Below are 72,089 nucleotides of genomic sequence, written 5' to 3'. Positions count from 1 at the left end.
CCTCCTTCCCTCTTCCCTCCATCTCCCCTCCCTCCCTCCCTCCCTTCATCTCTCACCCTTTTCCCACCCTTGACCACCCATTCCCGCCCACTTCTTTCTCTGGCCACCCTTTTCATTTCACCGCCCCATCCCGTCCACCACTTTAATATTTTTCATCACCCTACTCATCCCCATTTATTTTGCCTTTCTTTCTCTTACTTTTATTTTTATCTCATTGCTTTGTCTCATTTATTCATCGCTTCGTCTGATGCACCCATTCTTTTTTAAATTACATTTTTCATCCCTTCTCTCATTAACAATATTATTTATCTTTCTTTCTTCGTTCATTGCCTCTTCTTATTCACACTTTTGTTAACTCTATCCATATCCAGCAGAGAGGAGTCATAAGTGTGTGAGTCACCAATAATCTGAACAACGTGGAGGCAACACTATAATCCTCTGTTACAGCTACCGTCAGACGATTGTATTCAGCAAAGAGTGAGTCACAAGAGCCCGCGAGAGGTAATTTATCACTCTTCTCACCCAGACCCCACCATCCATACATTTTCACTTCCTCCTTGCTTTGCCCATCACTTCCCTCTCACCCTTTTCATTTTCCTCTTTCCTTCATCCGTCCCTGTTATCCATCTGTCTCATTCATCCAGCCGTTTTAACCCATTTCACGCTCCCAACAAACAATGATAAAAGTGAGTTTTGCTGGCGACTGGCCAAGGTTAGCTTACGGTGCGAAATTCCCATGAAAGCTACATACTTTATAATCGCATGAAATGATGGGAATTAAGGACGGTAATTACATTGGATATGAAAAAAGTGTACCGCTTCTTTGACATCCCTGCCCCCCTACAAACACACAATAATCATCACAATCATTATTATCTTCATATTCACTACCAAGTGGACGGGACATGCGAGCGCAGAGTGAGGGTAGCAACACGAGGCGCGTCGAGTTGGTGTGAAGATAAGTGTTAAGTGGGAGCCTTGTGATAAGAGAAGTGAACTGTTAACCCATTCCATACTGCGACATTATGGTCATTATTTTACTTTATTCTATGGATGCTTCTTTCAGGCTATTATATTCAGCTAAGGAGAGTCTTTTCGAACTGGAGGGGTTAAATACAGCCTTCATTAACCTGTGCTAGCCTACCGTAAGCTAAATAAATCATTTGGTACCAGCAGGAACACAAGGTTAGAGTAGGTCATCGCCTAGAAAGGATTAATTATACAGATGCAAAGTCTTAACCAAGCTGTCGCAGGAAATAGCTGTGAGACTTGAATAACAAATAACCTCTTACTGTTATTTTATATTAATTTGGCTGAGTGTTGTCTGCATACAAAAGTGGAGAATATTATTAGCCTATTGTTACAGGAGTATTGTAGATAATATAATTCTTGATTTTTATCGTCATGTTTTACTTTTTCCAACACCATCTCAGTTTCTTCTTCATCTTATTTCGTCCTCTTCAGTCTTCTTCTTCTCCTCCTTCTTTATTCTTTTTTTTTCTTCTTCTGTTATTAAAATTACTATCGACTTCTTATCGTCGTTGTCGGTGTCGACCTCCCTCCTCCCGCTCCCTCTCGTCCTAATTACCAAGACGCAAACAGCTAATTTGACATACACGCGATATTTTAGCGATAGGGTGATGTAGGGAGAGTGTGGACTGTGTAGGTTTCTTATTTAATCTCTCTCTCTCTCTCTCTCTCTCCTTTTTTATTGTGCCAGAAATTCACCATGACAGGAAAATAAACGACACACACACACACACACACACACACACACACACACACACACACACACACACACACACACACACACACACACACACACACACACACACACACACACACACACACACACACACACACACACACACACACACACACACACACACACACACACACACACACACACACACACACACACACACACACACACACACACACACACACACACACACACACACACACACACACACACACACACACACACACACACACACACACACACACACACACACACACACACACACACACACACACACACACACACACACACACACACACACACACACACACACACACACACACACACACACACACACACACACACACACACACACACACACACACACACACACACACACACACACACACACACACACACACACACACACACACACACACACACACACACACACACACACACACACACACACACACACACACACACACACACACACACACACACACACACACACACACACACACACACACACACACACACACACACACACACACACACACACACACACACACACACACACACACACACACACACACACACACACACACACACACACACACACACACACACACACACACACACACACACACACACACACACACACACACACACATTTCTTTATATTACAGACAAATCATGATTATTTTTTAAGTGTCCTCGATGTTCGTCCACATTAAATATATAACATAAGTAAATTTCTATTATTTACATTAATATTCCAAATAATTTAAGACATGCTTTCTCCGTCTTCAATACCGGGAAGTAGCTATTTTATATGTCATTCTTGCTTTCACCAGACGATATTTATTCAGTTTGTGGTGTATGCTTGGTAGTGAGGCGAAGGGGGATGAATTACAGAAGCCTTTGCGCATTAGGAGGGATTTTATACTAACTTCTGATGTTTCCAGGCGAGTATAAGCTCAGGAGAGACGATAGGGAAGGTTTCAATAGGGTGGGCTAAACAGTTCAGAAAATAAGCGTGAAAGTGTTGCCTGCGGATTTCATTACTGGTGTTGTATATAAGTACAAGTTAAAAAAAAAAAACAGTAACCTACCTAATTGTCCCCCTGGGAATCTTTTTTTTTTATAGCGGAAACTATGACTATGATATCAATTCAATGCGTGTAAAATTGAGATATCAAAGCAAGAAGGCTTCTCCTACCCACTAGTCCCTCAAGCCAAAACCTGCAGGAGAAATTGACATGGACCACTACACAGTGCAGAAACAAACTGCTGTCGAGGAGATTTCACAGGGAAAGATGAATAGAATGTGCTTTTTATTAAGTGGAAAAATAACTGATCATCTGTAGGACAGGCTTCTCCCACAATATATTGCCCAGCGCAAGATTAGAATACCGAAGTTATATTTTGTCATATAAAGGGTTAATCTCGATAGTTTTTAACCCTCTTTAGCCAGGTTTCACACTCAGCTGATTATATTTGCCTGGTGTTACCCATAATATTACATATAAGCGATCAACTACCGCACGTAGGGTGAAGTGTATATCGAAGTTGCGCTGTTGCTGTAGCCCTCGTGATAAATGGCAGAGGTGCTAGAGAGGGATGCCTCCTTGTGGTGCAACCGATGTAACTGGGTGATGAATGTGCCAAACTATACAAACTTCCCTCAGCTCTCTCTCCATCCTCCCGAAAGGAGGATGGTGGGCTGTGGGAGAGGGGCAACTTCAGCCTGCAGTTCACTGGGTTCACATTAAGATGAGCCTAGGGTTGTAAGTACTACTACTACTACTACAGCGGTGGTAGTCTTCAGTGCCGGTGAATATAAAATTAGGAACTATACTCGTCTTAATCGCACGATGAATTGGCGGGTGATTGCAGCGATAACTGTTCATTATGTTCACTGTTCATTACGGTTGCCTGGGGAGTTCCTTTACGGTCACGTAAATGTCCAGCCTCCAAAACGTGGTCACCTAGGACTTATGGTCACCGGCTGATTATGGTAGCCTGATAATTATCAGGTAATTTTGGTTACCTGATAATTACCAGGTAATTTTGGTCACCTGATAATTATGGTCACCTGAGTGTTACTGTCACCCGATAATTACGATCGCAATAATTGCTGTCACCTGATAATAATAGCCACCTGATAATTATGGTCACCTGATAAGTACGGTCACCTGGTAATTTTGGTCACTTGATGATTGTGGTCTCTACAAAATTATGGTCACCTGATACTTACGATCACCTGAAAATCATGGTCACCTAAAATTATGGTCACCTAATGATTGTGGTGACCTGGGAACTGCTGTTTCCTGGGAATTATAGTCACCTGGGAAGTGCGGTCACCTTGGAATTACGACAGTCTGATAATTACCGTCGCATAGGAATTGTGGTCACCTGGGAATTATGTTCACCTGTGAATTACTACTGGCTGGGAATTATGCTCACCTGGGAAAATGGTTACGTGAGAATGACGGTCATCTTATAATTCCGGTCAAAAATTCTGGTCACTTAGGATTTGCGGTTGCCTGGAAATTATGGTTTCCTAAGGATTATCGACTCATGGGCATTATGATCTATCGGGAACTGCGGGCACTTCGAAATCACCGCTACTTGGGAATTACGGTCACCTGGTATTTACTGTCACCAGGCCTTATGGAAGCAGTGGTAGCCTCAGTGGTTACGGGCTCGTCTCTCAGTCATAAGTCAGGGTGTTAAGAACAGGCCGTGACTTAGCTTCCTTAGTCCGATGACGTATCTCTCATTTTTCTTCTTTCTACTTAGGAACGATTTTCTTCAGCAACGAGGAGAACCCTTGCACTGAAAGGGTTGCTGAAGACTACATCAACCCGCACCAGTTTGAAATGTCTCTCAAAAGCTATATAAAACAGTCTGTCGGTTGCAGGAATATAACAGTAAATGCTTCCTCGGATTCAGTTAAAGGGGTTAACCATTTCACTGCGAGAAATTTCCCCTAAGTCGAATATAATAATGAGGTGCCTGCCAGAAAGGGCTGATAGGAGTAGATCACTGGATGTCCAGCTCCTCGATATCTGCAAAACCCCGAGTTTGATTCCCAAGCCGGTCAGACTGGTGCGTACAATCTGTTTCCCAGTTCTCCCTGTTCACCTACAGTATATGTATCATTGTTTTGGTACGACTTATCTTCTAAGGGAAGATCGATACACTGCAACAATTAACCGTCTGCCTTAAGGCTATCATTCTGATGATGTGTTTTTGTCTGCATCGCCAGGCACCAGACATGAACTTATCTTGTTATTGTTGTTCGAGAAAATTTGAAATAGATATTCACTTCACTCGAACCCTTAAACCTACTGTGCCCATTTTCACAGAGACTATTCTCCTGCTGCATCCCAACCACCACAGTTCCAGCTCATCCCACCCATTTCTCTGTTCCATCACGCCCACATGTTTACCCCTTGACTCTTTTCCTTCCCAGAGGATGAGACAAACCTTTACTGCACTCGCAGCGCTACTCCTACAGCACTCATTTTCACAGGATATGCTTCTCTGTCCCAGCTCCATCGGCCACCAACATTGCAGCCCATCCCACCATTTCATTTGCTCACCACACCCTTTTCTTTAATGGCGCGACGCAGGTCACGCGGTCGATGAAGGTACTTCTTCGTATAATTCTTGATATCTCCAGATTTTATTGACTTCAGAATAGTTTTTTTTTTTTTTTTTTTTTTTTTTTTTTTTTAACTGGAGTGGTTGTATAAAGCCATCATTAATTTTCATGTGCACTAGGGGCTCTCCTGCGTCAAGGACCATCATCTGGTTGTAGCAAAAATAATCTTTAAAAAAAGTCACCGTAACGAAGTTGTGAATGAACCTGGAGCAGTCGATGACCATAATTCTGACCCTTCTTGTCCATCGCATTTACCCTGCCGGGCCTCAAGGGCTAGTATTCTCGGCGGATAAGGAAGCTTCCTAGCAGCTCTTCCTTAGCGATTTATTTTTGGATACGGTTGATTAATAGCCTTTTGTACGTTTTTTATGCAGAGTAGGGCGATGCTAAAAGGACCAGGATCTATATATCACAGAATAGGACAGTAAGGTGCAATAAGCAAAATAAGTCGCCTAGGAAATAGGTGTTTGGGAGCATATAGTTAACTGGGGAGAATTCGGGCCAAACTCTTAACCTCACGAATACCGTTGGAGGCGGGTGCTCTGCGTAGTAACCCCTTCAACGCAATGATGTATTTCTTGTTTTATTACTGTCACTTCCAGGTGGTTATATCAGGGTTATGGGAGACTTCTTGTAGCAGGGAGTGGGGGGAGTTTTGTGTCTAGTTACCCAGCACTTCACTAGCAGAAGCCTCTACTAGCCCATGTGATACAGACTGTTGGTGTGGCATGATGAGGATGAGAGAGAGAGAGAGAGAGAGAGAGAGAGAGAGAGAGAGAGAGAGAGAGAGAGAGAGAGAGAGAGAGAGAGAGAGAGAGAGAGAGAGAGAGAGAGAGAGAGAGAGAATGTATACTAAGTTATATAAGTATATACTCACACGTGGACACACAGTAAGCCTACTTCAACCCAAAAGTACACACGCACACAAATGAGTATACACACACACTCTTAATATCACTCAGACACACACACACACACACACGCACACTCCGAAACCCACACATACTTGCACGCATACTTAAACACTCACGCACACGCATATACACGCACACGGAAGTCATCTACACGCATATTGCACACAGACATACACACTCACAGAAACACACGTAAGCACACATGTGCTTAGAAACACACACACACACACACACACACACACACACACACACACACACACACACACACACACACTTTAGATATTCGCCGACAAATATAAATATGCGTTACATAAAACACGCAATGAATACTTATCTTCACACACACACACACACACACACACACACACACACACACACACACACACACACACACACACACACACACACACACACACACACACACACACACACACACACACACACACACACACACACACACACACACACACACACACACACACACACACACACACACACACACACACACACACACACACACACACACACACACACACACACACACACACACACACACACACACACACACACACACACACACACACACACACACACACACACACACACACACACACACACACACACACACACACACACACACACACACACACACACACACACACACACACACACGATGAACGCCTCCCCTCCATAGAACATGAACAATTCAGAACAGACACACGGAGGGCTGTTAGTTAAACCTTAATTGGGGGCAGGGGAAGGGTAGGGTAGGGGAAAGGGAAGGGTAGGGGAGGGGAAAGGGAAGAGGAAGGGAGAGGGAGTGGTGGGAGGACAAAGGGAGGGAGGGAAAGAGAGGCCAGGTAGTGTAAATGAGGGGAATGAGGTAGACGGATGGAGGGAAAGAGGGATAGATGGGTTGAAGCAAGGGAAATGAAGGCCATGAGTAAGGGAATGGTAAATGGAGAGAGGGAGAGTGGAATACAGGGGAGTGGAGGGAGGGGGCTGTGGTAGGCTAGATGGGGTGATGGACCAAGGTCAGGGAGGGAGGGAGGGAGGGAGGGAGGGATGGTGGATTTGGTGAGGAGAGAAGGGAGGGAGGGTAGGGAGAATGGAGGAGGAAGGATGAGGTAAAGGAAGTAGGGGAGGGAAAGGGAGGCAAAGAAGGCTGGACAAGGGAGCGAGAGAACAGGGGAGGGAGGGAGGGAGGAAGCGGAAACGGAGGCGGCATTTGTAGGTGTTAAGAGGAAGGAAAGAGAGATAGAAGGAATGGAAACGAGTGAGGGACGAGGGATGGAGAGAAGGAGGAAGGGAGAAGGAGGGAAGGAGAAAAGGAGGGGAAGGAGAAGGCGAAATGGAGAGGTGTGGAGAGAAGGAGAGGAAGGAGAAGGTGAAACGAAGAGGTGTGGAAAGAAGGATGGGAGACGAAGAGGGAGAAAATAGTAAGGAGCAGGGATATGGCTGAATACGAAACAGGGAGAAGATGAGGGACGACAGAAGGAGAAGAGAGAGAGAAAAAAACGAGGAAGGAAAGGAGAACGGGAGGGAGGAGGAGATGGAGGAATAAGGAAGGGAAGGAGAAGAGGGAGTTGAATAGGAAAGAGAGAGAAGAGATGGGGAAAAAGGGAGTGAAGGGAGAAGGAGTGAGAGGAAATACGAAGGGAGGAGGGAACGGAGGGAGGTAAAGACAAAAGGGAGGAAAAGAGTGCTGAGTGAGCTATGGAAAGGGAGGGATGGGGAGAGGGAGGGAGGAAGGAGGGGAGGGTTATGGCTGATAATCATGCCATAGACCAGGTGGAAGGAGGGAACGGGTATGAGAGGGAGGGAGGAAGGGAGGGAAAGGATATGGGTGGGGGGGAAGGGAGGAAAGGTAAAGGGGAGGGAAGAGTAGATGTATAGGTGAGAAAAGAAGAAATAACACACACACACACACACACACACACACACACACACACACACAGAGGAGAGAGAGAGAGAGAGAGAGAGAGAGAGAGAGAGAGAGAGAGAGAGAGGACCAGAACTTAAATGTATAAGCAGATAGAATAAAGTTAGGAGGTAGTGCATGTCTAGTGGGTAGGTGCGTAGTAAGTAGGTTAGGTGGGTTGGTAGGTGGGGGTAGGATAGATCAGTAAGTGTATGCGAGTAGGCACGTGGGTAGAGGATAGATCTGAGTGGGTAGACGGCTGGTATACCCACACACCACAAAGCCAGTCAGGAGACAGGACGTGTGTGCTGGGCATTCCCCAGGTCCTGTCCTCCCCACTTACTGTTTTTTAATCAGCCCATACACCACTGACCGGGCTAATGTATGGCCCGGCCTGCACTATATGTGTAGGGAATCTTTCAACGAACAACGAACGAACGGCTGGTATACAATTAAGTAGGTAGGCAAGTAGGGAGTAGTGACTAGGTTGTGGTAGGTAGGTTATACGGTCAGTTAGTTTAGGGTAGGTTAGCAGGATAGATAGGTAGGTGGGGTAGGATGTATGGAAAGGGTATACTATAGTTTGTCTTTAATATGGTGGAGATTTTCGTTCTTTTGCCGTAAATTCCCGGTAGTTCCATGGCATAATACGACAATACTACTGCTCTGCGTTCTTTTAATAGCACTTTTTCAAGACTAGCGCTTATATTCTGTTGTGTAGATAACAATTATAGGTCAGTTTAAAGTGGACAAAGTGTAGGTAGGTGTATAAGGGTAGATAGATCGACGAATGGTGAAGTAGAAGAATGGTAGGTGGAAATTAGGGTAGATGAAGTGTTTGTTTATATATAAATCTGATTTAGGGAGTAGACTGAGCAATGTAGTACCTGAGAATCAGCAGGCCTCTCATGTACAACAGGTGGCGTCACACATCTTTGCATGTCACAGCTTCGGTGCTATTATCATCCTGTCTGTAATGAATACATGGGAGGGTTATCTCATTCAGAGCAACCAGACGGAAGACTGGTACTTGCGTGTCGGTGAGTCTTATGGTTTAAGACTGGTTTAACGAAATTGAAATCCCCACACTGTACTCTGCCCCTGCCGGAAATCGATCCGGCGTCCTTTCGCTCAACACCCCAGCAGGTGGCTCGGCTGGGGCAGGTAGGAGGGAGGTAGGTTAAGTGGGCAGGAGGTAAGAGGACAGATGGTGGTACATGGGTAAAGGTAATGGAGAATGTACTGTTGGCCGCTAAATCTAACCCACCCAGGCCGAGACCATTCCTTTGCTATTCTTGCTGCCATCATATGAGTCTGTTCTGCATATGAGAGCACCAAGGCTATATCTAAACCCTCAAGTCTAAAAAGTCACCCCAAAGCAGAATAAAACCGTCTGTAGACAGTAAGTATAGGGGTCATCGCAATGCAGGGATAAAGAAGAGTATATACTGTACAGTAGGTAGGTTGGTTGGGTAGATGAGGGTGGATATAAGGGAGTACAATGTATACCGGAGAATATGGGTATAGGAGATATAAGGGGTATAAGGTGATATAGATAGGTTGGTTGATAAGTTGCCTCTCTCATGGTAACACCTTCTCTTATATTTTATTCCAGCTGACACCAAATGTTTATACTGTATTCAACTAAGAGTGAGTCATTGGAGGGTGAATGTTAATACTGGTACTGTTAACCCTCTCATGGTCGAGGCAACTCTAGTTTTCTATCACAGCTGACGCCAGACGACTTAATTCAGCTGAGTGAGTCATAGGAGTCTGAGTGATAGATGTGTAGGTAGATGAGGATGGTTAGTAGGTAGGCTGGTTGGTAAATGTGTGGGTCGGCAGGTAGGTAGGTAGGTTAGGTGGGTAGAATCAGCAGGTGAGTTTGATCAGGTGACTATGTACTTGGGAAAATTAGGCTGGTAAGTAGGTCGGTAGGTAGGAATGGCGAGTGCATGGGAGAAATAGACGTGGGTAAGGATGTAGGTAAGTGGGTAAGCAAGAGAGATGAGTGATGAGGTGGGTGATTTGGGGAGTAGATGGGTAAGTAGGTCGGTATGTTGGGTAGCTGAGAGAGGTACTGGGAAGTAGGTAGTTAATAAATGTACCGGTAGGACAGATGCATAAGTCGTAGGGATTGGTGAGTAGGGGAAGCTTTGTAGGTAGGTAGGTAGGTAGGTCCACAGGTTAGATACGAAGCTAGACAGAAGTAAAATGATATATGGCGTAAGTAGGTATGAGTTGGTACACACACGAGTAGGTAGATACAAGTAACGCTGGTAGTGAAAGTTAGTAGGCAAGGATGGTAGGTATAAGGAATAGGTAAGTAGGTGGGATAAGTAAGTAGATATGGATGATAAGTAGGTGGGAAGAGAAGATAGGTAGAAAGGTTGTATTAGTAGTGACTGGGTAGGTAAGGAAGTAGGGAAGGTTGGTAGGCAGAAGAGATAAGTAGGCAGACGAAGAAGGTAAGTATATAGGAATGGGAGGGAATGTAGGTAGGTAGGTAGGGAGGGTACAGTAGGTAGAAGGGATAGGTAAGGAGGTAGACAACGTAAGTAAGTAGGCAGGGAGGGTAAACAATTAAGCAGGGAGGGTAGGCAGACAGGGCAGGAAAGTAAGGAGGGCTGGTAGGTAGACAAGACAGGTAGGCATGTTATGAGGGAGGGTAAGTTCGTAAGGGGAAGGTAGATAGAGTAGGCAGACTAAGCAGGTATGGAATGCAGGTAAATAGGTAGGCAGGATAGGTAAGAAGGAAGAGGAGGAAGGCAAGCAGATGAGGAGGGTAAATGTAGGTAGGGAAAAAGGCAAGCAGGCAGACAGGTGGGCAGGTATGTAGTATTGTAATTCGGTAGGGAGGGTAGGTAAGTACTGAGAGAAATAAGAAGGGAAGTAGGTAAGCAGGATAGGGAAATAAGCAATTATAGTAAGTAGGTAGACAGGTTAGGTAAGCAGGTAGGGAAGGTAGGCAGGCTAAGTAGATAGGAAAAATAACATAACGGAAAGTTAAGAGGCGAACCGGAGGTCATCTCTCTCTCTGTCTCTCTCTCCCTCTCTGTCTCTGTCTTTCTCTCTCCCCTGCTTGTTTTTTATATTTCTCTATCTCGCTCTCTCTCTCTCTCTCTCTCTCTCTCTCTCTCTCTCTCACTATCCTTCTTCTTGCTTTTCATCTTCTTTCCCCTTCCGCCCTCATACCATCTCTACCTCCTCCCTACATTTCTCTCTCCTTCCTTCCCCCCCACCATTCGATGAGAGAGAAAGAGAGAGAGAGAGAGATGGTGGGTAGGTTATAACTAATTATGTATTTTAAAACTGAAAGACAAGGATAGCCAAGCAAGAAAGATTCCCCCACCCAACAACCCCATCAGCAGAACCAACACGAAAACGCGACATGGATTACCAGGCAACATGTACGAGAAAAATTTTATAGGAAAGGATGAGTGGAATCATAATGTAGACTACCACACCTGATATGGAAAAGAACAATAAGCCAACACTAGATACAAAGCGGTGTTGTTCTGTTATTGCGTTTTCAGCCACCGCAGAAAACATTTATACTTCAGAAATACATTATTCATGAGTGAACACATTTATCCGAGGGTCAGAAGCCAAATATTTATCCAAGCGACAATATGTTGCTTTACGATATCACAGGTTTACCTCACTGGAATATCGTTTGTTTTAATAATTACAATACTGCTGAAGGAGAAATGTTTATCTTCATGTAGCAGGAAACATTTGCCAACAACTCTATAACTAGTTCCTTTAGTATATAACATCCAAGTAATTCTGACATATAAACTTTCCTTGTATCGCAAGAGAGAGAGAGAGAGAGAGAGAGAGAGAGAGAGAGAGAGAGAGAGAGAGAGAGACCGTGTTCATCATAACAGGTAGGCTAAACCTCCCTCTCTTCCCTCTATTGTGAAAAGTTCAGCCGCCACACCTGTGACAATTTTACAAGTGTCCAGAACAACAGCTGTTTCCTCCCTCCCTCCCTGCGTCGTCCAACTCTCCCCCCCCCCGCCCCCTCTCTCTCTCATTCTCTCTCTCCTTTCTTTTCATCACTACTATGTCCCTTCCTCCATCCGTCCTCTCCTTCCTCCCTCCTGTTGACCATTCGCCTCTCTGTCCTTCCCTTACTCATTTTCCCCTTCGCTTCCGTTACCTATCCGTCCCTCCCTCCCTCCCTTCTTCCGTACATTGTCCTTCCCTCTCTACCTCCCTCTTCCCTCATTACCTACGTTATCTGTCCGTCCCTCCTTCCGTCCCACCTTCCCTCCCTTCCGTTATCCTTCTCTTCTGCTGTCCTTCCCACCAGTCCTTCTGATATCCTTTTGCCTTCCCTTACCTCCTTTCCTCACTCTGATCCGTTGTTATGTCTTCTCTCCAACCCTCCTTCCTTCTTCTCTTCCTTCTTCTGTTGTCCACTCCCCTGCCTCTCCCTCCCTGACTCCCTTCTGTTGTCCATCCATTCATCTACCCCAGTCCCCTCTTTCTCTTTCCATCCCCTCACTATTCACTCCCCGTCCCTCCCTTCCTCTCTTTCGTTGTCCTCTCTCCCCTCCCTCTCTTCCTCCCATTCGTTGTCCACTCCTCCCTTTCTCCCTTCTCTCTTCCATCCGCCCATCCTTCTCTTCGTTCTATCCTCTCTTCCTCCCTTTCTCCCTCCCTTCCATTGTCCATCCGTTCTTCTGTACCTCCTTTATTCCTTCCCTCCCTCTCTCTCTCTCAGTTGTCCACTCATCTCTTTCTTCCTCCCTTCCTCCCATCCTCTAACCATCCACCAGTCTGTCCCTCCTCCTCTCCCTTCCTCCCACCATACATCAATTCTTTTCACGTTTTTCCTCCCCTTTATCATGTTCCTGTTTTTTCTGCTTCCACTTTCATTTATGTATGTGCTGTGTGTGTGAATGAGGTTGTGTACGTTTAATGTATATGTTGTGTGTGTATATGATTGTGTACGTTGGGGAATGTACAGTATATGTAAAGTTATCTGTTATTCAGTCTCTCTCTCTCTCTCTCTCTCTCTCTCTCTCTCTCATAAGAGGAGTGAATGACTGAACGGAGTGGAAATGCACTGTGAATTATTGGTTGACTGCTTGAATCGACGGATGAATGAATGAATGAATGGATGGATGGATGGATGGATGTTTTATATGTGTGTTGGATGGTTCTGTTTACTGCAAATAAATGACTGGTCGGATGGCTGGATGGTTGGATGAATGGATGGATGGATTTGTGGTGGATGGCTAAATGTAAGTAAATGAAATGGTGGATAGTTGAAAGCCTGGTGAGGGTGGTCAGGTGAAAAGAAGGATGGATAAACAGAAATATACCTGATGTATGGGAATGTATGGCTGGATGGTTGAACAGACTTGAGTGGATACATCGAGGTTGACCGAATGGATGGATGGATGGATGGCTGACACGGATGATTGATAAGATGGATGGTTTAGGCGACCTGAATGGGAAGGAGGAAGAAAAGACCATCCTCCTGAAAACAATAGGAGCTTGAATTAATGGTAGACGGGAAAATATGTACTGATAAAAATAGAGATTACTAACTCTTTTGACAGCTGTATGGAGAGAGAGAGAGAGAGAGAGAGAGAGAGAGAGAGAGAGAGAGAGAGAGAGAGGTAGCCTGAGTGTGTGTGTTATCTGGCTTCATCTTCACACATACACACTCGCCTACATTCGCAGCTGTACATATTAATGAAATTGTTGGCCACAGAAGGGATCTATATAATGATGTATATAATTAATGATGGGTAAAGTCTTTGAGATAATTGAAAACTGAGGGTATTATTGTTATTATCATTACTACTACTACCACCACCACCACCACCACCACCACCACCACCACTACTACTGTTACTTTTATTTTACTGGTTGGTGATATTTTCAGTGGTTCTTGTTTTAATCATAAAAGCAATGATGAGTATTAATAAAAAGGAAGTTATAATTCGTATTACATTACATTTTTCATTATTAGTTATTATCATCACTGTTACTGTTACTTTTGTTTTTTAAGCTAGTTTAAACTAAACATCCTTAGTGCATTTTTAACATTTTGTCTGCCCTGAGAGAGAGAGAGAGAGAGAGAGAGAGAGAGAGAGAGAGAGAGAGAGAGAGAGAGAGAGAGAGAGAGAGAGAGAGAATGTGTGTGTGTGTGTGTGTGTGTGTGTGTGTGTGTGTGTGTGTGTGTGTGATAAATTTCAAAATGAATGTGTTTCAGAATTCCTCGTTCGGTGGTGCACTATATATCGATGTTCTTCATTCTTTTCGGAAGATATCTGATTTTAATGGTAATTTGGAGTTCTTATTAAAACTCTTAGGGTAATGTATTCGCTTTTATCTGAGCGGAATTTTATGGCGTTACCTGGGACAAAATGTGAGACTTGTTCCATCTGTGTGCGGGTCGTTGGTACCGGTATGAAGATGGTCAGGCTCTTAGGAATGACCTTCAGCGGAGTAAAATTTTCTGCCATTTGCTAGAAGAGAATATCAGAATTATTCCGACCTTGAGAGGGTTATCAGTCCCCTGCCTTACACTCAGGCGTCTATGACTCACTTTGATGTGAATGAAATCGTCTGGCGTTAGATGTAATAATATACAGGAGTTGTTGCCGCTGAGACAGGTTTAAGTTTATGAATAATTAGGATCTTTTTAGAAATATGCAAAATAGATCTCAAAAGTTATAATGCTGGAAAACTTCTGAACACGTGAACAATGTGTTGATTATCTTCGTTTTTTTTATGTAATTGTACTTGAATTATGTATGTACGTATGTATGAATGTATGAATGCGCGTATACATAAAACCTATGTAGAGAATGCTAGTGTGGATATATTTATGTATGCACAGAGGAGCCCGTGTCGACCTGTTTACTTTGTGAACGTGTGTTTGTCCTTATATACCGGTATTTATGTTTTGTCTGTGTTCATAATGGATATAGGTTATATCTGCACGTTTATAAATAGTTACCTTGTCCACAGTTTAGGTACAATAATGGAAAAATGGTCGCCTACTATTCCACTGTGTCTAATTCATACCCAGGTCATGTCCGTCAGTTTCTCCCTGTTACATCATATCAGAGAGAATCAGTCAACACAGTCACCGGCAACTTAGGAATAGTAGACAGCTGAGGAAGGTGAGAAGTACAAAAGGTGATACAGTCATTAGGCGAACTTCTGTCCCCCCCTATACGCATGTAAAGTAGAACATCGTGTGCATGAACCGTACATTTGTGTGGATCAGCTGCAAAGGACGTATTGCTCATATTTCAGCTCCAGCATATTGTTAACTTCAGGTGTGTGTGTGTGTGTGTGTGTGTGTGTGTGTGTGTGTGTGTGTGTGTGTTTATTTATGTATACAAGTGTTACAATGGACAGTTCTCATTTACATTTTGCGTTGCTTTTTTTTTTATTTTATTTATTGCTGCTGTTTGCATCACGTGTTCGGTCCTGTAGTTGTAGGTGTTGTTCCCACGAAGCATTGTATTGTTACTCTAGTTGTTGTTGTTAACTTGTAGGCTACCCATTTTTCCTCTTTTGTATTGTTACTGCTCTAAGGATTTCCTACATCTTGCATACTTATTTCTCTAGCGCGTGAAGGGAGCTAAAACACTGCATAATAGGTGGTAAGGTTTGGACGCCAATGCCATCCACGACACCAATAACTGTGTTATTTCCAAGGGTATTAAAGCAACAACGAACCAATGCATATAGTTGGAAAGCTTGTGATGACATAATAGTTGTTACTTAAGTGACTTTTCTCAAAATTCAACGCTATATTGCTGAATAAAGGAAAAAACAAAACGCCACGTTGAGCACCAAGCAGCATCAAAACTGCATTATTTCAAACACCAACTAAGCCTAATCTAAACACATCACTGGAAGCTCACGGAAAAACATTAAGTTTTACTTTGATGGCTTTTCTCAGTATTTGCCAACTTATTAGTGAATAAGCCAAATACCACAGAAGCTGCAGATTCATCAAAGTCGTGTCATTTTGGAAGCTGTTAAGGCTACAGTGGTTTTGCGCACATCTTTGGGGAAAAAAAAAAAAAGCTTAAACAAAAGCAGTAGGTGTTAATTCACCATCATATCGATGAAAAAGCCCAAAAGCGCCAAACTGAGTGTCAAAACTGGGTTAACTAATCAGTAAAGCAACATAGGAGCTCCGCACAATGTTGGGAACTTATAGAACAGTACAAGGTATCACTTAAATAGCTTTTCTTAAAATTTGCAAACATACAGCCATGAAGAGTCAAAGTGAGCATTAAAACTGAGTCAAATGTGTGACTCTCCACGCTTTGGCATAAAGGTCCAAAACCCCTAACCTGATAGTATACTCTTTCTGGAAATAAGATGGATCATTTCAGAGCGTACATTTACATTAAGCATGTGGAATGACACACGTCGTCTTCCTTTCACTAGAAAAAAAAAACATTAACAAGCCTGCTCGCTCGAACACGTTCCACACTTTGAAGTATGAACGCCTGTACCTTAATATATAAATGATCAATTTCTCTTCCATGATATGGCACTGAAATATCTAGTCTTAATTACATATATAAATAAATGCACTTATGAATCTCTCTGTCTCTCTCTCTCTGTCTCTCTGTCTCTCTGTCTGTCTGTCTGTTATGAATCTCTCTGTCTCTCTCTGTCTGTCTGTCTGTCTGTCTGTCTGTCTCATGCTGCTACTCTTCTGGTCACTTGTTCTAAACGGTCTACGTGTATTCCTTCCCAATGGGGTGCTTCTGAAAAGCCTAGTATTCCGTCAGATGGCTCCACTGTAGCAGTAAACACATTCCCGCGCTGTTTAAAAAGCATAATTTTATTTGTTAAATATTTACACTGTTGTGTGAAATTGTGAATCATGGTAATGTCATATGCCGTAATATAAATAATACAAACAGAACACGTATATAAAACGTATCATGAATTGTTTATATTTATCATAAACTGAAATTAAAATATCACTGATGGCATGTGATGGCAATCCGCCATTTCAGTGGTCCTATATTATTTAATTTCTGCTACATTTAGTGCAAGTTAGATTCTTAATACATAGTTTTTTCAGAGTGTAAAGTACGCCTAGTGGGTATCTTGACTCATCCAGTCTCTATGTGGGCAGAAATTTAATGTTGATTAAATACTGGCATTCACCATCAAAAATCATCCGGTCTGAGGAACCGTCCCAAAACCAAGATCGTTTACGCGTCATTCTTTGCCCGGTCTCACCGAGGACAGACGACTGTGGAAGGTACACAAGCCAAGACATCGCCTCCAAGTGATCCACATGATTCACACGGAGTCAAGTTCAGTATTCACGATTATATATATATATATATATATATATATATATATATATATATATATATATATATATATGTGTGTGTGTGAGAACACATGACGAGTAATGCTACTGCATCCTCTTAAATGTCTACCCCGAGTGAGATTGCATCCAGGTCAAGAGGACTGGTATGTGCACAAGCTACTGACTCAGTCAGTGGAAGATCTTACAAACATATGTGTGTGGACAGGTGGCCTGGAGACAATTCTCACATGACCATACCATTAGGGACTTGCCAAGAGGGGGCAATGTGTGTGAGATATTGATGATAAGATGACCTTAAGGTATTTATTTGGTAGGCACTTGGTGAAATGTAAAAATTAAAATAACCACTAGTTCTCAACAGAAAAAGACAAAACTTCACTAACACTTTATTTACAAAAAGCTACGATGATACATATGAATATGACTCACTCATGGTGCAAGGAAGATGCAGAGGAAGGTCTCTCTCTCAGCTCAACAGTCAGGAACTCACATTACTGAACTATGTGTGTTTGTGGGTGTGTCCATTTACGACAGTAATGTAACCAACGTCGGGTACAGGGACATGAGAAATGGGCGTAGCTTAGTTAACAGCTAGAGAGGCAAGATGTGGGAATGACAATCACAAAGATATCGCTCAGTGAAACACAATGCCTGTACATAGTCACTTATGAACCAATGACGAATGTTATGAATTTAGCTTGTTTCTACTCAGAGTGAATCCGTGACATTACACGCCATCAAAATAAAATTTTTCATGGAAACGACATCCCTCGTGAAAAAACTTAAACACGGGACTGTCTTGTGGTGCGCATGCGTGAAGGAAGCGAGCAAAATGTTGAATGCCAGTATTTACTCAACATTAAATTTCTGCCCACATAGAAACTGGATGAGTCTAGATACCCACTAGGCGTACTTTACAGTCTGAACAGACAATGTATTAAGAACCAAATTTGCACTAAATGTAGCAGAAATTAAATAATATAGGGTCACTGGAAGGACGGGTTGCCATCACGTGCCATCAGTGATATTTTAATTTCCGTTTATGATAAATGTAAACACTTCACGATACGTTATATATACGTGTTCTATTTGTATTATTTATTTTTAGGCATATGACATTACCATGATCCACATTTTCACACAACAGTATAGATATTTAACAAAGAAAAATATGCTTTTTAAACAGTGCGGGGAATGTGTTTACTGCTACAGTGGAGCCATCTAGCGGAATACTAGCTTTGAAAGCACCCCATTACAGCGCGCACACAATACTCGTCTCGCTCCTGGGTATGCCTGTGTATATCGGAGACTGTATGGGTCATTAGTATAGAACCTAGAGGCTGGGAACATATTCTAGAGAGCTTATGAAATGACATACTGCCTGCACTAATTTTGAATGTCCGACCCGGCGTAGGCTGCAATCCCAGACTTGAGACACACGCATAACGAAATGAATGGGCTGTGCCAGTGACGAGCAGCCGCAGCTCCAAAATTCTAAGCTAGATGGATAGATAGGTAGATAAATCGCTGAAAGGGAGAATCATTACTTTCACTGTCAGCCAGGGAGATACAGAGGGTGCGCTATGCAGATGTGCTGATACATACGCAGCCAGACAGACACTCAGATAGATATACAGTACAGAAAGTGATAAGTTCTTTGCCAGACAGATATTGATTAACAGGCAGGTCGGTTGATATGAGAGAGAGAGAGAGAGAGAGAGAGAGAGAGAGAGAGAGAGAGAGAGAGAGAGAGAGAGAGAGAGAGAGAGAGAGAGAGAGAGAGAGAGAGAGAGAGAGAGAGAGAGAGAGCAAAATTGTATCAGTGAGCTTGAAACGCGCACGCGCGCACGCACGCACACACACACACACACACACACACACACACACACACACACACACACACACACACACACACACACACACACACACACACACACACACACACACACACACACACACACACACACACACACACACACACACACACACACACACACACACACCTCAATAATTCACATACACGCACGCACACACGACCTACCTAACAATGTACTTACACGTAACGTACACCCACATCATCATACACACGCACATCTGAAGTCACACACACGCACATGCACACATGCAAGGCTCCACACAGTCACGGCGTTCATATACACACTTGCAGAGAGAGAGAGAGAGAGAGAGAGAGAGAGAGAGAGAGAGAGAGAGAGAGAGAGAGAGAGAGAGAGAGAGAGAGAGAGAGAGAGAGAGAGAGAGAGAGAGAGAGAGAGAGAGAGAGAGAGAGAGAGAATATGAGTCTGCACATACCTGTATATTCCCTTACTCATAGTTTCACACATTCACAACACATACATATAAACATACACACACAAACATACAGTAAGCGTCCACATAGTTGCCTGACACATCTACCTCACACACCTGCCTCACATACCTGCCTCATACGCCTCCCTCATACACCTGACCGTTACACATGCCTCACACATCTGTGTCACATACTTGTCTCATACATATGCTTACACCTGCCACACACGCCTGCCTCACACACCTTCCTCATACACCTCCCAGCACCTGCCACACACACTTGCCTCACATACCTACCTCACACACTGCTACCTCACATACTTACCTCACAAGACTTCCACACAACACTGACCTCACACACCTACTTCACACAACTTACACATGACTCACTTACCTTAGCTGCCTTGCTTACCTCACCTGCCGCACCTCCCTCATCTACCATACCTACTGCACCTGGCTCACCTTCCACGCCTTTCTCACCTACCCTACCTACCTTACCTGCTGTATCCGCCTCACCTACCATGCCTGTCTTACTTAATGTACCTACCTTGCTTGTCTGGCTATAATTGTCCCACCTGTTGTACCTGCCTTACCTACCATACCTACAGTACTAAGATTACCTTGCTTGTTTATATTGCCTACCTTGCCTACCTCACCTGTCGTATCTGTTTCAACTTGTCTTGCCCGCCTCACCTCCCATACCTGCCTCACCTGCCATACCTGCCTCACCTACCAGACCTGCATCCCATGCCATACCTGCTTTTACTACCATAGTTACCTCAGATACCATACCTGCCTCACCTTACCATACCTAGCCTACCTCACTTTGCCATACCTGCCTCACCTACTGCACCAGCTTCACATACCGCACTTGGCTTACCTTCCGTGCCTACCTCGTCTGCCTTACCTGCCTCACTACCGTACTGGCCTTACCTACCAAACCTCCCCTCACCTACCGTACCTGCCTCACCATGCCATACCTTCCTTTCCGTACCTACGCTACTCAGCAACATAGGGTGAGGCAGGTGAGGCAGGCCTAGGGATCAATACGCCATACTATCGAATATTAGGCAAACACACTCCCCCTTGTCCACCTCCTCTATCTACCCCTGCTTACCCCTCTACCTACCCTCTACCGTCCCCTCTACCTATTCCCTGCCTATCCCTCCACCTGCCTGCCTACCTATAAACCATTAATCTGCCTACTTGCCTACCCCTCTGCCTGCCCACTACCTACCCCTCTACCTGTCCCCTGCCTATCTCCGTTCTGCCTTCTGCATACCTCCTCGTACCTTTCTATCTACGCTTTTCCTATCCACTTCCTACCTTTCTACCTACCTCCTGCCTATACCTCTAATTAGCCCGTCATACCCTTCTACCTTCCTCTTGTTACCCCATGCCTACCCCGCTACCTATTCCCTGCCTACCTGTCTACCTTTTCCCTTCCTACAGCACTACCTACCACTTGCCTACTGTCGCTTACCTACTTCCTACCGCCTATCCCTTTGCCTTTTCCTTGCCTATCCCTTTGCCTATTCCTTGCCTACCTCTCTACCTGTTCCTTGCCCACCGCTCTACCTACACTTCTGCCTACCCATCTTTACTCTCTGCCTACCTCTTTGCCTGCTCCCTGCCTACACCTCTACTTACCCCTTTCTTACCCCTCTACCTAACTCTGCCCACCTCTTTACTTGTCTTCTGCTTACTCATCGTCATACTCCCTACCCACCTCTCTTCTTCTCCCTTTCTAACCTTCTACCTACCCACCTCTTACTTCCCTACCTACATCCCTCTTTCCTACCACTCTGCTTCCATACTTACCTAACTACCTACTTACTCACCAACCTACCTACCTGCTTACCCACCAATCAGCTAGTCAGCTTGGCTAGCATACCTTATCAATGTACCTATTATCCACCTACATTCCCACCACCTACCTCCCTACCTAGCTCCTACCCACCTACCTACATACATACTCACCTACCTACTTACTTACCTACTTACCTCTCTCCACGTCTCCCTGCCTCACCACTTTTCAATCTCCTCATGTCGTAATCTCCCTTCCTACTCCCTTCCTCCCAACCCTCCACTCCCTTATCTCCCTCCCTCTCCCTCTGTGGTGTAATCTCTCTTCTATAGGAGTCTCCCTTCCCTCCCTCCCTCCCTCCTTCCCTCCATCATTCCTCTCTCCTCCTTTCCTAGCTTTACCATTTATAGGTCTGAGTTTTCTACCTTTGGTCATCTATTTTCCTCTTTCCTTCCTCCTCCTACATTCTCTTCCTTCGTTTCTTTATTCCCTCTCTCCTTTTCATCCATTCCTTCCTTCCTTCCTTCCTTCCCTTTCTTTCTACCTGCACCTCTTCACTGTTTCTCTTTTTTCCCTCTTATTTTCCGTCTTCCTTCCGTCACCTGTCTTTTTACCTTCCTGTCTACTTCCTTGTTCACTTTCCTTCCGCTTTTCCTCCCTTCTTCTCTCCTCCTCTCCTTCCATTTTCTTTTACTGTAGTTGTTTTATTTTTCGCTTTCTTCTTTATCATTCTCATTATATATTGAGTGTTGTGGATGAGAGTCGGGAAATGAGAGAGAGAGAGAGAGAGAGAGAGAGAGAGAGAGAGAGAGAGAGAGAGAGAGAGAGAGAGAGAGAGAGAGAGAGAGAGAGAGAGAGAGAGAGAGAGAGAGAGAGCAGGGAAGACTGTTGAGGAGGGAGAAAGAAAGGGAGAGAAAGAAGGAGTAGGGAAAGGTATGGGTGAGTGTAGGGGGAAAGACAAAGGTGGGGGGGAGGGAGGAAGGGGAAGGGGGTAGGGGAGGGAGGAAGGGGAATGAGGTAGGGGAGGGAGGAAGGGGAAGGGGGTAGGGGAGGGAGGAAGGGGAAGGGGGTAGGGGAGGGAGGAAGGGAAAGGGAATATGGGGAGAGATGGGGGAAGGGGAAATCCAAGCAGAGTCGATATTCAGTAAATATTTGGGTTATGGGAGCCTAGCCATATATTCGGAGGGGGGGGGAGGAGGGAGGGGGATGGGGGAGGGTGTAGGAATAGGGGGGGAAGAAAAGAGGGGGAGGAGAAGGAGCAGCATAAATGAAAGATATATGAAATGGAAAAGGGAAAGGGAAAGAGAGAGAGAGAGAGAGAGAGAGAGAGAGAGAGAGAGAGAGAGAGAGAGAGAGAGAGAGAGAGAGAGAGATGGAAAGGAAGGAAGGTAGGGAGACAGAAGAATAATAAAGCGTGAAAAGTAAAAAGGTGGCGAGAAAATGTAAAAACTGAGATGGAAGGGAGAAGAGGGGAGTGTGGGAGAGAACGGAAAAGGTGATAATGGAAGGAAGGATGACGAAGAAGAAGCAAGGAAAGGAAGGGTGGAATAAAGGGTGAGGAGGGAAGGGAGAGAAGAGGACAGGAAATAGAAGGTGGAGGAGGAGAGGAAAGAGGGAGGAAAGGGTGACCAAAGGTAGAAAAATGGAAGGGAGTGAGGGAGAAGAATGTACATGGAAAAGAAAGGAAGATGTTAAGGTAATGAAAGTGGAAAAGAGGTGAGGAGTTAATAACAAAAAGTGAAGGAAAATTGAGGCAGGGAAAAATGAGAGAGGGACAGGGACAGAAAGAGAGGACGGAGTATGAAGAAGGTAGATGGAGAAGAAAATAAAAGACAATAAAAGGAAAAGACAGAAGTAAGAAGTAAAGAAAATGAAAATGAAAAGGAGCGGGGAGTGATAGAAGAAGAGGAACGAAATGGAGAAGACGAGAGGAAAGAGGAAGGAGGAAGAAAGAGGGAAGGAAACACATGTAGGTGAAGGTAAAAAGGAGATAAAAAGTGAAAAGAACGAAAGAAAATAAAAGAAGAGAGTATGTGAAAGACAAGTGGAGGGAAGAAGGCAGCTGGAGGTGAAGAAGGCAAAACCTCTTCAATACGGAGACGTCTTTTGTAATTTATTCCTGATGCTGCTAGACGATTTTATTCAAATTAGAAGAGCCCCCTTGTAGAGGAGAGCACTGAATGAAATCGTCAGGAGATTGCAAGAAGAAAATTTTAGTTGTTGTATGAAAAGAGTTAATGAGAACGTGTGACAGGACACAAGAAATTAATAAAAGGAAGGAGAAGAAAGGAAAACTAGACGACAGAGGAAAGGTGAGGTAAGGGAGGACACAGTGGAGGAAAGGTAGGGGAAGGAAGAGGGGAGGGTGCAGGAGGAGGGGAGAAGGGAAGGAAAAGAAGGAGGGAAGTAGAGAGGATATAAAAAACTGATGAAGGGAGGACAGAAGACAAAAGAAGGGGAGGGGTGGAGAGAAGGAAGTAGGGTAGCATGAAGGGATACTGGAACTGGAGGAGAGAGAGAGAGAGAGAGAGAGAGAGAGAGAGAGAGAGAGAGAGAGAGAGAGAGAGAGAGAGAGAGAGAGAGAGAGAGGAATAGGAAGAAAGCAGCTGGGAAAGACAGAAGGAGAGGAATGAAGGGGAAAATGCAACCTGAGGCAGGAGGACAGAGGCATGGAAAGAGAAAGAAAGGTGATGTAGGAAAGGATAGAAGAAATGCCAATGAAGGGAAAAAATAAACATGGATCAGGGAGGGTGAGAGAGAGGAACGGGAGAGGAAGAAGAAGCAGGGATTGACAGAAGGAAGGAAATAGAGAGGAAGAGAAAAAAAATGTGTGTGTGTGTGTGTATGTTTGAGAGAGAGAGAGAGAGAGAGAGAGAGAGAGAGAGAGAGAGAGAGAGAGAGAGAGAGAGGAGGGAATAAAGGGACAAGAGTATTACTATAGACAAGGATGATGTAATTTGTGAGTGTGGAATATGAAAAGAAGAGGAAGAACAAACAGGGAAATAGATGATGGTAAGAGGAGAGGAAATCAAGGTGGGGCGGAAGGGAGAAGATGGGAAGCAAAAAGAGGGCTGGGAAAAGGAAAGAAGAAATAGGACAAATGGATGGGATAGGCCGAGGGGGAGGGGGAGGGATGAAAAGGAAGCGAAGAGGGCGGAGTGAAGAGAGAAGAAAGTTGGAAAGTGGAGGATAAGCTCCATATGGGGAAAGGGGATAGAGAGATGGAGGGAATGGGATTAGGAAGGAAGACGAAAGAGGGAGGTTAATGAAAATTAGCCTCAAATGTTCAGTCAAAATGGAAGTGAGAGAAGAGGATGGGGATGACTGATTGAAGGAGGAGAGTGGACGGATATGATAAGAATTGTGGGGATGTTCCTATTGAGCTAAAGAAGAAATACTGAATTCAATTGAAACCCACCTCTTCTCACAAAGCACCATCATCTTATCCGTCCTTCTTGGCCTCACCTTTCCTGACAACTCACTTCTCGTCTTCCTCAAAAATCACTTCACCTCCCAGAAAACTTACCAGCCTTGATAACTCACTTCTCTCACCCTCATCCTCAGAGTTCACCTCGCCTTTCCCTTAACCTCCTTCGTCGAGAAATGTCATATCTACAGGCTTTTAATAATTTAGCCTTTGAGAGATATTTCATATGTTTTGTAGTGAATGGGTTAGAAAGTCTCCATAAAACCTTTGACATCCAGCAGACTCTCTAAGCTGAATAAAAAGTTCAGTCACTAGTCCGAATATGACATAAACCACGGTCCCGGACTAACTCACTTCACTTTATCCAACGAAGCTCACCCTCTTATCTGACCTTCCTTACGTTGCCTTCCTCACCCTCATTTTACCTCAGTTCACCTCTCCTTTTCTCTCCTCATAACTCACCTAAACTTACATTCCCCACTTAACTTTTCTTAACTACTCCCTTTACCTCTTGCTCAAAAATCACCTCACTTCACCTCACAAAAAGCATCATCTCATCACTCTCTCATTACCTTCCCTTTCCTCACGACTAACTTCACTTCACCACGCAGTCCTCACCTCACCTCGCCCCACACAACTTACCTTCACCTGTCATTACATACTTCACCTTTCCTCACACGTTTTACCTCACTTTTCCTACTCACTTCACCTCACATACTTCACCTTACCTTTCCTCTCCACCTTTCCACACAACTCACTTCACCTCTCTCTCTCTCTCCCCTTCAAAAACATCAAAATCACTTCACCTAGGATAAAACTGGCCTCGGTGATCTTGGCTGGCGTGTAAAAAGCGAGTTAACAAGCCGGTTTTGAAAGGCGGCTCCTGATTGGGGGGGAAACTCCTCGTGCCGACACCCAATTACCACTCTCCGGACACATTAAAACTTCAAGCTGTCTGGCTGGAGGGATCGCGAGGGGGTTGGTTGTCTGGGTGGATGGATAGAAGCATGGATGGATGGATGGTCACATTGAACCTTTACTTTGTCTTGCAGGAGGGATTGGGAGGGTTGGTTGTCTTCTGGATGGTTGAATGGATGGGTGGTTGGATGGACGGGTGCTTAGCTGGATGGGTGGTTGGTTGGATGGATGGGTGGATAGATAGATGTTTGGTTGGTTGAATGAATGGATGGGTGGTTGGATGGATGGGTGGTTAGATGGGTGGTTGGTTGGATGGATGCGTGGTTTGTTTGATGGATGGGTGAAAGGATGGGTGGACACATCAAAAACTTCAAGCTGTCTGGCAGCAGGACTTGGGGGTTGGTTCTCTGGATAGTCGGATGTTTGGATGGATGGAAGGATGGATGGACTCATTAAAACTTGAAGCTGTCTGGACTGAGGGATGGAGAGGGGTTGGTTGTCTGGATGGATGGAGGGATCACATTAAAGCCTCAAGCTGCCTGTTCGAGTGCTTTGGGAGAGGGGTTAGTTGTCTGAATAGTTGGATGGATGGTCACATTATAACTTCAAGCTGCATGTTCGAATGGTTTGGGGGTGTTGGTTGTCTGGCAGGCTGCATATATTTTTTTTTTTTTTTTTTTAATGTAAGAAAGAAGGAACCAAAGGGCAGGAGCCCGCAAAAGTGTTCCCTCCAAGAAATAAACAAACACAAGATAACAAAGAGTCAATTTCAAGATCATTTAATTTAATTTCGAGATGCCTGGACACTCCATCTGAAAGACTGGAGATCATAGGCAGTAGAAAATACAGACAAAGGGACACAGTTCCAGAGTTGATCTGTTGCATACATAAAGGACTGGAAACAACGGTAAACTCTTGCATTAGAGAGTTGGACGGAAAAGGGATGAGAGTTTGTTGCTAGACGGGTGTTACACGCCCCCCGTAGTGGTGGAGGGATGATGCAAGCAGACAGATGAACACATTAAAACTTCAATGTCTGTCCTGATGACATGAAGGATTGTCTGTCTGTACGTCTGTCTGACTGTCTGGGGAAATGGATAAATAGTACTACAAATTAAAAACTTCAAGCTGTTTAGCTGGAAGGTTTGGAGAGTTGGTTTTCTGGTTGGTTGGCTGGGTGGAAGTATGGTTGGATACAATAAAAGTTCAAGGTGATTTTCCGGATGGCTTAGAGGAAGGGGATGGGTGTGTGGAATGTTGAATGGATGGATGGATGGTCACATTAAAACTTTAAGCTGTCTGGACGGAGGGATGGGATTAGTTGTCTGGATGGATGGATGGATGGTTGGATGACTGGGTGGTTGGTTGGATGGATGGATGGATAGAGGGAGGGATGGACGGACATATTAAAACTTCAAGTTTTCTGGCCGGAGGGATTGGGAGGGGGGATGGTTGTCTGGATGGTTGCATGGATGCGTGATGCATTAAAACTTCAAGGTGTTTCTCCGGATGACGTGAAGGAGGGGGATGGATGGATGGATGGAAGGATGATTAGACATATTATGCCTTCAAGCTGCCTGGCCAGGGGATTGGGTGTTGGTTGTTAAGATTGTTTGATGGATGGGTGACGAATAAAAACTTCAAGGTATTTCTCCGGATGGCGTGGGAGAGGAGGTTGGTTGTCTGGATGGTTGGACGGGGAATGGATGGATGGATGGGTGGTCATATTATAACTTCAAGCTGTCCTTCGGGCCTTGTTGTGTGGATGGTTGGTTGGGGGTGGATAAATGGATAGCTGGATAGGTGTTCGGGATGTGTGGGCAGTTGACTGAAGAGTTTGATGGATGGATGAATGGTTGGACGGATGGTTGGATATGTGATGACTTAGGCTGTCTGTCTGGCCTGATGTAGCTGAAGGTTTGGAAGGATGGGTGGATGCAAGGATGGTTGGACATATTAAAAACTTGTTTGTTCGGACTGCTTCGGGATTGGCCGGACGTTTGGATGGATAGTTGGCTGAATGGATGGTTGGCTGAATGGATGGTTGGCTGGATGGTTTGTTGACTGGCTGGATGGATGGACGAATGATTGAAAGGTTGGTTCTATATATTATGGCCGGCTGTCCGTCTGGCTTGGGGTGGTTTTAACGGTTGTTGAATGGATGGACGGGTGGATGGTTGTACACTAAAACTTGAAGTTGTCCGGATGACTTGGGAGCTGGAAGTTGGTTGTCTGGATGATTGGATGGCTGTGTGAGTGACTGGATGGGCTGTTGATGCGAGATTGTCTGGATGGTCGGATGGATGCTTGTCTGGGTAATTGGAAGGTCGAATGGCGGTTATATAAATAGGTGGACACATTAAAGCTTCAGGCTCTCCTTCAGGTGGGGGGGGGAGGTTGAATGGATGGATTGGATCGATGGTTTTCTTGCGGTCTGATTGAGTGGTTGGATGGTTGAATGGATGGCTTTCAGGATGGACTTCCGATGGTCCATTTGGTTGGCTGGAGGAGGTCGTCTGGATGGTTGGTCGGAAGGATGGGTGGATGGATGGATTGATAGATGAATGGCTGACTGAATGGATAGAGTGATCGGGTGGTAGGCTGGCTGGATGGTTGATTAGCAGGTCTGTTGAGTGAATGATTGGATGACTGGATATCTGGAAAGTTTGATAAATAATTGGTTGGATAAGTAATGACATTACTTGTTTAGTTAACGGAATGGTTGAAAGAATGGCTGGATGACTGATTGATGAATACTAGAGGGTGTATGGTTGGATCAGTAGTTGAATGAATGGTTAGCAGAATGATGGAATGATTAAAATGATGGTTAAGAGAATGGCTGGAGGGTTGATTGGTGGAGACTAAGATGTATGGTTGGGTAAGTTGTTCGATGGATTGTGTTTTGATGGGTTGATTAACTGCATGACTGGTTAATTAATCACTCTTATCTGTAAGGTTAGGAGGATGGTTGAAAGGTATGTTAAGGAGGCTGGTTAATTAGCTACTCTTATCTGGACGGTTAGGTGGATGGATGGACGGTTGACGTGTAAAGATGGTTAGGTTGATATTGATCTGGATAACTGACAGGATGGGAAGGTGTTGAGATAGTTGAAAAGCTGTGGACATGGATGGTTGGATGAGTGGCATGCTGTTTATAGGTTAACTGCTTTGCTAGTTCCGGGAAGGTCTGGTCGAAAGAATGAATTATTACATTTTTGTCTGGATAGTTAAGTTGATTGGGTGCTTTTTGTGTGTTCTTTGATATTCACCACCTTATATATTCTTCACACCATCTTTTAATTTTCCCCTCCCTCTTCCCACTTGTCATTCCACAGACCTTCTTTCCTCAGTCATTCCCTTCCCTCTGCTACTTCCCTTATATCCCTTTTCTGATTGCCTCTCTCTCTCTCTCTCTCTCTCTCTCTCTCTCTCTCTTTTAAATTCCCAGTTCTTTCACCCTCAAAACCATTTCATAGTTCCTTCTCCCCATCTGCTGTTGTTTTCTCTTTATCGTCTGTATATCATCTTTCCCGGTTACAGATGTTCACCATGATCGTCACTTTTATTCCATGCCTCCTTTCCTCTTTCTTTCCCAACTTACTAGTCCCTGACTTTTCCTTCTCTACCTTTGCATCTCTTTCTTTTCCGTCTCCTCTACCCGTTCATCGCAATTCCTAATTCCCCTTCCAGTTTCCCCTCAATGCACCAGTCTTACACCCCTTCCCTCCGTCTCCTTCCTCGTTTCCCCTCTCTTCTTCAACTTCACCCTTTTCTATGGGGGAAAAAAAAAAAGGTCCGAAATCCTGCAAATAATGGATCTTAAAAAAAAAAAAAAAAAAAAAAAAAAAAACGCACAGAAGGGATCCATAATCAAGATCCGTTATTTCGAGATGTCTGACACATTGTCTAAAATGAAAAATGCAGATGATATAGCACAGACCAAGGAAAACAGTCCCAAAGTTAATCAGATGCGTGCGTCAACAATTGAAAATGCCGGTCAACCCTTGCATTACTGAGCTGGACAGAAAAGGTAAGCCTGTTACGTCCGTCACCGAAGATGGAGGAAAATTTCCATCATTGGGACAGTAGTGAGTTGGAAAATACGTCACCTCTCCTCATTTCCTTTCACAACTCGCTTAACTTTACCTCACATTTCCTGACAACGGCGTGCCCGCCGTAGTGAGAAAGGGACGCAAACAGAGTTCTTCGATCTCCCTCACTCAGTTCCTCTCTTCGACAGGCCCTTCAATCTTTCTGTATTCTTTCCCATTTTCACAAAAAGCACTTTCACCTATCCAGCTTTTCTTTTTATACCAACCCATCCATCTCCTCATCTTTCGTCTTTCTATTCCCCATCTTCCCTCAATATTCCTCCCCTGTTTCTTCCTTCCCCCTATCTCTTCATCATCATCTTTGTTCACATCACCAATCTCTTCCTTCTCACCTTCCTCACCTCCCCAAATTATCTCTCAAATATCCTTCCCCATTTTTTTCTCCTTAGCTGCCTCACAAATCAACTATTTTTCTCTCTCACTTAAACGCCTCTCTTCACACCATCATTCCCCTTACCCTTTCCTTTTCCACGCAGCCCTGCCCTCACTCCCTTTGTTGCCTCCCCAGTCTCTTCCCCATGCAGTATTCATCATGTCGTGTCAAAACAAAACAAAAAACTTAATTGAATCTCCACCGCTGCCGTGAACTTTAATGTTTCGTGACGGCCAATGAGCATCGCTTATTTATTCACTTTTTTTTACGTCGTCCCACACTTTTAGCGCAGTGGTTAAGGTTCTTCTGATTCCTTAATTTTTCTTCACCTTCGTCCTCATCGATTTATTTTCGTTCCGTTTCGTCTAAGCTCCGTCTTCACCTTCGCTTTCGTTTCCGTTTTCTTTTCCTCCGTATTTTTTTTTTTCTCATTCATGTCTCGCCTCCGTGGAATTTCCGGTTTGAATTATTGCTGAAAAATGTGGTAGACTTGTGTTCTAATTGGCCGTGACGTCATAAGTGAAGACCCAATAGCTTCTTTTTACCAGACTTCTTCACAGGCGTCGCTCTTTCTCTCGCTTTTTCGTAACTCTTGGATTAAATATGCTGCTTCCTACCTTTTGCCTGGTTAATGAGATATCTTTGGATTCACCTTCCTAACGAGGCCAGAAGAGTTGTACGAGTTTTTCCACGTTTTGTTTTATACGGCTGCGTGAGTTTTGGCGTGTCTGTTGTCAGATAAATTAATCAAGCTTATGCGATATGAATAGAGGGATTTAAAAGACAATTGCCATAGTTCTGTATTGGATTTATGTAGCTATTTCAATCAGAAAAGCGTTTTACCTTCATTAAGAGTGAAAAAATATGTTAACGTATGGCCTGAATGCCGTGAAGGGCTAATGAAACAGGAGGGGGCCAAGAACAAGAAAGTCTCTCTCCTTGGACTGGCGTATAGATGTGACGGCACCACTGATGCAAGGAGCCTCACACGCGTTGCTACTACACCGTATACACAATGAGACTGTACCTGGGACAAGCTTTCCGAAAGAGTTTAAAGAGTCATGCTTTCGATTTCCTGACTTCATTTTTACGTGGAACATGAAGTGATGATGATGATGATGATGATGATGGTGACGGCAGTATTATATAGGGGACCCATAAATCTTCCCTGACGTCAGTGTGCAGTGAAGTAATATTGTGTGGTGACGTCATTGTGTGGAAGTGGGTATTGGATGTGACGGGGCTGGTGGTATGATGGGGTGGAGGTGTGCCGAAGTGTAATGGAGTGACGGAGTATGGTGGTGTGAAGGAGTGTTGTGTGAGTGACAAGGAGTAGTGGTGTGACGGAGTGTGGTGGTGTGGTCGAGTGACGGGGCGTGGTGGTGTGACGGGGATGGTGGTGTGATAGTGTGAAATAGTGTGACGGGATATGGTGGTGTGATGAAGTGTGGTGGTGTGACGGTGTCTAATGGTGTGACTGGGTGTGGTGGCGTGGCGGAGTGTGCTGGAGTGACGGAGTGTGGCGATGTTAGGGGGTGTGGTTGAGTGATGGGTTGTTGTGGTGTGACAGGATGTGGTGGTGTGACAGGGTGTGTTATTGCAACAGGGTGTGGTGGTGTGGTTATGATGGGGTGTGGTGGAGTGATGGGGTGTGGTGGCGTGACGGGGTGTGGTGGTGTGGTGGCGTGACGGGGTGTGACGGTGTGGTGGAGTGGTAGTGACGGGGTGTGGGGGTGTGATGGAGTGACGGGATGTGGTGGTGTGGTGGAGTAACGAGGTGTAGTGGTGTGATGGAGTGACGGGGTGTGGTGGTGTGATGGAGTGTGATAAAGTGATGGAGTGTGATGGTGTGACCTGGGTGCAGTGGTGTGCCGGGGTGAAGTGGTATGACGGAGTGTGGTGGAGTGACGGAGCGTAGTGGTATGACGGGTGGTGTGACGGGGTGTAGTGATGTTACAGGGTGTGGTGGTGTGACGGGGATTGGTGGTGTGTTGGAGTGACGGGATATGATTATGTGCTAGAGTGACGAGGTGTGGTAGTGTGGTGGAGTAACGGGGTTTCGTGACGTTTGCATGTGGTGTATGACGTCACCGTGTACTAAGAGAGAGAGAGAGAGAGAGAGAGAGAGAGAGAGAGAGAGAGAGAGAGAGAGAGAGAGAGAGAGAGAGAATCGATATTGTATGGTAGTGCTGGCTGGCAGGTGGTCTAACTCATACGTCTACCCCTTATCTAATCTACTCACTCTTCTATCTCTCAAATCTCTCTCTCTCTCTCTCTCTCTCTCTCTCTCTCTCTCTCCCCCCTCCACGAATTAGTCAAAGCAAGGTGTCCCTCGTTTTCAGTTTTTTCTAACGTTCTGTCTCCTCATTTATGTTTTTTCTTTTACTGTCATCTTTTCCTTACCCTCATAACAAACACAAGTACAGAAGTGCTTGTTAGCTCTTTAAAGATTTTCTCTTGCAATTAATGTCAGAGAAAGTGAAACCAAAATTAAGATTCGCTTATTTGGAGATACCGGGATAGGTTGTGTTGAAATGGCAAGATGACCGGCAGGAAGAGGCAGGTGCGAACGCACATGTTTACACGCATGCACCCTCCCCTCCCTTCACGCACATATACAGATGCACCGAAGATTCATGCTCTAAACGACACCTACCTGGCAACTAATTCCTTATGTCACACAAACCATTAGCCTTTTTCTCTCACATTTTACAATACATATTGCATAATCTTTAAGACAGGTGTGGATCCAAAGAGTTGGGTAAATCCGTGTTTCGGTAGAAAAATATGCAAAAACATCTTATTCATTTGTATGTATGCTTTCTGCCCGCCGTAGTGCTGGAGAGGGACACCTTCATGTGGTGGCGCTGATATAACTGGGTGGTGGAGTTGCTCATTTATACAAGCGTCCCAACACCCTCCCTATCCACTTGAAAGGAGGAGGATTGGCTGCAGGAGTGGAGCAGCTTCAGCCTGCAGTCCACAGCGTTCACATGCAGATGAGTTGGGGTTGTCACTACTACAATAATACTACCATAACTACCACTGTCCGCATTCCACTGAGTCAATTAGGTTATGCAGATTTTTACCCACTGAGATAGTTTATTTATGTTTTTTTTTTTTATATTATTCATACAAGCAGACAACAGAAAGACTTTTTGAGCTAGAGGGGTTAGAATACAGGCTTCCTAACCCGCCTCACTATTAGAGATTCCTCCTCAAGTTCGCTTAAATCGTTCGAAGGAATCAAGAACGGTAAAGAAAATACGTCACTGGGCTGATGTCATTAAAGTATCTGTATATCAGGTATCTCTAGACTCTAGAGAATCTGAAGGTACCGTAGGTGAAATAACAGTTTGTGTGAGTGTATATATATATGTAATATATATATATATATATATATATATATATATATATATATATATATGTAATATATATATATATATATATAAAATCGTTCGAACTCTCTACCTGCCTATGTATTTATCTATATATAAATATATAAATTTGTAATTGTCTGTCTTTCTACTCACCCAATTTTTTTATCTGTCTACATCTATGCAGGTAATAATGTGACCAGTATATGCTAATGAGTTCGCGTTTTCACTGGAGAGCAGGTGTTTATATAAGAGAGAGAGAGAGAGAGAGAGAGAGAGAGCGTACCATATAGCAACCACATCAGGATCTTTGTGTGTGTGTGTGTGTGTGTGTGTGTGTGTGTGTGATGCCCAGTTTTCCAGCATTCATTCCCTCCATCTCTCCTCTCTCTCTCTGTTTGTTTATCTGTCTGTCTGTGTGTCTGTCTTTCCATTTCCCTCAGTGTTATCTTCCCTCTGTTTCTCTCCCCCTCTGTGCATCTTCCTTTTGCGCTAGTTTTCTCTCACTCCTCATTTCCACATTTCCTCGATCATTACCTTTAATTCTTTCTCTCACGTTATCCATTATGCGCACCAACGTCCCCCTTTCCCCCCCCTTTTTATTACACATCCTGTCTCCCTCCATCCCTACTAACTTCCCTCCATCTGTCTCCCTCCATACCTACACACCATACCTTTCTTACTTCGCAACATTTTATCCCTCTACCCCTTACAACTCATCCTCCGTCTCTCCCTCCCTCTCTCTCTCTCTCTCTTAGCACACCAGCATACCATTCCTCCTTCCCTATACCCACCTCCTTCCATCTCTCTGCTTCATCCTATTCTGACTTCTGTCCCCATCCTTCCGAATTCAGAACTCCTCCTGCCTCATCCACACATCAGTCACCTCATATTTCATTCTCAGTCCATTGTTTCTCTCTCTGAATTCCTTCCATACTACTATTTCTCAAACCTCCTCTGCTCTTCCTTCTCTCTCACTTTCGCAATTCTCCCTCCTTTCCTCCCTCCAGGGCTTTATTTATATCTTCTTACCCATGTTCACACTTTCCTTTTTTTTTTTTTTTTCACTTCTTTCCCTTCGCTCTAATGGTATCATTCCATCTGTCTCACATCTGTCCCTCCCTCTCTCACAGTTACCTTTCCATTTTTTCTTCGTGCTTCTCCTTCACTTACGAGCACAGCACCTCTTCTCCTTGTCTCCTCCTTTTGTCCCTTGCTCTTATCAGTATTCATTTCTTTTGCATTGCTCCATCCTTCACACCAGCCCTTTCCCCACTCGTGTACAAAGGAAGGCAAACAGTACAACGGAAAGCAAACAGCAACAAACCTGTTGGTCCTTTCATGGCTGTTTGGTATAGGTATGGTTATAACTAACAAAACTAATCTATCAGCTAAAGACACTTACTCCGTCTTCCTTTCTCCATCCTTCGCACTTCCCCTCCTTTCCTAGTATATTCCTCTCCCTAACTCACATTATCCCTTTTCCTTCTCTCCATCCTTCTCGGCCCTGCCTCACGCCCTCTTCGTTCCTCCTTGCCTCACTCATTTTCCTTAATTAGGTCCCTCATAAGTCTTACTTATATTACTTACCTTCTCTGCTTGTCTGTCAGATCTCTTCCTCACTCTCAAACTCACATATGATATCCTTTCTTTCCTCCCACACTTGGACTTCTGCCTCCTCTCCTCCCTAAACCATACTTCTTCCTCCCTCCCTCCTCTCTTTCTCATTTACACCGCTCCATTCATTCCTTCTTAACTAACTCATACGTCTCCCTAACTTCCTTCTTCATATTTACCTCCCCTGCTCCCTCTGTCTAATCCCAGCCCCTCCTTCACCCACATAACTCTCTCAACTCCTCCATCCCTCTGTCACTTACACATCTCCGTTCACTCCTTTCCTAACTCATTCGCCTCCCTCACCCCCTTCTCCATTCCCTCCCCCACTAGCCCGCAATCCGTCCGTCCCTCCCTCCCTCCTTCTCTGTAGTTCCAGTTCCTCTCTCCCTCCCTCATTCACACCTCTCCCTCTCCTCCTCCCTCGCCCCCCTTCATTACCTCCCCTACCACCACCACCACAAAGGGCGGGTAAGCCTACTGAACTATTGATTCCTGCCTTAAATTGCCGCCTCTCGTGTGTGGCGCCGGCAGACAGGTGTGCGGCAGGGGGGGGGAGGGACAGGCAGGCAAGGGAGGCAGACAGGCAAGGGGAGGCAGGCAGACAGGCAGGTGGAGACAAACAGAGGGAGACCAATTGAGATAGACCGACAGACGACAAACGGGGGAGGCAGGCAGGTTAGGGGGGACAGATACGCAGGATGTAGGAAGTCAAGGAGAGTCAGGCAGGAGGTAGAGCACACAGGCTGTAAGGGGCAGGCTGGAAAGGGGAGGGTAGGGCGGGTAGGGGGACAAGTGCGAGGCAGGCATCCACAGGTATGTCGGCAGGCAAAGGGATGCAGGTAGGAGGTAAGGGAAGCAATGGGAATGCAGGAAGTCAAGGACATGCAAGCAAGCAAGAGGTAAAGGAGGCAGGCAAGGCGCAAGGCAGGAAAGGAGTAAGGTAGGGAGGGAGCAAAGCATGCAAGATAAAAGCAGGTGGGAGGAGGAAGGGAAGCGAAGAATAGACAAAGTGACCAAAGGGGCAGCAGGCAGGCAGGAAGGGGAGACGGGCAGACAAGGAAACAGGTAGACAGAGAGTGGGAGACAGGCAAACTGGAAGCAAGCAGGAGTGTATGTAGGCGGGAAGACAAGGCGAGGATAGTAGGTAGGAGGAAGTAGGCAGACAGGCAAGCAGGCAGACTGAGGTGAAAGGCAAAAGTGTAGGGAAGCTGGCAGGATAGGCTGACGGGCAGGAAGTCAGAGATAGGGTGTCAGAAAGGTACAGTAGGTAGGAGAGAGAGAGAGAGAGAGAGAGAGAGAGAGAGAGAGAGAGAGAGAGAGAGAGAGAGAGAGAGAGAGAGAGAGAGAGAGAGAGTGCACAAGCATGAAGGAAAGGGGAAGCATGCAGACAGACGAGTGAGTAAACAGACATGGGAGGAAGGCAGGCAGGCAGGCAGGCAGACAGGGGAAAAATACAGGCAGTCATATGGTGGAAAAAGGCATTCAGGTAGACAAGTAAAGTAGGCAGGCAGCCAGGGGGTGACAGGAAGACGGATGAAAGAAGGTAGATACACTAGCAGGCAGGTAGGAAGACAAACGTGTAGCTAGGGAGAGAGGTGCTATTAGGTAGAAAAACTGTCAGGCAAACAGAGAAGTAAGTATGAAGGAAAAGTACAGAGAAAGCAAGTAGACAGGCAAGCGGGGAGGGGGGGAAGCAGCATGACATAGTAAGTAAATTAAACCTTCATGGTGCAAGGGTGTTTATTGTGATAGATTGTAACTGCGGTAGGTGGGGACGCCCAACATCCGCTCACTCATTGTAGTATTGACTTTCCCTGATTCTGCAATGAGCGACAAACAAAATCTCATTGCAAAGAGGAAAGAATCAACGGCTGAAAGCCTACAAGCAGTGATTCTAAGAAAAACTGAACGATAGAAAATCACATTCATAACCCTCTCATTTCGAGATTCCTAAATTCATTGTGTTTATACGACTGGGGGTAATAAATAGGAAGAAATACAGAATAAGGAAGGTAGTTCCAGAGATGCTCTGCACCCCATAAAACAGTTTGTTTCACTGGGTGGCGGCCATATAAAAAACAAATTGAAATGGACTCATGGTGTTCTACAGGATAAGGCTCTCCAACCGAATGTTACCCCACATTTTATTGGTCGTATTCTACAGTATGTAGCATGGGAAATTTAGTAGCTCCTCTTCCTCGTCGATTATTATTTTTTTCGTATTACAGGTTAACATTCGCTGTCTGCAATGAATATAGTTTTAATAATAAAATACAAGAGGTTGCTGAGGTGATACCGGTATTAGTGATGGGAATTCCGGCTCTTTCAAGGGAGCCGGCTGGCTTGGCTCAGTTCAGTCAAGAGAGCCGGCTCTTTCGGTTCCCAAATGGCTCCTCATTTAGTACCACATTGGCTTTCATAAAATTTGCCCAAATTTAGTAATATTGCACCTTATGTTAAAAAAATGGATGCAGTCACAAAAATGTGAATTCCACAACATATTTTTCTCTTTAAACATCTTGAAACATTCTCAGTATAATGCATATTCAGCATTTACAGTTGGTGAAGTCAGATGACCCTTACACATACAGTATATTTCAACTCAAAGGCCACATGGAGGACCTGGCTCTTGTGATGCACGAGGAGAACTTAAAAACGTATATCTTCCATTTGTAGTGTAAATAACGAATAAAACCTTCATTATCATTAAAAAAAAAAAAAAAGCTAAATCTGGAAACTAAAGAGGAGTAATTTACTTTGAAATGCAATAGAACATAATCTGCATATTCATGAAAAAACCTTAGTTTTGATTAAAGGAAAATGGTACACATCTTGCGAAATAACAGAAATAAATTATAACATGCAAAACAGCAGCAACAAGTTTTACTTGTTAACAGTGAAACACTAACATTATAACAGAAGCCTGCAATTATTGTCCTCTTTAACCATGTTACTCATCTGCCTTTATGGCAGATTGGCATGAAGAAAAACTAAGTACCTCAGCTTACAGGGGCTGATCCGGTTTCTTCTCTCTAAATTAAAGTAGCCCCAAAGTCGCAAGTAACAGAGTTCATATATTGGTAGCATACAGCTGGAAAAAATAGCCCAATCCGCTACTTTTCGCCCAATCTGGCAACTCCGTGATGGTGCCTTGTGATTAAACCTCCACATGCTCAGTTGAGGGTTACCAACATAGAATATCTTTAACAACAAACAAATGTCTCACTGCTTGGTTTTTAGTAGTGATTGAGAAGCGGTGTTTCTGGGTCGTATTTAACATATGGTTGACCATCCCATCATTCTCTCTTTTATTAATTTACCAAGGAAAAAAAAAAGTAAACGGCTCCCAAACGGGAGTCGGCTCCCATCGTTCACTTAAAAGAGCCGGCTTTATGAATCGGATCGTTCAAGAACGACACCTCACTAACCGGTATGTACAGAATTAATCGCTAAGTACAGAGGCGCAACGAATTTTTCAAAGCCACTTACAATACGACGCTGTGTCTGGAGGATGATTGGGCCTAATAGCTAAAATATTACTGCTCAGGGACAAGCGACTAATTACCCCTGTCTTGAACGTTTGGACAGGAGAACCTAGTCCCAAGGCCCTACGCTCCTGATTAAAAGGGCCAATGAAGATTCCTTAGAAATGGTCTGCACACCGTTCAAGCTTTACAATCAACATCACTGGTAATGTGAATGTAACTCATCCTTTTGGGTAATGACGGCACTAGATGCAGGCTTAAAGGTGGAACAAGGTTAGATGGAAATGTAACCAGAGGGCAGATGGTTCTTGGCAAGACAAGTGAGAGCCTGACATTCAAGCAGATGGACGAATGGAGATGGGAGGTCAGCAGACGGGGTAGAGGCAGGAAAGCTACAACGACAGGTTGGCTGGCAGGTAGGCAGGCAGAATCTGAGATTGAAAGTGAGTTACAATGAGGTTAAAAACAAGTATTATCCCAAAACATCTTACAATCCATGCTGAGGACGCACCATGGATGAAGTTACTGGGTACACGTACCTACTTTACCAGTGTGAAGAAAGCATAGCAAAGATGAGAGAGAGAGAGAGAGAGAGAGAGAGAGAGAGAGAGAGAGAGAGAGAGAGAGAGAGAGAGAGAGAGAGAGAGAGAGAGAGAGAGAGAGAGAGTCACGTAAAGAAGGAGAGTGGGATAAAAGAAAAGGAGGGAAAGACGAAAGCAAAGAGAGGGAGGGAGGGTGAAATGATGGAGGAAAGGGAAGGAAAGTGAAACGAAAGGAATACGTGAGGGGAAGAGGATACACAACAGAAAGATAACGAAGGAGGGAAGGGAAAAAAAGGAGGGAAGGAAGACAGGGAGTAACAGGTGAGGTGTGGGGGACAGAAAGGGGACGAATGAGTGGATAGGGAAAAGTGAGATTAGAGAAGGGGGGTAGGGAGGGAGGGATTACGTGACGGAGGGGAGGGAAGGCAGAGAGGCAATGAGGAGGTAACCAGGGAGAAAAGAAGCAGGGAGGGAGGAATTGAAGGAGGCAGGCAGGTAGGGAGGATGTGAAGGAGGGAAGACGTGATGGAGAAAGGTAGGAAGGAAGTGAGAGAGATGCGTAGGGAGGAAGTGAGGGAGGGAGGTAGAGAGGGAGGACGTAAGGGAGGGAAGGAGAAAGAGAATGTAAGGTTGAGAGAGAGGAGGGAGGAAGTGAAGGAATGAAGGGAGGTATGTAAAAGACTATTAGAGTTTCACACACTGCCCTTCTGTTATATTAATTTCTATCGCCCACAACAATCCTTAAGACTCCTTCTGCCCAGTTTGACAGTCCATTTCTGTCCTATATGTAACTAAACACACACACACACACACACACACACACACACACACACACACACACACACACACACACACACACACACACACACACACACACACACACACACACACACACACACACACACACACACACACACACACACACACACACACACACACACACACACACACACACACACACACACACACACACACACACACACACACACACACACACACACACACACACACACACACACACACACACACACACACACACACACACACACACACACACACACACACACACACACACACACACACACACACACACACACACACACACACACACACACACACACACACACACACACACACACACACACACACACACACACACACACACACACACACACACACACACACACACACACACACACACACACACACACACACACACACACACACACACACACACACACACACACACACACACACACACACACACACACACACACACACACACACACACACACACACACACACACACACACACACACACACACACACACACACACACACACACACACACACACACACACACACACACACACACACACACACACACACACACACACACACACACACACACACACACACACACACACACACACACACACACACACACACACACACACACACACACACACACACACACACACACACACACACACACACACACACACACCTCTCTTTCTCTCTCTCTTTCTAACTTTTATCCAGACTCTTTTAACCACCGTAACATCCCAGCCCTTCACCCATCATCGATCCATCCACCCACTAGACATCAGCTGATCCACATATTCACCAGCCTAGGATCCAGCTTTTCATCCATTTCATTCATCCAACCATCCACCCATTCAGCCTTCCATTCATCCACCAATCCTCCATTCTTCCATCCAATTACCCACAAATCACTCATCAATCCATCTATCGTCACCCACAGTCATTCATTTATTCATCCATCCGTTCATTTTTATTCACCCTATTCTTCCACTTTATTTATTATTCATTCATAATCCATCAGTCCATCCACTCACTAGTCATTCGTCCGTCCATCCATCCATCCATCTATTCATCCACTCTCCTTCACCTTTCCACACTTTTCTAGCAAATCCCAACACTACATTCAGTTACTCAGTCCATTCATCCATCTATCTATTCATCTACCCACCAAGCACCCATCCTTCCATCCATCCACCCGCCATGCACCCATCCATCGATCCACTCATCATTCACACGTTGGTCGTTCACCCGTTTTCCGTCAACCTATTCTCTGTTCTTCTATTTACCGGTCATCCATCCATCCATACATTCCCCTGTCACCCGTCGTTCACCCCTTACTAACCTTCCACCCATTCCAGCTACCCAACTCTCCATTCACTCATCCACCAATCATCCATCCATCCATCCGTTCATTCACAAATCGACCAGTCATTCATTCTTCCATTCACTCATCCACCATTGCCACTCCTCTGTCCAATCATCCATCCATCCACCTGTCCACCAGTCATTCATTTTTCCATCCATCGTCACCGATCATACCTCCAGTCACCCGTTCATCCTTCTATCAATCCATCAATCATTCCAATAGTCCATCATCCATCAATTGCACTTGACATCTCAAAGGCTTTCGATCGAGTCTGGCATAAATCTTTAATTTCCAAACTGCCCTCCTACAGTTTCTATCCTTCTATCTGTGCCTTCATCGCTAGCTTCCTTTCTGGTCGTTCTATAGCCGCTGTCGTAGACGGCCATCGTTCTTCTCCTAGATCTATCAACAGTGGTGTTCCTCAGGGCTCTGTCCTATCACCAACTCTCTTCCTTTTATTCATCAATGATCTTCTAAGCTGTACATCTAACCCTATTCACTCATACGCTGATGACTCCACCCTTCACCTTTCCATTCGGTTCCCGCAACGCCCATCTCAACAGTTACTTCAACAAACAAGGGATGAGGCTATGGCACACCTAATGTCTGACTTGGCTCGTATCTCTGACTGGGGTAAAAATAATATGGTTGTTTTTAATGCATCTAAGACTCAGTTCTTACACCTACAGTATCAACCCGACAAAATCTTCCACAGGTATACCCACTAATGTTTACTAATATTCAGCTTAATCCTGCATCATCCTTGAACATGCTTGGGGTTTCATTTACTTGGGACTTATCTTGGAAAGATCATATTACATCTCTTGTAAAATCTGCTTCCAAGAGATTGGGTGTGCTAAGCCGACTCCGCTCTTTCTTTACCCCTGCACAATTGTTGACTCTATACAGGGATTTTATCCGCCCCTGTGTGGAGTACAACTCTCATGTATGGGGAGGCTCCCCACATACAGCTCTTCTCAATAGGGTGGAGTCAAAGGCTTTTCGTCTCATTAACTCTCCTCCTCTTACTGACTCCCTTCAACCTCTGTCTCTTCGCCGCACTGTTGCATCTTTATCTCTTTTCTATCGCTACTTTAATGGTCACTGCTCCTCTGAACTGTCTGCTTGCATTCCTCCACCTCTACGACGGGCGCGTAGCACCCGTCTGGCAGCAAACTCTCATCCCTTTTCTGTCCAACTCTCTAATGCAAGAGTTAACCGTTACTCCCAGTCTTTCATTTATGCAACAGGTCAGCTCTGGAACTGTCTCCCTCTGTCTGTATTTCCTGCTGCCTATGATCTCCAATCTTTGAAATGCAGTGTGTCCAGGCATCTCAAAATGATCGGATCTTGAATTTGGCGCTCTATTGTATTTTGTTTTTCTCTTGGAGGGAACTGTTACTGCGGGCTATGGCCTTTGGTTCCTTTTTCCTCGCATAAAAAAAAAATCTACTCATCATTCAATAATCCACCCATCATCCACCTCGTTTCTCATCTGCATCCATTCGTCAATCATCCGTTCATCCACTCATCATCCAGCCGTTCATACATCCACCATCCACGCATCGTTCACTAGAAATCTATCTGTCTATCATCCGTCCATCCATTTGTTCACTCATCGCCTGTCCATCCATCCATCATTGATGCAATCATCAGTCATCCATCCGTCTACCCGCCATCCATCCGTCCAACCATCCATCCACCTCGGCTCGTGACCGGACGCACAGTAACCTTTTGAAACTTAAGAAGCAAATTCAGACAAGCTAACTTGTAGAATCTGATTTATGTTTTTTGTTCTCAAGGTTAGAGTGGAGTAGAGGCGAGTGTAACAGTGATAGGAGGAGGTGTGTGTGAGTGGAAATGAGTAGAGATGGAGCAGCATAGGAAATAATGACAATAGCAAAATTACCACTGAAAGCAAGGATAATTGTCAAACCGGAAAAAAAAAATGAAATTTTTAACACTACTACTGGAGATATTAAAACTTCTCACATATAAAATTCGTGACACAGAGCACTCGGAAAAATGGCAACGAATCCATAAATATGATTAGTACATGCGATAATATTAGTGGGCATGTTATTGTTTAAACTTTCCAGAGAATGCAACAAACTCTTCAGCTGCTTTGTAACAAGCCCGGTGGTCCTGACTGGGCATTTTCAGCCTCAGTTGCAAATTTCTGTAAATCCCATTCTGCAGTTTCCTGAGCTGGTTCCACTGCACCCTGTGAAAACATACCAGTGCATGATACCGTAGTCACCTCGGGTAACTAGATGGTATTCCCATTAAACGGCCCGACGTCCTTACTCTCCACTTACATGTAGCCTGGTTAAGTTCTTATATCTATCTTGAGGATGGCTGTGTCAAATGGTAAACGCGGGTCAGCATGGCACCGAATACGGTTATGATGGTTTGTTGAGTTGCTCCCTCAGTGTCCAAAACAACAGTAGCAAGTTCTCTACAGGTCAGGAATCGCCTTGAAAAGCTCGTTATAGCAGTACTGAGTCTGTGTCTTGTACTGAAGGAGCACAAAAGTCACAAATTTGTCTCGACTTTTTGTTCCATGATCTATGCCTTCTTAGCGTGTATGTTCTCTGAGTTTATTTTGGGTAGACATTACCGTGATTATCGTTTGGTCGTTACATCTGAATGCTTTAGCGGCATTCTGATCAGCATGATGCCTGTTTATTAATCACTAAATTGGAATATCATGCTTTTTACTAACAAAGAAAGAATGTTTGGATATACAGTCGATGATGACTGAGACCACAGCTTTTCCTCAATGAAGAAACACAGCCAGTGGGATATTTGTTATGCCAATTGTTTCCCTGGTCTTCCGACTGTACCAGTAATCCTGTGCCGTTTTTTTCTTTCTGTACCCTTGTTCCCGCACTATTTATTGGTGTCACAAATATTCATGTGAACATTTTTTTCCCCGATTTCTAATTGAAGGTTGGGTGTACAGATATTAATGTTATGACAGCTCTTGTGTGTGTGTGTGTGTGTGTGTGTGTGTGTGTGTGTGTGTGTGTGTGTGTGTGTGTGTGTGTGTGTGTGTGTGTGTGTGTGTGTGTGTGTGTGTGTGTGTGTTTTTTTGTGTGTGTGTGTGTGTGTGTGTGTGTGTGTGTGTGTGTGTGTGTGTGTGTGTGTGTGTGTGTGTGTGTGTGTGTGTGTGTGTGTGTGTGTGTGTGTGTGTGTGTGTGTGTGTGTGTGTGTGTGTGTGTGTGTGTGTGTGTGTGTGTGTGTGTGTGTGTGTGTGTGTGTGTGTGTGTGTGTGTGTGTGTGTGTGTGTGTGTGTGTGTGTGTGTGTGTTCCTTTATTTTCATCCTCAGACTCTCCTCACACATATTCTTATTTTTCATTCATTTTATTTGTCTCCCCGTGTTCTAAAATTTTAAAACATTACCGACGTCTTCCTCTATCTCTTCCCTCCTCTTTCCGCAACTTTTTCCCTGTCATCATTTTCCAGGCCTGTTTTTCCATCTCGGCGTCTTATGCAATAACTACCTCACCTACTTTCTCAACCCCTTCCTACTTCCCTCTCACTGTCCTTCCTCCATCCTTCTCTTCTTCCTTCCTCGCCTCCTCGCCCTCACCCTCCCTTTTCTTCACTGTCCCTTCCTCCACCCCTCCCCCTCCTCGTCCCTCCTTCCCTCTTCCTGTTTACACTTCCTAAGCTGCCTCATTGTCTAGGGAAGAGAGGGAGGACGTGGTAGGGAGAGAGGGTGGGAGGGAGGAAAGGAAGGAGGGAGAGAAAAAAGACAGAGGGACGGAAGTGACAGTCGGAACAGTGAGGAAATGGTAAAGGATAACAAGAGGGAAAGAGACAGGTGAGCAAGGGAGGTACTAAAACAGAAACAGGGCATGATGAAAACAAGGAGGAGAGAAAAGAGAGCGATATAAGTGGAGAAGGAAAGAGGGACGGCTGTAGCAGGAAGGAATTAGTCCCATATCTCACACAATCTTCCCTCCCTCCTCCTCCTCCTCCACATCCTCACCCATACCCCCTTATTCCTCTCTCTTCTCTCTCCTGTGTATTAAATATCAGAGATATGGTGCTTGTTATCAAACTCTCTCTCTCTCTCTCAGCCTCGCTTAGATAGGCAAGCAATTGACAATCCTTTCACTTACTCATCAGCTGTGTGTTCTGGTTGGAACTACAGGTAGGAAAAAACTCATAAAACTGGCATCTCACACATACCCATACCTCATACATATAATACTAACATGTAACATAACTAAACCTTTTGTGTTACATTGTCATTAATTAGAAATGATAAATCTCTCTCTCTCTCTCTCTCTCTCTCTCTCTCTCATCATCTATTGTGTTGTGTATATATATGTCTCTCTCTCTCATCATCTATTGTGCATAGAGAGAGAGAGAGAGAGAGAGAGAGAGAGAGAGAGAGAGAGAGAGAGAGAGAGAGAGACATAGATATAGACATAGTAGATAGATAGATAGATAGACAGATATAGATATAATTTGTAAAACATGTTATTCTGATTAAACATGTCTGACCCTTCTATATCGTTGCTGAATGCACTCAGAATATATTGTGAGGTGCAGGCGGAATACAGCTAAGAACTACAGGTGGTTAATTAATGATCGTCGAAAGAAGTGGCTTACTGACATCTGCGTGTGCTCAGTTGTAATAACATGGAGGTCAAACTTTACGCTGAGGGCTGATGAACGTGAGTACATCTTCTCTGTATACTGATTCGATATATACAGTTACAATTTAAGCACATCAGTCCGATAACGTATATTTCTAATTAATTGTTGCAACAATCGTTATAATCGATTTTATTCAGCTTACGAGAGCCTTTCCGAACTAGAGGGGCTAGATATATCCTTCATTAACCCCTTCACAACAAATAATTTCTCATCAAGTGAAGAATGTTGGCTGGAAGTAACCTGAGGAAGAAGAAAAATATATATATTACATAACTAGACTGAACATGTCAAGGCAGTCCAGCTGAGTGGACAAGAAACTCTTCACCTTTAGAGAGGCGGATTCTAGTGCGTCCTTCAATGACAAGCTTGTAGGGGTTGATATTGTGCATGAAGGGTTGAAAGGAAAGGTGAGACTTGAGTGTATTAAGGCCGTGATGAGAAGGGGCAGATTGAGATGGCGTGGGCATGTAGAGAGAATAGAGGGTGTCAACTGGATGCGGAGGGTGACAGGTGTGAACGCTAAGGGTGAAGTTGAGAGAGGCAGATCGAAAAAGACTTGGGACGAAACAACAGGGTGTGACCTCAGGACTGAGAGACTGAATAGAGGGTGCTGAAGGTCGGGCTGCATGGAAAGCCGCCATTAGGTGACCAAGACCGACGCAAACAGCCATGTTACGGCCTTTATGAACGAAGTGACGCTTCAGAATGCCGTTACCGTTTCCAACAACCTCCATGAACACCATCTTGTCTCCAGTACCGGCTGGTGATCACACTGCCGAGCTTGGCGTATAAAAGTTTGCTTAATGGTCTAATTATACCTTTCAAGAGGTTCAAGAGGTTAGTGTTAAAGCTTGTACCTCTCTTCTTAGGTTTTTTCCCTCTTGTATCATGAATTCCTTCTTACTTCCTCGCTGTTTTCTTCATCAGCGATATAACAACTCATATAGCAAACCTCTGTGAGATCAGATATGATTGCTTCGCTCTGTGTTCCAGTAAGGGCTGTATATATCTTCCTGGTTACTGCTGCTGGCACCCCTACACTACTTTAATATTCTCATGCTGTCTTGTTGCTTGCTTTCTCTTCTGAATAACAGTTTTTGTCTCACGTTCACTGATTTTGCAATTCTCAGCACTCTACGGCCTGATGTTGCATTCCGGATGTTTTCATCATGTTTCCATAGAATAGTTTTAAACCAGCATAATATTCTTTAAGTGTGTCTGTTGACTGGAAAACTGATAAAGTGTGGCTTGTAGGCATATTTGTCAAGACTGACAGATGTTTAATATTTTGGCACGGAAGATAACACACAGCTACCCCAGACTGTTAACATTTTTTTCTTCAGTAAACTGCTATCCAGTCAAGATCAAACGGTCCTTTACATTGTCTCAAAGTCATAACTAACCAGTAATGATCAGGCGCGTGTTGAACCTCAGACATGTGAAGGGACTATTGACTGTGGTTTGACGTGAGTGATCAATGGGCTGTGGAGTTTGTAAATGTCTGTATCACAGTACCTCGGATCACGGCGCTTGTGAAACGTGAAGCAGAGGACGAACCTTTGTACCGTGATGTCATCTTTCGTCTCTTCAACCCAATGATGTATTTTGTTTTTAATCTTACCGCCTTCATACAATTTTATCCAGTTTACAGGAAACTTAATGAAGCTGAAGTGTTAGTTGCAGCCTTCATTAACCACTTCAGTATGAGTGAAGGTAGCCTTTAATAACCCTTTCAGTATGAGTAGAGGTAGTCTTTAATAACCCCTTCAGTATGAGCAGAGACAGTCTTCAGTAACCCCATCAGTATGAGTAGAAGTAGCCTTTAGTAACCCCTTCAGTGTAAGATGTCTTTCGTAGTGTGAAAAAAAATCGTCGGGTGGTACTAAGAATGAAATGTAAAATGGAGTCATCAGATTAAAGAGGTTAATGCAGAGGAAGGCATGTAAATTTTGGCCCTGATAAGTCACTTCTCTTTTAAAACCTCTTCAATCCGATGACATTCCTTGTATGTTATTCTTGTTGTTACCAGAAGTTTTCATTCAAATTGCAAGGATACCCTAGTCGGGAGGGGATTAATGAAGGTTGCAGCCAACCCCCCTGTTCGAAAGGTGTCGGGCAATATGAGGGGAAAACGCTTGGCGGTAGGGGAAAAAGAGTATAGAAAAAATGTCATCAGAATGAAGTGGTTAATGCAGCCATTTCCAAATATTGACCCTTGTGCGGGGTGGTGCGGTGAGGATCTGTCCGTTCTCCCCTTTGGGACTAAGATGCGAATGAATGTGTTTGAATGGATGAGTAAATGGGGAGTGTGTCGTCCTGTCTCGGCTACCTCCCTTTCCTTGGGGGAAGCAGCCTAGGTATATAGATAGATATAGAGCAGAAGGACGTCTGGTGGTGAAGAGGTTAATGAAGACTATATCAAACTCCTACAGTTAGAAACGTCTCCACACAGGTGAATAAAGAAACGGTGTCATTGTTGTATGGAAATTAACGCCTTGACCTGGCATCTCTCTATTGCCGGTGTGTTTAAGAGATTGCACTAGTATCTGTGAGGGGATTAATGAAAGTTGTATCCCCAACAGTTCGAAGCTTCTCCTAATTCGAAAAAAATCTTCTGAGGATGGTAAAAATAAGTTTTAAAACACGTTCTCGAAGTGAAAAAGGTTTAATTGTAAATCGGTAGGAGGAAGGCCAACCCCGAATTTTTAACAAGAACTTGTGAAGCATATGGCGAATCTAATCTTACTTTATCGCCGCTGACTACATTCTGATGAAGGCTGATCACACCTAATAACTATCGGTGTTCCTTAATGACAAATAAAAAATACAGACTTACCTTGTACTTGCAAATTTAAGTTTCAACTCCTAGAACTCGGCAACTTTTTTGAGCCAGATAGACGAAATCGATGGCCATTATTTTTGTACGAAATGTATTGGTGTGTGTCTGTCTGTGTCGAAAACTCAAATCTCAGAGAGTACTGATTGTAGAAGGAAAAGTTATTAATAAAAGTTGTTTGTAGTCACAACTTGAGTTCACATGTCACTCAACAAGCTTTGGGAGTCAACCAGGATGGATATATAACACTGTAGTCAAGTTTTCATCTAACAGTATTATTACAGTCTACCTGGCTCAAAGATGACGAGTAGTCTTTTTTTTTTTTTTTTTTTTTTAACCACCAGATTTATATTTAATCAGATTAGGATCTACAGTAGTGAGGGCGTCGATTAAGGCTGGCTACGCCTGATCCTTCTAGTTCGAATAGTCTGTACTAAGCTGAATAAAATCGTCTGGAGGCAGCAAGCACAGCTGAACAAACTGTAAAATACATCACCTGATTGTTGTTGTTACTGCTGTTGTTGTGGCCTCAGGCTCAAGTGGACGTGAACTCAATGGACTGTAGGTTGAAGTTGCTGCCCCTTTCCCACAATCCTCCATCTTCCTCCCAAGAAACAGAGAGAGATGAGGAACGTTAGCATAACCGGCAAGCTGGTCCACCTCCCTTATACCGGTGCCAACACGTGGATGCGTCCCCCTCCAGCACCTGTTACCTGAGTAAAGGGGTGAAACGTATGGTTCTGCTTTACTTGTGGCTTTACCGAGGCAGCGGGAGGGACGCATCGATAAGGGTGGTGACTGTCTGGTTCTTATCGTAAACAGGCATGATGGGTTAATTAGCCTCTTGCTGAACAGAATTTAAAAGTCTTGAGACTTGTTTATCGGAAGAATTGGTTAAGATCCTTCATGAATACGACCCTGCTCTCTGGCATGTGGTCGCTGGGCTTCCTCACTTTCCACCTTTGTCTTGTGTTACTCTGTGATAGACTTTAGTGATTCCTGTAATAACTCCACTTTGACGAATTCTGTGGTGAAGTTTACAGTTAGTTTCCAGCGACAGTCGTACGTTTTTGCCATCTTCACTTAATAGGATTAGGGGAATGTATCTGTGTTCTGTTGGTTGCTGATGCGTTTTGCTTTATAAAATTGCTCACATAATTTATTCTCTTAAATTAATTCTGCCGCAGTTTCTTGCTAGAGTTAATCCAGGTTGCCCTAGAGAAGGTATGGAGGTCACCAGTGCCAGTCACACTTCTTGCACCTTTTATTGCAGCCTCTGGCCTTAACTTAACCCACCCCCAGCTTCATGATCGCTGAGTGACACAATTTGCTTAGACCCTGTATGATCAGACTGAAGCTTGAGATGCAACGGAATCAATCTGTAGAGAAAGATATGCATTACATATTAAAACAGTTATATTTCAGCTAAATAAAGTGTACACCAGTTATATTTAAACTAACTGAGGTGTACATGAAGTCAATTAAAAATCAAGTTAAATCAAATATTCAAACTGACTTCCTTTCCTTGAACAAAATTGGCACCTCTTAGACACAGAGTAGCAAATTCTTCTTCTCAACCCATGATCATTTTTCAAGCTGTCATATTCTGCTGTTATTCTTTCCTTCAGTTCTTTAAGACTTCTAGGCTTTGTCTTGTAAACTTTCTCTCTGACCATCCCCCAAACTGCGAAGTCACATGGCTTTAGGTCAGGCGACTTTGGAGGTCAAACAACAGTAGCCCTTCTTCCAACCCATGTGTCGAAAGTGTTAACCAGAATTTCTCGCACATTACTACCATAGAGCGGAGGTGCACCATCTTGCATCCAAATTAATTTGGAAGCTGAAATATAAAACTGTGTTTTAGTTGTAATATAGCTGTGTTAATCAAAAAATATTATGGTAAAGTATCTTTTGGCCGACTCTGTATATTTCTTTTTGGTTTGTTTGTTTTCAGATAAAGCACCATTCAAAATCATCATAGTTTTCGTACAACAGAACTCAAAATATGTAAATATAACCATGATAATACTGGAGTAACAAATCGGTACACTTAATTTGATTTTCAAGCACATGCAATTACAGAGTGAGGTACAATTACATTATATTTGCTAAGCTTTGAAAGTTAATGGACAACGGCAAAGTAATTTAAGATGCAGTATTATGAACATATTCTGTAATTCTGTGCCATTCTCATTTACTTATCATCATTATAACCTATCAAATGTTACGAGTGTTGGAGCCAGCAAACTATGGGGATTTCGAGCTTTTTACATCAACATATTCCTCTTACAATTGCCTCGAGGATACGGCCTGTAACTTGCGAAATACCTTTGAGACTAAACATGTGTGAAGAGTGCGACCTGCTGCGTCATATGACAGGGATACACAGCACAGTGGTCCAGTGTGGCCAGCCTCGTGATGCGCTGACCGCCTTTTACTCCTTAACGAGAATTCTTTCATCAGTTTTCCTTATAAATTTGTCCGGATAACTCGGGCAAACTACAGACGACCCTAAACCCGTTTCTGGAATTTCGGAGCACAGTTTCCAAATACCTGCAGCTCCTGAAAGGCCGGTTTGTTCCTCAAGTGCTAAGCAGGGAATAATGTGGCTATTTATTTATTTGTTTATTTCATAATGTGGACCCTGGAGAAACCTTAGGCAAAACAGATAAAGTTTTACAGTTATTGTCATGTATAATTTTCACTTCATCAAGTGAAAGGTAATATCAAACAATAACATTGACTTATTTATAAATCAGTGAAATTCAGGATAAATATTTCATACCTAATTACTACAATAATACTAATGATAATGATAATAATGATAATAATAAGCAGTGCCAAGGCACAGCAAACCTGTCCCGGGCAATCATTTCAGTGCTGACGTATAAACACAACAGGATATCAAGTCAAAGGTTTCACATATCAGATTTGGAGTAAATAGGGTGAAAATGGACGATTTTATGCCCATTTGAAATTTTAGGCCAGACCCACCTGACATTGTCCCCCCTACCTGTAACTAGGGGGTGACCGACCTAATGTAATGAGGCATGTTATAGGATGCAGATTTGAAAGATGCACCTTTAGGATTTGGTTTCATGTCGATATGACGAAGCTGAAAGGAGTTATGGTGAAAAAACGACATATTTGTTATTTTTGGGCCTACAGCCTGGGCCTCGGCTCAGTTTGGCCCAAAATTTAATCAGGTGATCAGAAAGTCATAGCCCACCATCCTTGTAATTTTAGTCAAAATCGCACCAGCAGTATTAGCGTAAAGTTGTTAACAGACAGACAGACAGACAGACAAACAAACAAACAAACAAACCGAGTGAAAACAATATCCGTCTCCAAGCCCCTCCGGGGCGGGGACGGGACGGGTAATAATAATGTTAATAATAATAATAATGATAATGATGATGATGATGATAATGATAATAATCCATCCACCCATCCATCATACAATCATATGTCGCCCCACGGAGGAGCATAGGAACCAGGGGCTGGGCAAGTTTGGTCCTGACGCTGAAGATGAGAGTGACCGGCCTCACTCATCCCTGAGTGGCATTACGTGAGCAATAAACCCCAACCAGCCCTTGGATATAAACCTACACAGGCTCAGTCCGACTGGAGCACCTAAATTACCCACTAAACCACCAGGCGCCATGATTTGGTTATGTGGTTACCACCCAGCGTAAGAAATGGTTTCCTAGTGCACAGGAAACCATTTGGCTTGTCACTCACTGTAGTCAGCCATAGGCAGAAAGAAGAGAAAAGAATGAAGGAAAGAAAGACACAAGAGGAAGGATGGAAGAGAGGAGAGGGCAGACACCCAAAGCAGCACTACATCGAGTGGGTGGATGGTGAGCGCCCCCACCTACCACAACTCACAACAACAACAACAATAAATAATAATAATAATAATAATAATAATAATAATAATAATAATAACAATATTATCTAACAAAATATTAATAAATTAAACAAAAAATATTAATAATATCCTCCTACATTCAACATCATATCATTAGCATCACCATAATCATCTTCATCACCATCATCACACTGTGATTATCATAAACTCATTGTCTTTATATGTCCAGCAAAACGTTTATCGTTACGCTAACATATCTCTGCACAGTTTTATTGCTCTTGGCATCCTCTCTTTACTCTCTCCCAATTTTCATGCTCCTAACTTCCCTGTCCTCACCCTGTCCCATCTCCTTCCCCTCCTCAGTTAATTTTCCACCCTCACCTTCCCATCCTTACAGTTCGTTCACCTTATCCTGGCAGAAATTTTCGTTCTTTTGCTGCTTATTTCCGGTACATTAAGGCAGTACTAAGGCTGTAACTAGTTTCCATCACACGTCCTCATGAATTGATCTAAGTCTTCTTGTTAGAGCTAAGTATTCAAGATGGAAAGATGGCAGTTTTAGGCTAAGCTAATGTAGACAGAGTATAGTGGTTAATGCGCACAAATAGAAGTGACGGCGTTGTCATGAGCAAACGATTGCATCAATGTATTTGGTGATTTTTCGATCATGTAATGTCACCACGGGAAGCAGGTTGGTCATCTACCCTTAACCTCTTCAGCCACTGGACATCTTATATATTTTATTCTTATTGTCACTGTATAATACTGCTCAGCCTAAGGGAGGACTCTTGAGGCGCAAATGTTATCAGCAATATCAACCAACCCCTTCACCATCATCAACACCCGCCCCCCCCTTTATTTCTATCTTATTCTTTCCTATCACCAGGCAGAATCCACCTCATGCTCAAGGGGATAAATCACTAGTCTGTGGATGCCTAGCCTTGGGCCCCTACATCTTTAAAAGGGTAGTATAGGGGACATTATTTATTAATGTTTCATTCCCTCACCTCCAGTCTTCTCTCCTTTTCTGCTTCCTCCTTCCTCCCTTCCCTTCGTCACCCTCTCCTTGTGTTTCTGTCAACCATAATTTCCCTCACTCCTTCTCTCTCTCCCTCCTTCCATCTCTTTCTCTCTCCCTATTTGTCATCAGCCAATCATATCGCTTCTTTTTTCTGCATAAGCCACGCCTACGAATACGGAGGGAGGGAGAGGGAGGGAGGGACGGAGGTATGGAGGGAGAAAGGGAGGGGAAGGGAGAAAGAGAGGGGAAGGGAGGAAGATACAGGGTTGGTGGCAATACCTCAGAAGGATAAGACAGAGGAGAGAGAGAGAGAGAGAGAGAGAGAGAGAGAGAGAGAGAGAGAGAGAGAGAGAGAGAGAGACATAGCCATTTTAAAGCTAGGGCGAAGAGGGGAAGCCTAGGAGATGAGGGGAGACGAGGGGACCCAGGGAAAGAGGGAGGGCGGAAGGGAGAGAGAGGGAGAGGGAAAGGGAGGGGTAGGGGGAAGAAGAAGATGCCATTTTGCCTACAATCAATAAATCGAGACCGCGCGGCAACACCCTTAAAAAAAAATGTCGACGGGTTTCAAAAAATCTCAACAACATTACGAGCCAAAAACCAAAAACCACAAAAAAATGGAAAATAAAAGATCCTGGCATACGTTGGAAAAGGCGAGAGAGAATTTTGAAGGGCAGAAAGGGAAAGTGCTATATTGACAAACTCCGGTAGGCTTACGGGCTAGGCCTACGCTAGACTTTGAAAATGTTCTAAAGTTGAAGGAAAAAGATGAGAATTGGTAACCTCAGCCAGGGAGTTGGGAGGGAGGGAGGGAGTGGGTGGGTGGAGTGGGAGGGAGGGAGTGGTGAGAGAGGGAGGCAGGGTGGGGAGAGATGGAGGGATGGAGGGAGAGACTGAGTGGGACGCAGAGGGTGGGGAGAGAGAGAGAGAGAGAGAGAGAGAGAGAGAGAGAGAGAGAGGATTTGGGAGGGAAGAATGGGCGGGAGGAGAGGAAAGGAGAGAATGTATGGCGAGAAAGGGTAAGTGAGAAGTGTGGGAGGAATGTAGGGAGGGAATGGGTGGGAGGGAGAAGGTGGGAAGAAAAGGAAAGAAAGGGGGAGAGGGGTGTGGGAGATGGAAAGAATGAGTGGGGAGAAAGGAAACGAAAGAACGTGTGGAGAGATAAGGTACGATGGAATCTGGGAGGGAAAGAACAGAGAGGATGGAAAGCGAAGAAGGAAAGAAGAGAGAGAGAGAGAGAGAGAGAGAGAGAGAGAGAGAGAGAGAGAGAGAGAGAGAGAGGGAAGAAGGAAGAAAAACAGTGGGTGGGACGACGAGAAGAATATGAGAGAAAGGAACGGTGGGAAGAGAGGGAGACTATAAAGGTGTGCAAAGAAGGAAGTGTGAAGGAGAGGAAGGAAGGAAAAGGAGGGTAGAGAGTGGGATGAGATGAAGAGAATAGGGAGGGAGAGAGGAGGAAAGAGAGATAGAGATAGGGATGGGAGAGAATGACTAATATGGAGGAAGGAAAGGGAGGAAGAAGAGATTAGGTGGGGATATTTGGGGAGAGGAAAGAAGAGAAACATCGACTTACATAATATATATATATATATATATATATATATATATATATATATGTGTGTGTGTGTGTGTGTGTGTGTGTGTGTGTGTGTGTGTGTGTATATGCTGTATACAAATAGAGAGAGAGAGAGAGAGAGGACTCCCCAGCTCATCCACCATATAGGCCTCTGGCACGCTCTCTCTCTCTCTCTCTCTCTCACACACACACACACACACACACACACACACACACACACACACACACACACACACACACACACACACACACACACACACACATACAATACGAACCTACACCTATATATTCTCTCTCTCTCTCTCTCTCTCTCTCCCTCTTTCTCTCTCTTTTGCTCGTCATGATGGTGTATTTAGTGTGTTTACCTACCACCCCCACACCTCTCCCCATCCTCCCCTCCCCACCCTCTCGACAATGCACTCTCTCTCACCCAGGCACCTGTCAACCCCCATTCCACTCGAGGACATCATATGTATTCCATTCCAGCTGCTTCCAGACGATTTTCTTCAGGTTAGGAGGGACCTTTGGAGCTCTGTGGATTAAATATTACCCTCATTAGTTCTTCCACTGGTTAATGAATCTCTTTGTTCTGAATAAAATCATTTGAAGGCAACAGAAATGAAATATATATATGAGTGCAGTGTTGTGAAGGTGTGAAGAGCATTTTTTTTTTTTTCAGTATTGTAGGGACGATGGAGGGGGAGACGAAGATCGAGGTTGGAAGATATGGCTGGGGGTAAAAGTGAGAGGGTTGTGAGTGTGTGGAGGAGGAGGAGGAGGAGAAGAGGTAGATGAAAAAGGTGGAGAGACATGGTATGGAGTATGATGAGGCTGGGTTGTGTTTCATGGTAGGACCGGTCGTTTGTCCTTCCATGGTCGGGACAGTTCTAGCAGTCTGCTTAAGTTAACGCTGCGCGATTTTATTCAGCTGAGAATGAGCCATAGGAGCCTAAGTGTGTTAATACTGTCACTATTAAGCCTTTTGTTTTCCGGAAACCATATCAACTTATTCCACTTGAGTGAGTCATAGGAGCCTCAGAGGGTTAATAAGTCGGGAGAGAAATGCTTGGAGGCCCTTTTGTCGAGGAAGCCCCTCACGTGATGCGGCGTTATGCAGTAGGCAGCAAGCTAACGCACTTCGATTTTCCCCTCATGTTCCACTATCATATGTCTTTTGTGTGTGTGTGTGTGTGTGTGTGTGTGTGTGTGTGTGTGTGTGTTTTCATGACTATTAACTTCTCAAGTCTAATTACCATTTTAAAAGTTCCTTCTTGCTGTCTTCACACTGTTTTATTCAACTTTGGAAAAACTAATGCAAGGTGAGGGTTAAGGAAAGCTACATTTCGTTTTTCAACTCTGAGCATAAACATGAGAGTCCTCTCCCAGTGACCCAACAGTTCTCCTTCGTGCCTCACAGCTTCTCGTGTCACCACTTGTGCGCTAATATCCACAGTGCATAATGAATACATGCTAGGACTATCTCATGCAGGACTGGTGTAATGGTATTAGAGGGGTGTTTTTATCTTCATGGGGTCAAAAACCTTCATGAAGTGGAAAATATTCATAAAATCTCCGTGAGTCTAAATATTTCTGGAGTCGAAAATCTTTGTAAAATCTTCATAGCATCTATAAATCATCGGAAACTCTTCGTGAAATGTAAAATATTCTCTTGACACCGAATCTCTTGTACTGGGGTCTAAAATCTTCACGTGGTATCAGTCATACCCACCCACCCCACTCCGACCTAGTTTTTATTTATTTATTTATTTATTTTTTTCATTTTCATTATCTTTCTTCCAACATTCTGAGCCATACTGAGACTGGTTAGACTTCCCAGCGATTAACACCCTCAGTCTTATATAATTCAGCCTTTCCTGAATAAAACCGCCTTCGTTACCTGAAATAAGGTACGAGAGTTTTTCGATCATGAGAGAGAGTTAATGATACCAGTTATAAGAGTCTTAGGTTTTCGTAACTCGTCTTCAGCTGGATAATATCGCCAGGTGTTGGCTAGAATAGAAGACACAAGTTGTCCGAGCATGAGAGGGTTACTTGGCCATCCGTGAGCTCATCTTTGCACGACTAAATTACAGCCTTTTCTTTCTGTGCTTCAGTCAAGCTACTTTTTCCAGCGCTTGCACTTAACTACGTGTGTGTGTGTGTGTGTGTGTGTGTGTGTGTGTGTGTGTGTGTGTGTGTGTGTGTGTGTGTGTGTGTGTGTGTGTGTGTGTGTGTGTGTGTGTGTGTGTGTGTGTGTGTGTGTGTGTGTGTGTGTGTGTGTGTGTGTGTGTGTGTGTGTGTGTGTGTGTGTGTGTGTGTGTGTGTGTGTGTGTGTGTGTGTGTGTGTGTGTGTGTGTGTGTGTGTGTGTGTGTGTGTGTGTGTGTGTGTGTGTGTGTGTGTGTGTGTGTGTGTGTGTGTGTGTGTGTGTGTGTGTGTGTGTGTGTGTGTGTGTGTGTGTGTGTGTGTGTGTGTGTGTGTGTGTGTGTGTGTGTGTGTGTGTGTGTGTGTGTGTGTGTGTGTGTGTGTGTGTGTGTGTGTGTGTGTGTGTGTGTGTGTGTGTGTGTGTGTGTGTGTGTGTGTGTGTGTGTGTGTGTGTGTGTGTGTGTGTGTGTGTGTGTGTGTGTGTGTGTGTGTGTGTGTGTGTGTGTGTGTGTGTGTGTGTGTGTGTGTGTGTGTGTGTGTGTGTGTGTGTGTGTGTGTGTGTGTGTGTGTGTGTGTGTGTGTGTGTGTGTGTGTGTGTGTGTGTGTGTGTGTGTGTGTGTGTGTGTGTGTGTGTGTGTGTGTTCCAGGTTCCTGAATCACCCTTTTCGCCGACTCATCATCATATAATGATGATAATAATGATGATGATAATAATAATAATAATAATAATAATAATAATAATAATAACAACTAGAACTCAGTAATTGTCTTGTGGATAGTCACTAGTCTCCACCTACTGTTTCTTACAATGACCTTGACCCCACTGGGAAGATTTAGATTTTTTTCTATCAGCAATGGCCCATACCAAGACACATAACCTGGGCAGTTCATATTGCTTGCGCAGGTCGTATTGACTCTCCAAGAGACACGACCAACTTCTCATTCACAACATAACTCTAGTATGACTCTTTCTGACATGCCCCTGTGGACCCTCCAAAGAGACGTCGTCTGTGGCACTTTGGAGCTGCGGATTGGGAGGCCCTCAGGCAGTACTTCTTTGATTTTCCCTGGAATGATTATTGCTTCCATGGCCGGGAGCCATCTGCGTGTGCCTTGCGCATTACGGAGGTTATTCTTTCGGGCATGGAAGCATACATTCCTATCTCATACCCTTTGACTAATGCAAGAAAGCCTTGGTTTAATCACTCTTGTTCTAATGCTGTTCACAACAAGGAGAGGGCCTATAAAAGGTACCGGAGCCAACCCATCCCAGAATCACATCTTTTTTTATGTTTCTGCCCGGAATCGTACTAAGTCTGTTCTTCGCTCTGCTAAAAATAATTTCATCCTTACTAAATAATCTCAACTCTCCGACTCGAATTCTTCCCGCTCCTTCTGGCACCTTGCCAAAAACCTTGCTAACAACTTCACCTCATCATCCTTCCCTCCTCTTTTCTACTTTGATGGCTCTAGCTATTTCTTCTACTGATAAAGTAGATCCCTTCGCTCAGACTTTCTCCTCCGATTCCTCCTTTCGGGACTTTGGCGAAAGCTTTGCCATTGCACTTGACATCTCAAAGGCTTTCGATCGAGTCTGGCATAAATCTTTAATTTCCAAACTGCCCTCTTACGGTTTCTATCCTTCTATCTGTGCCTTCATCTATAGCTTCCTTTCTGGTCGTTCTATAGATGCTGTTGTAGACGGCCATTGTTCTTCTAGATCTGTCAACAGTGGTGTTCCTCTGGGCTCTGTCCTATCACCAACTCTCTTCCTTTTATTCATCAGTGATCTTCTAAGCTGTACATGTAATACTATCCACTCATATACTGATGATTCCACCCTTCACCTTTCCATTCGGTTTCTGAACGTCCATCTCAGCAGTTACCCCAACAAACAAGGGATGAGGCTATGGCACACCTAATGTCTGACTTGGCTCGTATCTCTGACTGGGGTATAAATAATCTTGTTGTTTTTAATGCATCAAAGACTTAGTTTTTACACCTATCAACCCGTCAAAATCTTCCACAGGAATACCCACTAATGTTTAATAATATCCAGCTCAATCCTGCATCATCCTTGAGCATGCTTGGGGTTTCATTCACATGGGACTTATCTTGGAAAGGTCGTATTGCATCTCATGTAAAATCTACTTCCAAGAGATTAGGTGTGCTAAGCCGACTCCGTACCTACTTTACCCCTACACAGTTGTTGACTTTATACAAGGGTTTTATTCGCCCCTGTTTGGAGTACAACTCTTATGTGTGGGGAGGCTCCCCACATACAGCTCTTCTCAATAGGGTGGAGTCAAAGGCTTTTCGTCTCATTAACTCTCCTCCTCTTACTGGCTCGCTTCAACCTCTGTCTCTTCGCCACACTGTTGCCTCTGTATCTCTTTCTATCGCTACTTCAATGGTCACTGCTCCTCTGAACTGTCTGCTTGTATCCCTCCACCTCTACGACGGGTGCGTAGCACCCGTCTAGCAACAAACTCTCATCCCTTTTCTGTCCATCTCTCTAATGCAAGAGTTAACCGTTACTTCCAGTCCTTCATTTATGCAACAGGTCAACTCTGGAACTGTTTCCCTCTGTCTGTATTTCCTACTTCCTATGATCTCCAGTCCTTCAAACGCAGTGTGTCCAGGCATCTCGAAATGAATGGATCTTGAATTTGGCTGTCTTTTGTATTGTTTTTGTCATTTTTTCTTGGAAGGAACTTTTTGCTGGCTCAGCCTTTGGTTCCTTTTTCCTCGCAAAAAAAAAAAAAAAAAATCAAACGCATCTAGTCCAAGAACATTACAGATCTGAATTTCATGATCAGGAGATGGCAAGAACAAAGTGAAATTGGCGTAATAGCATTAGAATGGTTAACTTGTATACGCTAAGGGGGTAGAATTTCTTTTGGTGTTGACAGTTACGACAGTGTAAATGAATTAGTGGCCCCACCCCACTCTACATATATATATATATATATATATATATATATATATATATATATATATATATAGAGAGAGAGAGAGAGAGAGAGAGAGAGAGAGAGAGAGAGAGAGAGAGAGAGAGAGAGAACCTGTGAAACTGAAGCTGCATGTTTTTTTTTTTTTTTTCTGGACACAACTGAGGCTGCCGGTTTATGTGCTGAAATAGTGAAACAAACTGCAGTAATATTCATGATGATGAAGATGAGGAGCAGGGGGAGGAGGATAATTATAATAACTAGTTACCTATTTGCTTTTTGTGTAGCCACAATAAGGAAGCTTCGTCATAACTATTTTTGGTATTGATTGCCTTTGTACATTTATCTCAGTAACTGACTTACTATATGCTTAACTGTAACCATATTCTTTCCAGATAATGAGAGGGACCACAGCTATATATCTGAAAAGTTACAGTTTTACAGCTTTTGCGGTTTTCTCTAAAATGTGTTACAAATAAAACAATAAACATACTGTATTTGAATTCGGTGCTTTTCACTAGGCTAAACTGTAAAATATTCAGTCAAAATTCTCAGCATTCTTTTTTTTTTAATCACAGAATTTCCTACTAAAATAGCTGTATCTTAAATAGTTCTTGAGATATTTCAATTTCCAAAACAGTATGCAATTTTTGCACCAAAAAATGAGTAAAATGACTTTCAAAAATAGCTCAAAGTCATTTATATTTGGCACAAGTACTTGGGTTGCCCTATGCCTAGGGTACCTTCCTGTATAAGATCATCACGATCTAAGAAAAAAAAATGCAAAGAAAATTAATAATACTTACCACAACAATAAGCTTCGTCATATATATGGTGAAGCTAATTAATGATGATGATGATGATGATGAGGGCGAATAAACCCATCCATCCAACATCAAACCTTTACTGCCTCGTCAACAGAATAAGGGTTCGTGGCTACGCAGGTCATTCCTTACATTTTAGCGATGGGTGACCAGTCGCTCCCTGAATACTGCTACTACTACTACTACTACTATTCCTACAGTACTACTATCTTATGGTTATTTATGGGATGGCTTTGATCATCAGATGTGATTAACCTGCATCCCAGATTGCAGAAGAGTCAGGGACGCTGACAAAGAAACCAGACACGTTCTGTTTCCATCATCCGCTTCAATGTCATAGGAAAGTAGGGTTTGCCTTCCATTGCGCCCTCTAAGTTTTTCCCACTTCACTCAGGTAGAGTATTTTGTAATCTCTTATTGCTACCACCCAATGGCTTGGAGAGACTTTGGAGAGACTTTTCGAATTGGATCTATATACTGTATATATCTATTCTTCATTAACTCCATCAATATAAAAAGTCTGTTAAATCGAATAAAAATCATCTGCAGTAGCAAGAATTACTATAAATAAAAGCCATCTGGAATCGGATCGAAGGAGTTACCGATGCAGTCATTAGGCTTGTGTGACCGGCCACAGTACGGTACCTTCAGTGATAATAATACCCATTACATAGAAAGACCATTACTGTGACCTGGCCCTCTGTATACTTAATGCTGACTGTTTCTGACCGAGGATTATGCCATTTATCTCCTCTCACTCCTTGTATAAGATATGGCATACCTAGACTGCCTAGCCGTGTACCTGCCTCTACCTTACTTGAATTATGCAACACTAGACGAACAACCGCGGCTCACAAAGTTCCAGCATAAGCACTCTAATCTTCTACATCCTTGACCACTAACTTCATCCTGGGTATTAGCCCTACCCACCTGACTTATGAATGTTTGGAGAAAACCTTAATTCTTATAAATATATACCACAAAATAAATCACTCTTCATAGTTCACCCAGTTGCATTATTTATTGCACAACCTGAGAGTACAGTCCGGCAGCTTCGTTTGTCATTCTAATCCCACATTCCATGATATCTCTGAGGATGTCATCACTGTCGGCGACATGCTTTTTACATAAATGATAGTCTGGGTGCTAGACATGTCTTAGGTTGCTGGTTCTCTATGATGTCAACTGTTTTGATCACTATACTCTGTCCACTTTAATATTGTCTTAATATGCCATTTTCCATCATTTGTGGTGAGCTGAACACAAAAGAGCCATAAAAATATGATGCTAGTTGCGAAGTAGTGATATGGCCAAGATGTTTGGTCTTATTCCTGCCTTTGCGTTACGGGAAATAACCCGAGCAAAGAAAAATATCAGCCAAGTTAAGGTGGGCGAGCTATATAGTCCTGTTCGTCCGGTACAGGCACATAAGTCATACTGTCTCTTTGCTGACAATTCCGCTAATGATAACAATGTGCTAACCATTCGGACACAGAAACACCGTGCTGTGTGAAAGCTGCGGTTGTGACAGTTATCACTGATGAATCAGTTCCCAAAATGTGCAATGTGAGTTGCTTGCAAATGAACAGAATAATTCCTTTGCCCTTCAGTCCAGGAACAGTAAGGCCAGTTTCACTTAGGAACGATCGTTTAGTACGTTTTTACTTTAGGTAAAAAAATCTCGGGATTATTCACCAAAGCTGCTCGTGGGGCTTAACAAACCATGCACTAATTTACATTTATTCTGTAATGACGATGGTAAATAAATCATTCTGATTCTCAGATTAAGAACTCACAGATATCAGCTGAGTCAGAAGTCAAATTTGAGACAAGATTCAAGGCAAGAGGCAGGAAATCCGACGCATAAGTCTTAGAAAATTATGGCCCTGTACTCACAAATAATGATGTTTCCTGCAAGCCCTGGACGTGGCCCAGTGATGCTCCTGATGTACACTCAGAGACAAGAGTTCACTATCTCAATGCGTCTTTATCTTACTCAGTGAATTTCCGTCTCTTTCTTCGTTGTCGTATCGTAACAACGAGAGCCAGTCATCTATGGGCAGAAATACATACCAAGCCTCCCTCAGTTTAGGAGTATTATCTAGCAAAGGAAAGTGACAGGGAGAAGAGTGAAATATTAGCCTCACTTTTGCCCCGAACTGGGTCAAACAGAGGACAGTAATATAGGTGTATGGGCTATTATAACATGATGTTAGTGTTGGAGTTACGTGTTATTTCGTTGCCTTATTTCTAAACCCCAACATACTAAGGCCTCTCATCCAGGCTTCTCACTCCTTGCACTGCCCCTCATCCACCTCAATTGTAATGCTGATGTGCTGTCTCGGAAGCCAGACGCGATCTTAAGGGCAATGATGTGAAAGTCAGTCTTTGTGGGGTCCGTCACATGAGCGTGTGGAATGCATAATGGAACAGGTGGATTGTGTAAAGCAATCCGAGGGCGGACTGGAAAGTTTTGTTGTCAGAAGCCTGTATATTTGATTATTAAGTCGCCAAGTTCACTCTAAATGTGTTAAGAAGTTGGAACTGGAGTCAAAGTTACAAATGATCAGCAAATAATTAAACTCATGTACTCGCGATGGCTCGGTTGCAGCGTATTAACCTCGTGATGTATGTGCCCTGGGTCTAGGGATCGAGTCCATACTGTGACGGGAATTTAAAGAGGGTGTTGGCAGTATGTCCTTTCATATGCTTACACACTGTCGGTTTGCTGAAGACATGTAAAAACTGACACACACAAGCATAGCCAAACAACACTTCCAAATTCACATAGATCACTCCTTCTATAACTCCCCTTCCCTCTTCGTACATGGCCAGAATGAAAAGAAGTCCATTCTGACTAGCATTCTCCCTCCGACGAGAAAGTCCGGTTCTGCAGTGGACCTAATATGGACTAATACGGATACACATACAGATATTCAGGTGACACACACACACACACACACACACACACACACACACACACACACACACACACACACACACACACACACACACACAATACCTTGCTTACATATACAGTAGACAATTGCATTATTACTGCACTATTACTGCATTATTACTGCATACTGGCGTTCATGGTGATGTACAGAGACTCATAGCAAACGACGTTCTGCAGGACGCACGTACACTTAGGCCTAGAGGCAAAAAGTTCGCCTATAGTTCTTTAACATGGCCGAGATATTGTCCGACTTCAGCTTATTATGATTTCACATAGTTCAGTGGTAATCTAAGGTAATACTGTGGCTTTACGTCCTTTTCAAAACACTTCTTCGTGACTAGCATCATATTCATGTGCTAAAGTCTTCTTATAACTTCAGCATACAAGATGGTGAGACGAGAATTTTAGGCCAAGTTAGATTAAAACTATATAGTACTGAATTTCGCCTTTTCACTTCTCGCTTCCGCAGTTAACTAGCATTTCTAGCTAGAGAGGCTTGACATGTTATTCTGCCCATATATGATCTTCTTTGATATTATGCATCAGAGGAAAATAGGGGACATGCCCTATATGAAGCATCCGCGTTTTGGTTTCTGGCTTTACAGTAAACACACACACACACACACACACACACACACACACACACACACACACACATATATATATATATATATATATATATATATACATTATACACATCTATATGTCTATCAGTCTATATATACTGTGTGTGTGTGTGTGTGTGTGTGTGTGTGTGTATTCTTTTTCCAATTATTCCATCACCAGGTGATTATATTCTGATAACGAAGGGGTTAATAAGGTTGTGTATACCTGTTTATCTATCTTATTATCTGTCTATCTGTCTAATTATCAATCAGTCTATCTATCTAATTACCTATCTCTCTATCTGTCTATCTATCTGTCAATCTATCTATCTATCTATCTATCCTGTTCGATAATCTATGACAGACTTAACAAAATCGTCTAGCAGCAGGAGAATTACTATCTATATTAAGTTTTCACCTCAACTATCATCCTTTCTTTCATACATGCTTTCTCACCTTCCATGTTCACCCTCTTTTATTTCCTAAATGATCTCATCCTACAGACATCCACTGTCACTAATACGTCGCCTTCTCTCTTCCCTCCTTTGTGCACGTCTCTTACTTTACGTCTCCTCCCCTTTTCCTCCTCGTCTTCTCCTTCCTTCGTGCACGTCTCTTTCTCTTCTTCCATGTCTACCTCCTCCACCCCTCCACGTCTCCGCTTTCCTTCCACGTTTTCTCCTCCCCTTTGCCTCCTTCCTTCCACGTTTCCTCCTTCCCTCGTCTTCTTTTTCTCGTCTCCTCCTTCCCTCCCAGCTTGGATTACTTCCCTTCCACCCATCGTGCCCCGCCTCTCATCTTCCCTCCATAATCCATTATTCCTCTCCGTTTTTTTTTTTTCTCTCCTGTCTCCTACTCCTTTCCCCCCCCTCCACTCTACCTCCACTTTTCCTTCAGTTTCTCCCCCTATCCCTCCAGTCTCTCACCCCCTCCTTCCCTCCATCCTGTCTCCTCCTCCTCCTTCCCTCCCTCCAGTCTCCTCCCCCCACCTTCCCTCCATCGTGTCTCTTCCCCCTCCTTCCCTCCCACCAGTCTCCTTATTTTACCTTCTAGCTTCCTTCCTTCTCCTTCCCTCCAGTTTCCTACCACCTCCCCCCCTACTGCCTCCCCTTTCCTCCAATCTTCTTTTCCCTTCCTTTCAGTCTCTCTCCCCCACCCCACCCTCCCATGTTAGCCTACTGCTGCCTTCCTCTTTGAATTCAGTGACATCCTTTACATTCCAGTCCTGCTGCCTTCAGACGACTTATTTACCTTGGCAGAGACTTTCGTACTGGGAAGCTGGGGTAAAACTTGCATAACACCTTCAGTTCGAAATCTAAATAAGTTGAATGATTCCGTCAGGATGTATTAAGGTTAAAGCAAGTTATTTCAGTTCGTCATTGTAATGAAGGGAATAAGGAAGAACGAAAACCGTCCTAGTAATATCTAATGAAGTATTTCTCCTATACAATGTTTAGATTCACACTGCTGGGGCCACAGAAACTAAGTCATTTCATTTCGTAAGCTGCCCATTAAAATGAATACAGTCGTCTGGCCACTATAAAGATAGGCAATGACTTTATTGTTATAAAATAGTTAGTTTACAAAGACCCAGATAGCTCCTATGCTGACTAAAATCGTCTGAAAAAAAAAAAATAATAACATACTGAAGGAGCTATTATTACTAACTGCTAAATAATGAACTAAGGTGCTCAATTGTCTTAAGACGTAAACCATATGCGTCCAAAAAAAAAAAAAAAAACCTGGAGTACAAAAAATACTGAAACTGAATGTTGTAAAGGTTTTCACATGAAATTTATAAAACAATGGAAACAGCCAGTCCTTCATTATCCATCTAGGAACGTAGGTAGGCCAAAGTCTGGACCAAGGTTCACTGTGCAGCCAGTCCTTCATTATCCATCTAGGAACGTAGGTAGGCCAAAGTCTGGACCAAGGTTCACTGTGCAATATCGTTGTCCAAATCCTGAAGGAGACCCATTCTTCCATCCGGCGTGAAGTTAAAAAAAAAAAAAAAATGGCCACCCATTGGATTTGAGTCGTGGCGTCATCGGATTGAAAGGCTAATACCGCGTGCTTTTGGACATCATCCTCCAACCATTTAAATTTCGAGAGAGTCCTTGTAGAATTATATTTTCTTTTATGCTCTCTTATTTCACCCCTACTCTACTTACCTTAACATTTTGGGCCACATTGTTTACGTACGCGACTCACCCCCCTTTTTTTTTTTTTTTTTTTTTTTTAAATACTCCTGGATACCCCCTTGAGGTGGGCTTGGAGAGAGAGAGAGTCAAGTATCGACTGTTTTGTTCATGCGGTATGTCGACGTCCAGGCTCGGTATTGCGTAATTTCAAGTACGTCTAATTGTCCTAATATACCTTCCCCTCCCTCGTTTATTCGACTTCACTTGCTCCCATTATTGTTCCATCCCTCTGTTCTCTCACCCAGCTTGTCTCTACATCCTTCCCTCGTTGTACAGTACCTCTTCATCCCACCACCACACCACCATTCTCCCACCCGTCTCTACCCTTCATTCTTGTTCTACCTCTTTCGCCCTAACGACATCATCTACTACAGTATCGTTTTCTACACATTCCCATCATTCCATTACACTTCATTCCTGCTCTCTTTATGCTCTGAAACGTTTTCCTTCTCTGACACCTGAACCTTCTCCTTCCTTCCTGTTTCCCTTTAACTTCCCTCCCTATTTCCTTTATTCTTCCCTCCCACCTTCCTTTCTTCCCTCCCTCCCCGGACACGTGCTCCCGCCTCAACCTCCGGCGTGAAAGTTTGTGTTTTGTTTTGGTCGCCATTATCGATTTAAAGGGCCGGAGTGAGTTGCCACTTTCCCTCCAATTTCACCATACATTACCCCCCTTCTCTCCTCCTCCCGTCGCCTCTCTCCATCATCAGATCATAATTTTCCTTCCCGTTCCTCCCGTTCTTCGTCTTCCGACCTATAGGAATGCAATAACTGTGGTAATAAACAGAACCGAAATGATGATAGTGTCAGAGGTTGAAATTTTCTTCCATATACAAAAAATGATGAATATCGCTATCTGGCATCTGAGATCGCGACGGAAGTTACCAATTAGTTGAATTTTTTGTTACCATATTTTAAATGTACGACTTACATAAACAGCTTCCATCTGGCTATGTGTTTCACGGTGTGTTATATAACTTTTTTTTGCCCCACACACCTTTCATTGCCATGCCACGTAAAAATTAAAACGTGAAATTTAAAAGACTTGAAAAATATTGCTCCAGTTTTTCGTTTCTATGGTGGGCCTCTGGAGACTTACCCCTCTTCCTCCCGTCCATCCCTGCCTCTCCCTTCCCCTCCCTAAAGTCCCCTCCCCCCCACCCGCCTTCACCAATCCAATCCCCTCCTCTCCCTCCTTCGTCTCTCATTCCAGCCTTCCTTCTTATTCCTTACCCTGTTCTTTTCTTCCCTTTGAGAATCTCTTGTCATATTTTCTTACATTTCGTCTCTAATTCCTCCTATTTTTCAGTTACTGTACTTCAGCTCTCATCTCCCTGTTTCCTTCCTTCTTTTCCTCATTTCTTCCTTGCTTATCCAGCCCTCTTCCTCCTTTTTAATTTTAGTCATCATCCTCTCCATTTCCCTTTCATTCCTTTCTCCTTTCTCATCCTATCAATAACCAAACTTTAATTTTCATTTCTCTGTCTCCTTTCCTTCCTTCCTCACTTTCTCCTTGTTTACCTTTTCCTCTTCTTCCACTTTAAAAATTTTCTGGCATGATTTCTTACATTACGTCCTTCATTCTTTCTTCCTTTCAATAATCGAGGTCCAACTCTTTCCTTGCCTCTTTCCGTCTCCTCCATACTTCCTTCTTCCTTATCCTATCCTCTTTTTCCTTTTAAAATTATTTTGAAACTTCTTTTTTCGTATATATCGTCCTCCACTCATTCTTCATCTCTCCCTAGATTTGATCTTATTCCATCTTTGCCTCTTGCTTCCTTCTCTCCCTTCCATACTTCCTTCTTCCTATTCTCTCTCCCATTCCACCTCTCCCCCCTTCCCTCCCCGACTCCTCTCCTCTTACGCTGTCTGTCCCCCTCCCCCTCACCCACCTCCCTTCCTTTCTCTCCCCTCCATCCGTACCTTACACCCTCCTCTCTTCCTCTCCCACTCTCATCCCTCCCTCTCCCTTCCCTGCCTCTCTCCATCCCTCCCTCCTCTCTTTTCACTGCTCTCGTTCCCTACCTCCTATCTTCCCTCTCCCTCTCTCTCCCTTACTTGTACCCTTGATTTCTTCATTTTTCGCGCGCGCGCGACAGAGAGAGAGAGAGAGAGAGAGAGAGAGAGAGAGAGAGAGAGCTACGAAAAGGGGAAAGTGCGTGGGGAGGGAGAAGGGGAAGGTAAGTGAAATGAAAAACTAAGATGGAGGGAGTGAAAGAGTGGGGAAGAGAGGGATGAGGGTGTGAAAGGGAAGGAACGTGTGAAGAAGGGAGGAAGAAGAGAGGAGAGAGAATGGGACAGAGTATAAGAAGTGAGGGAGAGAAAGGAAAGAAAAGAGCAAGATATGTGGACCGCTTTAAACTTCTATACTTTCTCTTTTTCTCTCTCTCTCTCTCTCGATTTTTCCTCCTTTCCTTCCCGTCATTTCCCTCCCTGACCCGACTTTCCCTCTCCCTCGCTACTTTGTTTGCCTCTGTTCTTCAAGAATTCTCTCTCTCTCTCTCTCTCTCTCTCTCTCTCTCTCTCTCTCTGTCGCGCGCGCGCGCGAAAAATATCTATCTATCTATCTATCTATCTATCTATCTATCTATCCATCCATCCATCCATCTATCTATCTATCTATCTATCTATCTATCTATCCACACACACACACACACACACACACACACACACACACACACACACACACACACACACACACACACACACACACACACACACACACACACACACACACACACACACACACACACACACACACACACACACACACACACACACACACACACACACACACACACACACACACACACACACACACACACACACACACACACACACACACACACACACACACACACACACACACACACACACACACACACACACACACACACACACACACACACACACACACACACACACACACACACACACACACACACACACACACACACACACACACACACACACACACACACACACACACACACACACACACACACACACACACACACACACACACACACACACACACACACACACACACACACACACACACACACACACACACACACACACACACACACACACACACACACACACACACACACACACACACACACACACACACACACACACACACACACACACACACACACACACACACACACACACACACACACACACACACACACACACACACACACACACACACACACACACACACACACACACACACACACACACACACACACACACACACACACACACACACACACACACACACACACACACACACACACACACACACACACACACACACACACACACACACACACACACACACACACGTACGTTTCTCCATATCCAGTTCTTTCCTTTCCACTGTCTCTCCCTTTCTCTTCCCCTTCCTCTCTTCACATTAACTCCTTCTGTGGCCTCTCGCGCCACCATAACCCTTTCCTTTCCCTCTTTCCCTCCACACTGCCTCTCCCCACTCCTTCCTCCTAATCCACACAGCCCCTTGTTTCTTCCCTTCCCCTTCACCATACCACCTCCTTATTAGCCTACCAGCTTTTGAATTCTGTACTCCTTTTCTTCCTTTTCTCCCGTGACCTCTGTCCACCGTAACCCCCCTATTTCTCTTCTCTGTCTGTCTGTCTGTCTGTCTCTCTCATATGGCCAAAGATGAACTAAAAAATCTCCAGACTGACGACTGATGAAGTTTGCTCTTCCCCTTCCCCAGTACCTTTCCCTTTCTCTCCCTCTCAACCCCTCCCCCCTCCTCCCCTCTGCCTCTCTCCCCTCTCTCTCCTCCCTCCTCCCCTTTGCCTCTCTCCCCTCTCTCTCCTCCCTCCTTTCCTCCCCCCTCTCTCTCCTCTCTTCTTTCTTCTCCCCTGTGCTCTTCTTTCCCAACAACTCAACCCTTACTCTCCTCCTCCACTACCTTCCTCCCTCCGCCCTCCCACTCATTCCTATCTTCCAACCAATCCCTTCCCCTTCCTTCGCCTCTCCCTTGTGTCCCCTCTCCCTCCCCTCTCCTCTTTGTCCCCCTCTCCCTTTCCTCCCTCCCCTCGCCTTGTCTTCCCATACAAGCCCCTATAGCCATACCTCTTCATAATTACCCTATATTTTATTCACATCTAAATTCCTTTCCATAATTTACCTTTCCGTGGCACTTGCTGATAGGCAGGTGGCAGGGGAGGCAGGGGCCACGGGAGAGGGGTAAGGTAATGAGGAAGGGGAAAAGAGAGAGGCAGGGGAGAGAGGGAAGAGGAGGGTAAGGCAGAGAGGCAGGGGAGAGGGGGTAAGGTAATGAGGTAGGGGGGAAAGGGGAGGTAGGGATGGGTGGTAGGAAGAGGGAAAGGTTAAAGTAATGAGGTAGGAGGGAAAGCGGAGGAAGGAAGGGAAGGGAGAAGAAGGCAGAAGGCAGCAAGGAGACAGGGGAAAAGGGGTAAGGATACAGGGGAAGGGGAAGGGGTCGGTAATGAGGTAGGGGGGACGGTAATGAGGTAGGGGAGACGGGGGAGGGAGACATGGAAGACGGAGTAAAGGAAATGGGTGTAGAGAAATAGGGCAGACAGGGGAAAGGGAGAGAGGAAAGAGAAAGGAAAGGTTAATGAGCAAGGGGAGCAGGGAACAAGGAGGGAGAGCGGTAGGAGAAAAAAGGACAGTGC

Source organism: Coenobita brevimanus, chromosome 55 (genome assembly GCF_032717465.1).
Source record: "Coenobita brevimanus isolate Jiangsu-jjx chromosome 55, ASM3271746v2, whole genome shotgun sequence".
Lineage (NCBI taxonomy): Eukaryota > Metazoa > Arthropoda > Malacostraca > Decapoda > Coenobitidae > Coenobita > Coenobita brevimanus.
Note: the sequence above shows the minus strand (reverse complement) of the source record.